Source organism: Platalea leucorodia (assembly GCF_965183815.1).
Source record: "Platalea leucorodia genome assembly, chromosome: 9".
In the NCBI taxonomy this organism is placed as follows: domain Eukaryota; kingdom Metazoa; phylum Chordata; class Aves; order Pelecaniformes; family Threskiornithidae; genus Platalea; species Platalea leucorodia.
Window position 1 is genome coordinate 50952284 of NC_138831.1, and position 60948 is coordinate 51013231.

Sequence of the window (60948 nt, forward strand, 5' to 3'; positions counted from 1 at the left end):
GCGCAGGGGCCGGGCTGTGAGCGAAGGCAGCCTGCCGGTTTTATCGTCGGATGAAGATTGTGAGAAATTCCACTTTGCAGGGTTTTCACATGAAATTCAGTCGCTGCAACCAAGCTTGCTTGGGGCTTTGGGCTTGCCAGAAAGCAGCAGACCCACAGCCGTGATCCCGCTCCCAGGCAGCGGCACGGCCACCTCGCGGGCTTTCCTCCGCTCAGCGCGAACTGGCACCAACGCGCAGCTCGGGACGACGCTACGAAATGAGAGGGATGGAAGGACGGACTTTGGGAGCACCTCTGGCTCTTGCTGGGCCACAATTTTGGCTTATCTAGAGCTTTAGGATGAAAGAACGCATCGATGCATAAAGACATGGGGTTGTACCACACGCGTCCGTATATAATTATTTCACGTAAAGCATGACCTTTTCAAGCAGGGGATTGAAGGCATCTCAGGCTGGTACGTCCAGCCTCTACCTGCCCCAGGTGCATGTTGCAACCTGCGGTTGAAGGTAAGAAGGTACCTACCACCTTCTGCTCTCCCAGAAGCTGACCCAGATGACTGCTCTGGCCCTTGTGGATCTTACCGGACCAAGGCCCCTGAGGAACACCTACTCTGTGCATCCCGAGATGCAGGCAGACACAAGCTATTCAACGCACGGAAGACTCGGATGTGCTGGGAATAACAGGTAACGGACATCTTGGTGCCTAGGGACCCTGCTGGCAGAAACACACATGCCAGCCGGGCTTTACGGTCCTTTAGCATTAGATCACACATGAACAAGAACTTAAATTTCAGATCTGGATGCTCACAGAAATAGTAAGGCAGTATTTAGATGCCCAAGTCATTTTGAGATGGAGCGTATGTGGCTCCAGACAAGATCAGAGCTCTATTGTGGATACACACAGACATGTTTCTGCTCCAAGGAGGTTACTTATAAGGCAAGGCTGGCAAAAGAGTAGAAAAAGTGGCCTAGGGTTGTGGAGAAATTTGCTCGAGGCCACACCAAACCAGTGCCAGAGCGGAGAACGGCATCCAGGTCTCCAGCTCCCACCCCAGGCCCTCGACAACCGAACCACATCCAAGGGCTTCCCGAAGATGCAGCCAAACCAAACCACAGACTCGCGTCTCGGTTTGTCTGAAGCGAACAAAAAGGCGGTGAAAGTAAAATCCATCCTTTCCCTTTGGTCCTTCCCAAACCTTTCTGCCGAGGAGACACACCGCCAAAGCCGAGCCCAGGGGAAGGGAGCATGGGCTCAAGCTAGCAGCGCTCCGGCACGCTCCGGTCGCTGCTGCCAACAACGCCTTTGGAGGCTGATGGCACCCGATGTCCCGCTTCCCCAGGAGACCTTCCGCACTGATCCAGCACGGCTCCTGCCCGCGTTCCCACAACCCCGGCACGGGGCAGAGCAGACTGCCTGCTCCAACGGCAGCTCCTGGAGCCTGGAGCTTGCGTCCCTCCAGCCACGGCTGACGCGGCAGCCGACGGCCAGCACGGGCCGACGGCTTCACCCAGCATCTCCTCCACCACTTGTCTCCACCACCACGGGCGCTGGCAGCGAGGAGCGCTGCAGCTTTCCTGCCGTTACACGGCGTTCCTTCCCTGCGCAGCGAAGGAACTGTCACTTTGCTCTAATTAGCCAATTAGGTCCCTAATTAGCTGATGTAATTACTCTAAGGAAGTGATTTCATTTAAGAAAAACCTTACTCCCGAAAGCAGACGGAGCCAGCCCGTCATCAGCAGGAGCGGCCGGTGGCTGCCGACACGGCGTGGGCCGGTGGCCAGGCCTCGCCGGTTGCCTGCCGGGGCCGGCGGAAGCGGCTCGGCACACGGGGAACAAACACAGCGTCATCCCCGCAGCCGGAGCAGAGTCAGCGCCGGGCGCACCTCGAACCCACAAAGATAGCTTCCCATCAACAATTTGTTCTTCAGAAAGAGATCAGATAATCTAATCAGCACAGCTCCATCTGTCGAAAGGACAGGGGGGGAGGAAAAAAAATACTGCTTATTTATATTTTTCCCCTTTCTTGATGTAACTTCTAGATCTAATCAGCACCAAGCTGTGCTTTAATTGGAAATATATAGCGGACATGCATTTCCCTACAGCTCATTTGTTTCTTCAGCACAAAAATCCGTCCGTCAAGTGGTCAAGGCGGCACTCGGCATCCTCCTACCTGGCCCGAGACAGCCGGGAGCTGGGGCCACCCCAGGGCCAGCGGAGCCCCCACACGGCTCCCTCCTGCGCCCCTCGGGAGCCAGGAGATGGAGGTGGGATGCTGGAAGGGACTCGCTCAGGTGACCAGCTCCCGGGCTCGCACCGCGCCGTTCAGCGGGAGCTCTGGAGGAGATCGCACGGCCGTGGCTTCGAAGCCTCAGATGAGCCCCACGTTTTGACTTGGCGCCTGCGTACCCCATGGCAGCCGAAGGAGCCCGAGAGCGGACCATCCTCCCCAGAACAAGAAAAGCTGTTTCTGCGTGAGGACGGGAATAGCTGCTCTCCACCGACTGTGCCTCGACAAGCACAATATCTTCCCCAGCCCTCCAGCAGCTTTAGCTGTAAAAGTCTATGCAGATATTGTGACCTTTTAAGAAGGCAGAGCTCTGCGAGGTTTAAATAGCATGCCACAAAGGCTCCCAGGCAGGGCCTCCGCCAGACAACTCGGATACAAAGCACTCGCAGAGACGATTTCCAGGTCAGCAGCGATGCAGGAAGGCGAGGGAGCCTGCAGCAGGAGCGGGCCTGCAGCCGGGGGGAGCCTGCAGCCGGGGGGAGCCTGCAGCCGGGGGGAGCCTGCAGCAGGAGGGGGCCTGCAACCCGGGGGGGGCCTGCAGCAGGAGCGGGCCTGCAGCAGGAGCGGGCCTGCAGCCGGGGGGGCCTGCAGCAGGAGGGGGCCTGCAACCCGGGGGGGGCCTGCAACCCGGGGGGGGCCTGCAGCAGAAGGGGGTCTGCAACCCGGGGGGAGCCTGCAGCAGGAGGGGGTCTGCAACCCGGGGGGAGCCTGCAGCCGGGGGGAGCCTGCAACCCGGGGGGGGCCTGCAACCTGGGGGGGACCTGCAACCTGGGGGGGGTCTGCAACCCGGGGGGGGTCTGCAGCAGGAGGGGGCCTGCAACCCGGGGGCGCCGGGGGCCGCTGGTACCCGAGGCGGTGCCGCCTGGAAGCCGCGCTGAATGCCGGCTGCCGGTGTCCCACAAACGGGCACGATCTCATTTGCTGCCGACGGTTTTGAGCTGCAAATTACCAGCCAAAAGCTGTTAAGTGCTTGAATTCATCCGCGGTAATCAGAAAGGGATCAGGGACAGGGGGGAGACACCCAGTCTGCTCCCCAAAGCTTCACATTAAGGCAGGCGATAACGCATGCATGCAAGCCGGGTCGTTAGAGGACATAGATGTTTGCACTCCTCCTTTCCCACAGCCCTGCTGGTGGCTGAGCTTGAAAAATCCCCCAGATGGGCAAATGCTAACACACTAAACTGCGGTTTCTGTCACCTAGAGCATTTTGCAAAGTCTCAGTGATCTGCAAATAATTAAAGGAGAAAGCAATCAATCTTGTTGTTCAAAACAGCGATTAGCCCGGGAGAACCCCGCATTGTAATTCTGTAGGCACCCGGGGGGAAGATGCCGCATGCATAACGATAGCTGCTAGTCCTCACAAGTTCAAGGACCACAGGGTGCTCTCCGCTTGCGATGGGAATTTCCTATCCTCTCCGAGGCTCCCTCACCCTGTGTTTCACAAGGGCTTTGCCAAGGGAACAGAGAAGCAGCTTCGCCCCTGGTCAGGCAGAGCCCGGCCCCGGCTGCCCTGAGCGCAAGTGCACTTGTAGGTGGCTTCTCCCAAGGGCACGGCGCAGCTGCGATGCAGCGGCTGAGATGCAGCGGGTACGGCAGCCAGAGCATCGCCAGGCCTCCGGACAGGCGGCTGCTAGAAGCTGTCCATGTGTGCGGTGAGAGACAGCTCCGGGGAGAGGCCAGGAGGCTGCAGCTGGGCAGGCCTGCCCGGCCACGGAGGTCCTGCCCGGCCACGGAGGTGCTGCCCGGCCACGGAGGTGCTGCCCCGTTTCGGGGCAGCGTGCGGAGATGGAGGGCCTCGCTCCCACCGGGGCCGAGATGAGCACCCATCCCGCGGATCCTACCTGCCAGGCCGCCCGCCCTCGGGGCTGCCGCGGCACTCGGGGGCTGCAGACTGAAGCTGTGCCCTGCCTTTGCCACCCATGCGTGGCCAAAGCGAAGCCTGCGGAGCAGCACAAGCCCAGTCGAGGGCAGAAGCCAACCACCGGCACTCACCGGCCCGGTTAGCCATCCAGCCTCACCCATCATTCAGCATTTCACCGCACGGCAGAAAGCCCAGCGGATCCATGCACAAACAACTCTACTTCTCCCCAATTACTCCGGGTGAAGAAGAGAAAGAAAAACCCCTCCGCAACCAGGAGAGACCAGCATACACGCACACGTAGGTCTGCGTAGCACTTCCTACCCACCTTCTGTTGTGCGTTTGGATGTCAGACTTTGCATCTGTGGCTAAAGCAACCCACAGTGATTTAGAAGTGATTGCACAGCATTTTGTACTGGGTTAGGTGGAGATTTCTGTTTTGTGTATCATTACGGCAAGCAACAGTGGTTTCTCAGGCTCGGATCTAGCCTTACCACAAGGCGAAGAGGAAATGGCAATTATTTGTTGATGGTTTTTCAAAGCCCTCATCCAAGCACGACGCGCACGCAGCTCCCCTGAACCCGTCACCAGGCAGCCTGCGCGCTTCCCGAAGGCTGCCAAGAGGAGCTCCTTGTCTCTGCCCCACCACTGCTCGCTTCACCACCTACCTGCTTCTCTCCAGCACAAGGAAACACCCCTGCCAAGCCAATTCCCAGGGCGGCTGTGGGAAGTCTTGGCTTGGAAAAAAGTACTATTTTAAAACCAAACATAAAACCAGAAAATGGGAAGAAGGCAGAAAGCTTTTCCCTCAGGTCCCCCCACAGCCCAGAGGCACTGTGACAGTCAGGAGGCACCAGCTCGGAGAAAGGAGGACTTCCCAGAGGAGATGAAGTTTTCTGTGCCCAGAACCAAACTCCACGGAAGTCATAAGGAATTCCCACCAGCTTTTCTAGGGCAGAGACCAAGCTTTCCTCTGTCCCCAGCACACCAACGTGTGAACAGAACCCTAGATGCTACAGGAATATGTGGATAATTGCATAATTGCAACTAAACTTGGAAGCAGGTCTCACACTTTCATGTCCCGGTGGGGCCTTCCCTCACATACTGCAGGATTTGCTGCTGCCAGTGCCCCTCTTAGGGCAGGAGATGCAGACAAAGCAGGCAGCACAGCACAGGCAGGGCTGTCTTCGGCATGACAGAAAGTCTCCCCACGATGGGGTCCCTTCTGCTTCACAAGGGGACAATAAGCCAAAAGAGATCCTTATCCAGAAGCCATTTTACCTCCTGAACGGCACCAGACCTGGATCAGATAAGGGTTTTGGTGTGCTGATGCTCAACGCAGCCCGCCTGGTCTCTAGAAGGACCTGGCGGTTGTTTCCAGCTCGCCCCGAAGGTAACGCAAACCGAAGATGGACAAAGCTGACCATTTAACACAGGCAAACCAAGAGCACGTGAGCTTTCACTGCAGCGCAGCGCTCGCGGCTGCAACCCAGCAGCCCACCATGCGCACGGGGCCGCGAACGCAGACCCACGCAGCGTCGGACCCGGCGAGCGACGGAGGGAACGGCTCCAAGGCGGCAGAGCTCCCAGTTAGCGGAGACCGTGAGTCAGCCCGAGCTCCGCCACGAAGCTGTGGCCCAGCCTCAGAGCTGCTCAGCACTCCTCGCCCTGACAGTCCCTAGATCACTCCAGAAGTCTGGCTGCAGAGGCAGGGCGCAGGGAGCATCGCTAACCTCTCCCCAAAGCCAGACCCTGCCGCACAGGCACTTTGCAAACGCTCCCGGCCAGGGCGGGCACCCGCTGCCTTGCATGAAATGCAAGGAGGGATTTGCATAAGTGGCTGAAACTTGTGGGAGCGGTGCTGGTATTTCGCACCAGGCGATGAGTGGGGCCGTCCAAGCAAGAAGGGCTCAGTTGCAATTAGGAAGACAATTTTCTGTAATGTTTTTATTGGGAGGGTTTCACATGCCGATGGTCTCCAGAGGCAGAATTCATGCCTGTGAGGTTTTGCTTCTCAGCCCATCCCTTTGTGTGATACTTAGCTTAAGCTGTATCTGAAAGAATCAGTCTCTCTTATTATCAAAGCCACAACCCATCTGGTTCCACTTTCCTGGGGAAAGGGAACGAGTGGAAATCTGGTTTCACTTGGGTTTTCCTTCCCTGGGTTATGGTTTGCTCTATGTTTAATGTTGTTACTGCAATATGATATTTGGGCAGTGGGTGGCCTGTTTCCCCCATTTGAAACTAATTTACAGCTTTGTCTGGCAAAATTGTTGCTTCCAATCAATTAGCACTGACACAGAAATTAAACCGTCCTGGGGTCTCGACACATAAGGAAGCAGGTCCTCATTCGCTGGAAGAAATTCTCTGTTCAGTGGGGAATCTGGTGGCTCACCCTTCCTCTCTGCCAGGCTGGATTTTTGTTTTTAAAGATCCAGACTGCATTTTTAAAAAGAGATTTAATAGGCATGATTGAGATCCATCATGGATGCTATTTTTGTTTTACAGCCATGACCTTGTTAAGGAGATGGACAAACAAGCCAAAAATGGAACATTAATAAATAAAGCCTGAATCCATCAAAGCATCCAGCGCTGCCTCAGTCATTTCTTCTCCGAAAACTGGAGAATTCCCCAGCACTTTCCTCTCCACCATTTCCTACCAGCCTGCTCAAAGGACCAGCTCCCTTCCCATCAGCCACCACACACCAGTTTCTTTCCGATGGCTTCAGCTTGGCGTGGCCTGCGGTCGGTACGATGGGATTCACAACCCAGAACTCCCCTGGGACCGCTATCTTCCTCCCCTTCTTCTAGCATATTTTAGAAACAAATCCCCAGAAACGCAGGTGACACCAGGGGTGGAGAACGCTTCACGTCAGCAGTGCTGAGCCAGAGCCCAAAGACCGCCCGTGGACGGCTTAGCTTGCTTCAACGGCAGCAATCGCAGCCACGGAGAGTTTTGGCTCTAGAAACTGAGAACGCAGAGTCCCTGGAGAACAAACGCTGCCCTGAGACAGAGGCAGGGCTCCACGGCATGCCTGGCAGCCGTGGGATCTGGGCTCAGAGCTGGGAAGCAACACGACTCTCTTCGTGCGGCGATGCCGCCCGTAAGCCCTCCTCCCACCAGCATCAGGTCTAACCTGCAGTCAGCAGGACTCCAAACCTCCGTGCAGGGTTTCGGCTCTAGACCCAGGAGCCGAGCATGAAGACGGAGCCATTGGTTTACTCTTCATTCCCCAGGCAGGGGATACAGTCCGAGGTCCTGGGTTACACTCGCTGTCCCCCGCGGCAGGGGACAGGTGACCCTGGGCAGGCTCGCTTTCTCACATCACTTCTACAAGCGCTATGACCCTCTCCGCTTCGCCTCCCCTCCCGCACATGTCGGATGGCTCCCTGAACAATCCCATCCCCATTCGAGGCAGACTATCCCTCTGGTAGTTACCGAGAGCTGATATTTCAAGGGAGGCGAGGAGCTCACGTCCCGGTCAGGCACACCTCTGGCCAAAGCTGAAGCCATCCAAGCGAAGGCGAGCCACCCAGGTCTGCTGCAGAGCCCTGCTCAGACCAGCCTGCGCTGCTGGGACAAGGAGAGATGCCAGCAGCCTCTGTGCAGAGGAGCAGCACAACGTGCAGGAGTGCCGGGAGCTCTGGGAAACCAGCATCACCCCGCCTTCACCGTGGGACGGGCAGGACCTGGTACAGACAGCATGGCCGGGGCTGCCTTTCTGCCGCGGCTGGGAGAGGAGGGCACCAGCCACCGTTTGCTGCAGCCCTTTCCGCTGGCAGTGGGCACTATCGGGGCACGGGGTGGAGGAAAACTTGGCCCCAGGGGCTTTGCTGAACACCAGCCTTGACTTGAGCCCTTTGCTCCTCCGAAGCCTCAGCCTTCCCTGCGCGCAGGCCGGCACACGAGCCCGTGCGCTGCCGCTTTGAGATGCTGCCATATGGCGCTAGCACTGCAGGCAACTCCTGCAAGAGCTCAGCGGCAGCATCTCTTTCCCCAGCCCCAGCAGCTGCTAAGAACTGGAATTTCTAAACCTTCCTTGAGCTTTTGGACCCTCAGCAGTGCTGCAGGAGCATGGATTGTTTAGAACAAGCAAACAAAACAAAAAAAAAAACCCCTAACCTCTCTCCCAACAGGAAGAAAAATATTTTTTAAAGTATTGAAGTTTTTACAGCTGGTGAGAGCCAGCAATGGGGAAGGCCGGAGGGCGGTCCTGGCCAGCGCGCTCTAGCCAAGGGAAGAGCATGGGAGAATACTGAACCAGATAGGAAGAAAGGAGATGAAGAAGGAGATAAAACCGAGATAGCTGACAGGCTGGTGCCCACGGAGAAGGGCACCAAAGCCGCGTAGCTGAAGACGCACTAGCTAGAGCTGGGAAAATTCCCTGGCTTTGAAGACCAGGTCTTCTTGGAGACAAACAGCTCTAATCCACACTCCTGAGTAATTCTCTCTTTGGCAACACATCATACCAGCATTGATTCAAACCTCAGGGCAGCTGTACTGGCTTTAATCTAGGTTTTATTTTTGTAAACTACAGTTTCAAGGAGAATGCTCACAAAGTGGATCTGGGGACGGGTGGCAGGGAGCAGAGCCAGAATCACTAATGTCTGCAGTGGAAACACTTGAGCTTCTTCAAGTACAGGGACCAAATGTGAAAAGCTTTGATCCTAAAAAGCTAACAGCCCTGTCAGAGAAAAAAGGGGTCAACCTCTTCCACTTTTGCTAGGGCAGCTCCCTCCGCTGCCTTTGCTCACCAGCTGTTGCCCAAAGACGCGGGTCAGTTCCAGATGGGCTCACAGCAGTGTTTCATCAACATGTGGTCATTAGTCTCCTCTGTAAAGTTATCACCTACGAAGAAAGTAGTCTCCACAGAAACCAAACTTGAAAAGGAAAATGCCAGCCACGCTACCCCATTCGGCAGCCAGCTGGATTGTCCACAGAAAATAAATCACGTCCACAGGCTATTGCAAAGGCAGATAAGAGCCAGTCCCTAACGAACATCCCTTTCACACGTGGGCGGCTCAGTGGGGATCCAGCAGAGGAATCGGCGTGGTGGACACATGGGGCATGGCAGGAGCACTGCCAGCGAGCGCGTTTTGACTAAGAAAGCCAAGCCTGCAGAGCCTGGTTGGGCACTACCCGCCACCAGTTCACCCAGTGCCATCTGCAGCGGCCGTTTGGTCCCAGCTTCCTCCAAGGATGCTGCTCGCGGCCATCAGCAGGAAGAGGCCCTGGTCTTGGGGGACACGGCAGGACGCCTCACCTCTGTCGGAAGAGAAAGATGCATCCAGCTCTGTACAATCCGAGAGACTGTGCTTGGCTGAGCAGGTCCAGCTGGTCCCAGTGCGAACAGAGCTCTCGTGCCAGGCTTGTGCTGGAAGCAGACATCCCCTGCAGCAGGAGGGACCAGGGGTTTCTTTCATTAGAACCTGTAGTTGACCCCCAATTCTTACCAACCACAAGGGCTACAAGGGAAACAGTCAACCTGGCAAATTAAGAGAGCAAGTATTTCAGCCTCGTGATAGCTACGAAGCATGGCAGATATACTGCTGCTCTCCAGACATCCTTGTTTTCTCAATGAAAAGAATAATTCAAGAGCCTCCCTGACCATCCTTACTTTTTTTTTTAAACCATGTTAAATGCTCTCGGATGGAGAGATTAATGAAAATGTCTTCAAGGATGTTCAGAACCATGGTGCTCATGGAACGGCCCAAACACCCGACAGGACGGAGAAGCGAGCTGGCACGCAGCCCCCGGCACAGGAGGCTGACGGTGGATGTGCACCTCCTGCAGAGATTCTTCTTCGCAGGGCACTTAAAGAGCAAACCTCGCTGCTTGCTTCGCATCCATCACCTTTCACTGCACAAACCGGGTCCAGGACGGGACCTAACTGGTGCTAGAGCAGATACAATGCAGAAGAATGATGAAGCTATAAAGAATTTCTTATAAAAAGTGAGGGACCTTTTCCACGTCTTAGTCTTGTTCTCAATGCGTCTCCTGCTCCGCGGTAACAGTCCCCACCCCCTAAAGCAGCAGGTTTTAGAGCAGCTCTCCCTGAACCTGGGATCGCTCCTGGTGCGGATTCCCCTTCCTTCCCCCGTTACCTCCGCACCCCCTCCGCGCCCGGGGCTCCGCAGCGCTGGGGCAGAAGCCGCGCAGCAGCAACCGGCTCGCTCTTCTCCGCGCCTCTGGCACCATCTGCAGGCTGCGCGGCCGCGGCCGCCCGGGGCTCCGCACCGCCCCACCGCCCCGGGGCCCGGGGCTCCCCACCGCCCGGGGCTCCGCACCGCCCCACCGACCCGGGGCTCCGCACCGCCCGGGGCTCCCCACCGCCCCGGGGCCCGGGGCTCCGCACCGCCCGGGGCTCCGCACCGCCCCACCGCCCCGGGGCCCGGGGCTCCGCACCGCCCGGGGCTCCCCACCGCCCCGGGGCCCGGGGCTCCGCACCGCCCGGGGCTCCCCTCCGCCCCACCGCCAGCGGCCCGGGGTCCCCGCACCGCCCGGGGCTCCGCACCACCCCACCACCAGCGGCCCGGGGCTCCGCACCGCCCCACCGCCAGCGGCCCGGGGTCCCCGCACTGCCCCGGGGCTCCGCACCACCCCACCGCCAGCGGCCCGGGGCTCCGCACCGCCCCACCACCAGCGGCCCGGGGTCCCCGCACCGACCCGGGGCTCCACACCGCCCCACCGCCAGCAGCCTGGGGCTCCCGCACCGCCATCAGCCACCCAGGGCTCCCTCACCTCCCCGCCTTCAGCCGCCCAGGGCTCCCACACCGCCCCGGGCTCCCACACCTCCCCACCGCCAGCGGCCCGGGGCTCCCGCATCTCCTGGCCATTAGCCCAGGGCTCCCACACTGTCCCACCACCGCTGCTCAGGGCTCCCGCACCGCCCCATCAGCAGCAGCCCGGGGCTCCCGCGCCACCCAGGGCTCCCACATCTCCCCACCGTCGGCAGCCCAGGGCTCCCGCACCTCCTGGCCATGAGCCCAGGGCTCCTGCACCACCCCACCGCCAGCGGCCCGGAGCTCCCGCACCTCCCGGCCATGAGCCCAGTGCTCCCGCACCGCCCCACCACCAGCCCAAGGCTCCCACACCTCCCCACCTTCGCGCCTCCCCTCCCCGCAGGCACAGGCAAAGGGTGCACGGGAAGCAGAAGGACCTTCAAAGTTGTGTGTTTAACCACAGGAGAACAACACACGTCCGATAACGCGAGGCCCAGCCAGCACAGGAGAATGCCGCAATACGCAATGTAACAGTCTCTCCTATTAACAGGAGAATCATGAGGATTCATTTGGGGAAGCAGAAGAAAACGAAGAGTCTATGTGAAAAGGGCGGCGTGGCGCTTAGCGATGTCAGCAGAGAGCTCTCTCGGCATTAGCCAGTCCCAATTTCTACCGCGTTCAACGTTTCACAAATCTCTGCTGCGCTTATCCTCCCAGGCCCCAGGAGGGACACAGCAGGGCTTTCATCCGCGGCACACAGACAAAGCTGAAGCAAAGAGAGATTTGGGGACCAAACCAAAACCTGCCTGCAGCCGGTCCCAGAAGCCGAGCGTCTCTCCCAGCTCCTCAGCTTACCAGGGAGAGGTCCTTTGCGACAGGAGAACCAGGACTGCCCACGCGGATCTTTCAGCACGGGGTAAGTAAACGTTTTCAAAGCTTGTGAGCTTACGAGGGCTTCCAGGAGCCTCACAGGGCCGCGGATCGGATCCCATGTGCTCCTGGGCACGTGCCCAGCTCTCGCTAGGGTTCAGAAGTGCTCGCAGGCCAAAGCAAGCCCGCGACAGCATCTGTAAGTCAGGGCTGAAAGACGCCCCAAGGAGGCTCAGCCAGCCCCAAAGAATGCACCAGCTTACAAAGCCTCGATTCCCCACATCAAGCCCAGGACGGGTTTTTTCCCACCCCCACCCCTCAATACCATTCCCCTGCCCAAACTGCGAGTGAGCTGGCCAAGCACTCATACGTGGCAGGAAGAAAATGTTTTGGGGAGTGCATGCCCACGATAACCCCCCCTTTGCTCTGTCCACCAGCGGCACACCCCATGGCCCCGAGCACATCGCCGCAGGCCGGGGGACCCCAGGCCCGCTCCCCGCTCCCTGACAGCTTTACCTGCTCCGCGGCGAGGCTGAGCCCTGCATCTGCCGATGACGAGGGGACGAGCTTTCCAACACGTGTCCCTCCCTCCACAAGCCGCCGTTTCACTTGCACCGTTGCCTGCCGTAGTCCCCGCTGACAAGCCACTCGCCAGCAGTTACCAGGTTTGGGCTGGAGCTAGGGGAGTTTATTTCTCATTCTTTAGCAAAGGAAACAGCTGTGATAGTTACAGGCAAGGAGTTGTGAAAAGCAACCACTGGCACAGGGACGAAGAATTCAGGAGGTCGAACGTGCTGGAAACGCGGGGTTGCTCAGGAGATGGGTGCAGCAGGGCTGGGCTGATCAGGCCACCTGGCTCCTTGCCCGCCTCGCACAAGCGGCGATCGGCCCAAGGATGTGCAGCTCCAACGGGACGCCCGGCTCCCCAGGCGCCGGAGCGAACCCCCCGGGGAAGGCCGGTTCTCCGCGGCCACGGGAGCAGGCGTCCGCTCAGGCTCCCGTGCCGCGCGCTCGGGTGGGAGCGGGCGAGGGGAATTCTTCGCCTCGCTCTGCGGCACGGCGGCGGCCGGCTTATCGCACAGCTCAATGTCAGTTAAACAGCACCTCCCATCAGGCAAAAACAAACAAGCAGGCATGCTTCTGAAGAGCTTTTGGCTCCGATTTTATTGTGGAATGTGCTGAAGATTTCACATTTCTAGTTCTGCTTTTCTAACACCTGTAAGTGTTTCCTCGAGGATCTACTCAGCATAGCTTAGGACTGAGGAAATTCCGTCCGAGCCGTCCTGCTCAGCTGTCCCAGCTCTCCATCACACGGATTAGCTTCAGCAGCATTTACCTTATTATTCTCATACTGGATACCAGCCCTAGAAGGGGCAGAGCCCAAGCATGGAAGTGGAAAAAGCCTTCACTCCACAGACTTTATCACCTGAGAGGTTTCAGACGTAACATTCCCAGCACAACGAGCGATGCCGCAGGATCGGCATGTTTCCTTCCTGAAGATTTTGCGAAATACACTTTTTCCTACAGCAAAATCAAAGCCAGACTCAGCATCGAATGATTAAAGGTTAACTAAGACTTCAAACAAGTATCATACGATGGGTCATTCTCCTAAGAATTATGGAACATAAACTAGGCTTCAGTTTTAATATCTGCATTTAATTATGGCCATGTCTGAAGGCGATGAGCAGAAAAATACAAGCTTTGTTACAGATGTGCAATTCGCTCTGGAAATTCTTCGGAAAGAAAAATATTGCTGCACCTGTTAGGCGCAAAACGCTAATGATTTCTCAGCACCACAGGGAAAGCGTCCCGAGTTTAGGGTGAAATGAAACGGGAATGATTTTAAAATAAGCAGAAGATTCCACTAAAACACGCTGCCTTTTTATTCTATGGGAAACAAGGTCCGCTGGCTGAGGATGTGAGAACGCAAACACAAAACAGGCCAGAAGGAAACTTCGCAAAGCGTGCTGCACCGCGCTTGGGTTTCTCCTCCAGAAACTTGGCCTGCAGAAAGCACGAGGCAGCGGAGAGGAAAGCAACACGCCCCGCGCTGGAAACCCGCATCTGCTTCCAGGCATCCCCTTTTCACACTTCTCCCCATCCCTCACCGAAGCCTAATCACAGCAGCCTTTTAATTAAAAGAGGTGGCTCAATGCACCTTTTTCCTATTGATCTGGAGTCAACAAGAAACCATAAACCAAGAAATTAAAATAATAATTTACAGCCTTTGGCCTGGCTGCCTGCTAGCTCTGTTTGCCATATTGTACACAATGGTTTCCTGCCTCTGCCAGTATATAAACTTGATACGAGAGCTCCAAAAAGAAAAAAAAAAAAACCCAAACCCCCCACCCACAGCCCTATAAGGCTTCCTCTAGAAACCAGCTCTGAGGATGGTTTTCAGCTCACCCTTTGTCTGATCTGGGGCCAATCCTTGGTTCCAATCATAACAGAAAACAGAAGAGATGAAAGGCCAAGCTCGGTTTCTTTCCAGCTTGAGCCAGGTGTACAGCTGGCACCGGCAGCCTCCGATGGTAACATGTTCCAGTGAAGACATGTTAAAGCAATAAAAAGAAAATGAGGACCATGTGGCTAAAAACGGCTATTCATTTCACTTATTTTCTATAAATGAATTTTCCCAGGGCAGTGTTTTGGGGTTTCTTTTTAACAGCGTTCAGTTCCATAGGCATTACGAGGTTTCCAAGACAGTGTGATCCCTCAGAGATGTTTGAAATGCCAGCAAGCATGTCTCTTATAAACTAATAGCCTATTATTTACAATTGTGAGTGGCTCAAATAGCTGATTTAAAGCCTTCAAATGACAAAAATTCCTCTGAGGCAAGATGCCAAAGTTGAGCAAACAATTTGTACGGTATGTTAAGTGTAGGGGGAAGCCATAGAGCTTGTAATGAAGCCGTGTCTTGTGTTTCCAATCAGGGGCAGGCAGGACTAAATGCGTTATGGCAAGCTACTGAGTGAGACAACAAACCACAGGGGGGGCGGGCGGGTGGGAGGGAGAAGGGGGAAGCAAGGTTGGATTAAAATATTATTTTCTGTGGCTTGTTGAACAACGTGACGTAGTTATTCCTTGGTATGGAGAGGATGGGTGCTTGCGAAGAGCACGGAGCCATCTGCTGCTCATCAGGTTCCAAAGCAGATTACAGAATCTGGGTCTTTTGGTTATTTAAAAAAGAATAAAAAAAAAATCACTTTCCTTTCTGTTGCCCAGCCTCTACAGCAAAACCCCCGAGTGACGGAATGAGAGAAAGCAGCGAGGTGAGGGCAGCTCCAGAGCAAGTTTCAAAGAAGAGCTGATGTGATGGAGCTAAACGGGGAGCGGAGCAGACCGGCGCAGAGCTTCCCCCAGCAGCTGGGCGAGGCTGCCCCGAGGGCTGGGTTTAGGTGCCCCCATCCTCCAAGGGACGGCAGCGAGTCCCAGCTGTATTTCCAGAGGGGACCTGATACCACACCCCATGGAATGACCCACCTCCGATGGAAAAGGCAGCACAAAGAACCTGTAAAAGAGAGCAGGGAGCAGGCGTTAAAAGTGGCTGGATCAGAGTGCTCCTAGCACGCACCGGAGCCCTTCACAGATCAGTCTGAGGATCAAGAGGAGTTAACAGAGAGCAGGTTGGTTGGTGCATGCTCGAGACGCCGAGGAGATGACGTTGAGTCGCTGCCAGTGCCCAAGGAGAACAGAGTTTCACAAGCCTGGAAGAGCCTCGCCACCCAAAGAGCGCCGGACCGGGATTCAGGAGCACAGAGGCACGGAGGCAGCAAGCGCCGAGAATGCAGAGCAGCGTCTGTGCCGAAGGGCAACACTGGTGCAAGACCAAAACGGGCACAAAGCTGGCCAGGAACCAGCTCAGGCGAGCAGAGTTACCCACGTGAACCGTTCAAATGAAAACTGCACGTGGAACAGGGTCAGGGAGGCTTCATCAGAGCTCTAAGGCGTTGATTGAACACAATTGGAGCCTTCGGCCTCGAGATCCTCCCGGTATTTCCAGGGTCTGTGGGAGTCCAAACCCCAGTCTCGGGGAGCGTGTCAGAGCGTGCACGATTCAGCTGTTAAGTACGTGCCAAATGTTAAAAACCATGAGTAATCCCGAAGCACAAGGTTTCTCAGAGGCCTGAGCAGCTCCGCTTCTGCCAAGTCAGCGCACGACTGCCTCTTCTTTTCCAATGAAACCCAATCGTATCAGGATAGGGCAAACTACCTTTAAATTACAATTAATTGCAATGTCTTCCCCTACGCCTAAGTATTCAGAAGTCTTTCTTTCTCTAAATTGCTTATTTATGGAAATCCTCATTTTAAGTTTTAGAATTACTTGGGTTTTTTTTAAAAGAACGCATCTCCCACTTACTCTCCACCTCTTTCTCTTCATGCCACACGACATTTCCATAGCAAGCATGGGAAGCTTTGAAGAAGTGCCCACACAAACACTCAGAGAAGCAGCGTCTCTTCACAATACCTTTTGGCCAGCTGCACAGAACATGCCACACAGCAGGCATTTTCCTCCCTACATAAATGCTTTGCCTAACAGCATTCATCTCCTCCTCACGCACCCTGGATGCTGGTAAGTCAGGACACCTGCCACCTTGCTATTTGGCTGAGATGCACATTAGGCAATGCTTACAGCACTTCAAACCACCCGGCTCTTTTCAGAAGCTTAGAAGCGAGGAAACCACCCGCACAGCCAGGCCTTCACCAGTCCGAGCTTCCCGTGACCCACGATTAATGAACAGAAACTTTTTTCCTTTCCAGTTCCGCAAACAGTATTAACGTACAATTTTCAGGTTTGTTTTGGTGGCCCAGTAGCTCAGGGCACGATGTTAGATTACGGGCTCCGTGGCAGCACAGGGTAGCAGCCCCAGCTGCAGAAACCCGACAGTCGGGGCACTGACTGCTCCAGAGGAGCGCGGAGGAGCCGCAGTCCCGCGGACGAGCTGCGGCCGGGCCGGATCCAGGCTCGCCCAGGGAGCAACGCGGGGCAGGGTGCTGTGCGCTTCAATACCCATCACTTTGCCGGTACTGAGCCCCAGGGGATTCCACGTTCAGCCACAAGACTGCACACCAAACACCAGCCCACCGAAGAACTGAAAGCTCTCTGGCTTATGTCCAGCTCCCGACTATGGGTGTTGGTTCTCCCTCTCCTATCCCCCTAGGGCACATTCCCAGAATTTCGGGACAGTTACGACAGTCACGCATATACTTTGTCCCGACGAGGCAAGCCAGCTGACATAGGTAACATCATACCTTCTTGTAGCCAAGGAAAGTCCATCGGCAGCGTTTTTAACCTCTCCTGGGCATCACTATTTCAACAGCAATACAAGAGCAGCTCATGCCCGAGATGGGAATACACCAGATAAGCACATTCCTGGGTAAGTGTTCTGTATCGAGGTAGAGCCAGAATCCTCTCGCCAGTTTTCCCTCCCCCTACAGCACTTGTTATACAGTTCATGACTTGCCTACCAGTGCAGAGTGAACACTGTCAATTAGGAAAGTCAGCTGGCACAGAAACCCTCGGAGCTACAGGGCAGAACATCATCTCTGCCAGAGCCCACGGGCACAAGCTCTGTAAGTACACGGCAATTAAATGCATTTGAAACTAACAGGGGAAAGTACGCATCTGTCGGAGGCAAATCTGATCGGAACCTTGACGTGACAAGGAAGATGCCTCCTCTCCCCCAACAGTCCAGCCGTCACTGCCGAAACAGCAGTTTTGCTAGTCAGGGCCTGCAGCCCCCGCTGGCTCTTTGTCTTGCCTAGAAAACTGTACGGCCTTCCCTCTCTCTGCCCGGCCTCCTCCTGGTCCCAGAAAGGGTGCCGAGAGCTAGCTGCCGTTACCGTGAGAGTCTCATCTGAATAACCCTGCCGCCAAACCCAGACCTGCACAGGACAAAACATCTCCAAATCTCACCCAGTTTCAAGAAGAGAATAGGAATAAAGCCAGCTTGCAACACAACAGCCAGAGACAGCCTACACTGGAGACCCTCTTTTAAGTGTTTTAATCGCTTTCCAGCTCCGAGGTGCCTGACGCAGGATGAAAACATGCCGTAAACACGTAGCCCAGAAGTGCTGATCCAGTATAAACTCCCTGAGCCAGTTCAAACACATTCCTGGAGCGTTGGCACATCAACTTTGTCCTGGCAGGCTCTGTGCCAGATCAGGTAACCTCTGTCCTCAGCCCAGCCTTATCTGATTGCGGAGAAGAGGTTATGCCAGAGCAGGTACCATCTGCTATCCCACAGCTGGCAGAAAAACCACACAGCCAGCATGAGCTGGGGACTGCCTGTTCTAGCTAGTCCAACAAATAGGATGACAGGATCGTGCTTGAGGTAGACAAATTTGTACTGCCAGGTGATCCGATGGCACGCAGGCACGCTGTTAATGATCGCTAACCCCGTCGGAAACACTGGGAACACAGCCCACGGTGCAACGCTATTGCTATGAATTCTGCCTAATCCCAAGGGACATCAGTACCGCGCCTGCGCGCCAGCGGCTGGCGACCTCTCTGCTACGGAGCAAGGAGGCCAAGAGCAGGGTTGGATTTAAAAGGTAGGAAGACAGAGCAGATCAGGCTGTCCCGACCAGAACGATGCTCCCGCGGGCTCCCTTTCCCTCCAGGCCGGCACAGGGACAACTGCCAAAAGCGGCTCCAAAGAGACTTCTCCTCCCTTGCTCTTGGCACAGGCAGCAGCGGCACTGGCTGCCACCCGAACTCAGACGCTGGGGTACAGCAAAGCCTTTTGCGAGGGAGTAATTGCAGTGTCCTTACCATTGTGCGGGCTGGCATAGATTAAAAACAGACATCTCCTAAGCAGACACCCACATCGCTGGGGTGGCTTTTTTGTTCAGTTGTTGCCTTTTTTTTTTTTTTTAAGGTCAACTCAATTAGAATGAATAAAAATACCCTTAAAAAAGGCAGCAGATAGTCAGTGTTTTCAAAGGCACAAGAGCACTTTAGAAGCAGATTGGTTTATTTGTTCCATATAATTTACTTTAAAATGTGTCCCTGGATTCCCCATCAATCGCATTTGAGATACTGCAAAGGTGACCGGGGAAGTTTTTAAATCACATGCTCTATCAGATGCCACAAGCAAGCACCAAGTCTGGCATCTGGATTAGGGGCTGTGCTGGTGCCTGGGGTGGGGGTATTTAAATAACCTCGCTTTGGCTTTCCAAGGTCACATTTCTGGCAAGGACAAGAGCGAATGCCCGCAGACAGCCTTGACAGATTCAGAGGAAGCATCTATAAAATGGCACAGGGCAGACTCGTGCAGCCTGAAGCTGGTGCTCCTTTGAAGTAGGTCTGAGCAGCCGTCTTCACCCTTCCAGCTGGGGCAAACCTTTAACCCCCCGAGAGCGCAGCTCCTCCTGCCCCGAGCCCCTCGCCCGGGTGGGCGCTGCCCGTCCTTCCAGCAGCAGCCCTCTGCCCGCCGGTACACGGGAACGACCGGGGAGCCGCAGCGGTCCTCTCCCGTGCACAGGGCAGCTGCACCCTCCTCCTCAGCTCCTTCTATACTCACTCAGCAGAGGAAAAAAAATAGCAGCAGGCTGCCAGGATTGTTCAAAGCTGCCTAAATTAATGTATTTTTGTACTCCCTTCCCTCTCCCCAGGTAAATCTGAAACCCTAAGAGAACCCTGTTACCCTTTTTTCAGGCCCTGCTCTCCCTCCACCCTAACCTGCACATTTTTGCTTTTCACCAAAGAGCTCCCTCTTGTCACAGCGTGCCATTACTCAAGTGCCCGCTGATTTTCTTTACCTTCTAGCAACAGGAGGAGGTGAGAAACTTAACTGCCCAAGGCTGGGAGGAGACCGCTGGGATAGGGTTACCGTATTTATTTCTGCCTCCGATTTCTCATCCAAAAATACGCATGAACACCAGAGGTCCCATGTTTTCTGAGTGCCTCACACCCACTCCTTGCATGCATGGAAGATATCAACACAGCACCTCCAGAAAAACCTCCAACAGCTTGAGAGTGTCAGACTGGGATGCATACACACAGTTGTCTTTTACTCAGATTTATAGGAATTTGACAACTCTGTTGAGCTTCAAATCAAACCGCCAACAGCCCAGGATTCCTAAAGGAGACAAGGTCATTTTCTTCTACGCAGAAGACAACAGGAATATCACCATTTGAAAATCCAGGCCCTGCTGCTGGAATCCAGTCAATGCTGGAATTCCTACCTCCTGTAAGATCAGCGTTTAAAGGTCTTGCACCTATCACCCACACTTTAAATTTTTTAAATTTGCACTTTTGCAGCCAAACACTTCCCCTCGCAATCCGCTGCAAAAGCTTCAAGTCTCCTGTCCATCCAGCAGCAAGTAATTGTCATTCTAGATACCTGGTTTCTGCAGGGGCATCCAAGATCAGAAGGCAGCTCGCTCTTTATCAGTATGCTTTCTCCCGGCTCTATTTCAAACCGTAATCTGCACTGCAAATGTCTCGCCCGTTAGAAGGCGCGATAAACGCGGACGCTGCTGCAAGCAGCATTGCAGAGGTGGGGCCATTTGCACGCTGCAGAACTGCCGCTGCCGGCGAGGGGAGCTCCGTGCCCCATCGGGCAGCCCAGCCGCTCAAGAACACATCTCCGAGCCATTAAGCTTGCCAGCTTTCTGCCTCAACCAAGCACCCAGCATGGTGCAGACTGATTTGTTCTGTAGCTGTTATCAACATGCGTCATACTAGCGTTAGAAAGTACTCATGCATACATCATTTCAGCATCCGCTGAGCAGAAGCGGATATTCTGGGAGTCATTTTCACTTCAGATTTGAAATATCAAAGGCAAAAGTGTACGTACTTCCCTGCCTTACTGAAAGAAATGGAAGACTTCAGTATTTCTGCATGTGTTACCGGGCAAAACTCAGCTGAGAATGTCCACGTTTTTCCAACCACACTAGTAGCAACGTTGGTGTTTCCCAGTAGACAAGCCAACACCGTGTCCTGCTCCAAGAGCTGCAGGCTGCCAACTTCTTCAACACAACTTGACAGGTCTCTTGGTATCTCCTAACCCAGCCCCTACCAACAGAAACCAGCATCTCCACAGGTTCACCTCGGCTGTGATTGCACAGGAGCAGTCAGAGCAGGAAAGGCCCGCTGCATTTTAAGTCATTCTTGAGTTAAAATTAAAACCTTTCAAAATGTGATGCCTCTCGCAAGCGTCTACCCCCAGACAGCTCTCCTTGCTGTAGCTCTCAAGCCTAGCGGGCAACGTTGTCTCTGATTTTAGGCCATGCACTGGTAGCTTTAATATCACACCTCACCACCTATTCTGCCGTTTCCAGTATATTCCTGTAACAGCTCACCAGCTGGAACATATTCCAGTTTCATAATTTCAAGTCAGGCCCATAAATACTTAATGGGTATTTCTCAACCCATTTCTTTTAAAAACCTGTCCATTATCCTTGCTTGCAGCAAGTACGCCTTTTAAATCCTTGGCCTCCTGTACACACACAAAAACCCACCACCCCACAGCTTTGGCTGTTTCCCTGAAGCTCAGGCCGTTGTCCTGTCCTGCAAGGGTTTTATTCTGCTATCTCACAAGTGGCACTCCCCCCTCCCGGCCCCAAGTTTATCTTCCTTCTTTTTCCACAGTGAATTTCTCATTGACTAAAAGATCTTTTACTTTACCTCTCCCATCCTTGCTTCTCTCTCAAAAAAAAAAAAAAATCCTTCACTACTTCTTTCAGAGGAATTTGCAAGTTGGGATACATCTGCGTGGTCAGAAGATCATCCTTTTTCATAGCCGTGATGCTTACAGACCACTTCTTTTTTTGAAAACCAAAGGCACCGGTATTCCTACCCATCAAGCCCCTTTGTGCTCGAAGCCAGCTGTTTTGTCCACGTCTGCGATGACCAGATCGCACTACAACTTTACAAACGATGAGTACGGATCAAGTAAGTTTGTCAACGTCTTACAGGACCTAAACTCCAGCAGGTAGTATGGCAGGACAAGACACCAACTAGAAGGGTCTTTGCACCCACAACAATTCTTATCCTACACCCAACCCTCAAGATATGAGGAACCTTTGAAAAGATCCCGTCTTACTTTGAAATATCACCATTACATTATAAAACTCTAACCTGATGCCCTGCTGAGAATTTTTAAAGTCCTCTCCACTGTATTCTAAGACCATATAAGCAAAAACCCAACATTTAATGAAGTGTAAAACTAATTATTATGAAATAAAACTAGCTGTTCACAAAGTGGAAAAACATCACATTTTCACGTCCTTTTTTCCTTTAAAATGTATTCCCTTCCCATCCTCTAGCGTACTTTGCAAATGTAAAAATAAATATTCTTCACAGCGGAGTGCTGGCTTGAACGCTACAAGTGCAACAATAAAAAGCTTCACAATTTAATGGCCCTTAAATGCTCAACATCTTTTTCACTTAATGTAAAATCCATCTGATCTAATAGCTGTGACTGAACTACATGTATGTTTTTTCTATTAAAAGTTAATTTTCTGAGTTGGCAGAGCAATACAAGCATTAGATTAAAAAAAGCAGTAATCTCTATAAACTTTCCAGGATTCAGAGATATTTCCAAGTCAGCTACTCAAAACAAAAAAAGAAGTCACATATTCACTTTAAAAAGCGCTATTACATTATAGGAACATTGTGCCAACAATCAATTATAAGCTGCATTACCTTATTAACGTTGCTTTACTGTTTCGTGGAACAGCTCACAAAATACCTCTTGTGAAGCACCTCTCTTAGATGCATTTCATTTACATTCGACATTTTTGTGACCTCCCATTTCTTCCTTTCATTTATCAGCGATGTTTGTCCACGAATGCGTAAATACCGACAGCCCCCTTCGCTAGGCAGGGGATACCTCGCGGCTGATTTTACCAAGCACACGGATTATGGCTGGCCACGGGAACTGCACTGATACGCGGACACCGCCCAGATTTTACCTTCACGAGTCAGTTGAGCCAAAAAACCCCCAAACTTACATACAGCATTGCCGAGGGACTTGTTCATTCAGTTTGAGCCTGGAGACATCCCCTTTTGTACAATATTTAAACAATCCGCACCTATTAAAACTCAAAACGTTACGCTTATTTTCTTGCATGCTATGATTTTATAGTATCACTGATACCAAGGTAACAAAAGAGTCTGAGCTACCATGTACTACATGAAATATGGAATTACAGTGTTCCCAAGGAAATTCAAATTTAGTTTCTCATTTCTATGGCATTCTTTACCTTGCCTTTATTTCTAAATTAGGACTTTCTTCCCAAGTACAACCCCGCTGTCAAGAACAGCGTTACGCAAAAGGCAAAGTAAGCACAAATAAACCTCCACAACCACCTGTGCCACCAAGCTGCCCAAAGCCCTGCGGCACCGCTCCTCCAGAAGGAAGCCGCTCGCTGATGCGCAACTGGAACGTTCCTACAGAAGATGTGCGACTGGGCTTGGTAGGTTTCCCTCCAACACCCCAACAAGTACCAACTTCTCCACTTAATTATCTCCTTTTCGGTGTCATATTAACAGGAAATATAGAGTATTAAGAAAACATTTTAAAAAAGCAAAAAAAAACACCCACCAAACCCAAAACACCCACACAACTTCCCAACGCCAGCCACCAATTCACATTTCATAGAAAAATGGAAATCTTAATTATTCCTTTAGAAAAATATACGCACTGCAGCAGATGAAGCCAGTAGTCATATTCACGCTTCAAGCAACATGACATTGGGTTGAAGTTGCAAAAGTGATCTTGAAGTCATTTAACATAATGAGAAACCTCAGATCTAGGCCGCTAATTCAGCTGCCGGAACAGCAGTTACAACAATCAAGTCTCAACATAATTAAAAACTTCAGTGTACAACCTCAGCATTTCCAGGTAGCTGTTGTGGTACGGGTCAAGGAGTGGGAAAACAGGGACTATTTTCAACTAGCAGCTTGCTTTTGAAGATGTTTCAAGCTGGTGTTTAAGTGGCAAGTTAATCTCCCCCCTCCACCTGAAAACAAAGATGGCAAAAGTAAAACACTCTAGCAGAAAGAAATTACTTTGTCTACTAAAACGTAAAAGAGGATGTAAATATAATTGAAAAGCTTTTAAATAATTAGCCTCACGCTGCAGAAAAACACATGGTTGGAGATCAAAATACCCATACAGTACACCTGAGAATATATAAAGCTATCAGAAAATTATCAGTGAAAAGCACTTCACGATACCCTGCAGATTAGCTGGCTCAGTAAAGTTGACAGAACATATTTACTGGCAAAGGGAAGGCTTAGACGTATGAAATCTTGAAACAGTTATACCTCAGTGCAAGTTCCTTTTCAGAAAAAAAAGCCTCAAATGCATATATACTCATATACCTTTTTCCCCCCCAAGGTCAAATTAGAGATTTACAAGAACCCTAAAGAGAGCTTCTGCTTCCTAACTCGGAACACAAGCAACGTCCTTCAAAGATCCAAGGAAGAAATCATTGTTCCGGTCATTGTTTCAATAAAGTTTCACTTATGCTGCTCATACCCCAACAACTTAACCACCTTACTCATGTTCATGTCCCACAGGCTGGACACGATAATCCAAACCACCAAAAATTCAGTTAAACTAATAGTGAAATTAGAGAGCCCTTCACTTTCAAGTGACAGCAAACGAATGGATTTTGGTAGTGCCAAGAAATTATTCTGCAAAGATTGCTTAGCATGAAATCAGGCAGCTGTGTGAGCTAGTAGGGGAATACGCTCTCGTTACAAACGGTGGCAGAACTGGCTCACCCCCAGGCCTGACGACTGCCATAACAGACAGCTTGCCCTGTTTGCTGTAGAAGGGGCCAGAGTCGATTTACTCGGAAGAACTAACTGGTAGAAGCTCTGAGTCTCGATCAGTGTCAAAATTTTACCCAAACTCTGGAAACAGATAGAAAAACCTAATAATCCCAGCAGACATCTAAAAACCAAACGTGTTACCTGGTATTCGAGAGCATTCAAGTGAGTTCAATATCCTTCACTACCCAGACTATTTTGCCCAACTATTTATGTTTCTTTACCTTTTACAGAATTGACGACTACAATAAAAAAAAGAAGAAAACATTTTATTGATAATGTAATATGGGAGAAATTTAGAAAAACATACATAGAACTCCCTCAATAAGGAAACATACAATATCAAAATATGCCAGAGTTAGTATATCAAAACAAATTCTCTAATAAGAGTTTCAAGTAATGCAATCATAAAAGAATCTGGCTAAAAAGTAACATATATATACTGAGATGTTTACTGTAATAGTCCTCTAAGAAATTAAAGGAAAGCAGCAGTAGATCTGTTTAACTACAGACACATATTTAGTAAATATATTAAGTGTATTTATATAATAAAAACTGCCCTGCACATTCATCACTACGTCTGTATCCTCCTCTATGTGGTAGTTGTCTCTTTGGTTCTACAACAAGACTGCCCAAAAAGGGACAAAAAAGGAAACAAACATAATACTTCTGAAAAAAAGAGACCCAAGCCCATGAAGTACAGCTTGTTGGGAAGCCCAATTAACACGAAGCAGAGAGCTCGGCACGCTGACTCAAGTCCTTCGTTTTCAGGAACATGGAAGAGGAAGTTTCTCTTTTCTGCGTCAGGATGCCAGATTCCTACTTGCTAGTTACAGGCAAATGCTTTCAACCAAGTAGACTGAAGTTAACACAGCTACTGATAGCGCTTACACTGTTTGCTCTATTAAAACAGCCACATACGTTATCAAACTCATTTTTCAGTTACTTCCTTTGAATAGTCCCAAATTTCATGTTTTCTGTCATAAAACTTACTTATGGGAACACCATCCTTCAGTTAAAAATGAAGCCCTGTCTTGTTCAATAGGTAGATTCCAAGCAAATAAAAATTCTCATGTCATTAATCCTTACTATTTGCATCTTTCCCCATAAATAAGATTATAGTACATAATTTACAGTTGAGAGAGGAAAATACCTTCAACTTCCATGAGATAGTGTTTGAAAATCCAATACCTGAATTATCTAGTGTACAGCTTAATGAGCTGCTCAGTCTACACCCATATTAGGCTTAATGAAGAATGAAGCTACACAGAAGTAGGACTATTGCATTTAGATCAAAATGCTGCTCTACAAACCATGACACTCCAGTCCTACTATCTTAGCCTACAGCAATCAATAGTACAAAGCATTCATGAACAATCGCAGGGGAAGGGGAGGCAAACAGAAAAGTTAGTGTTTTGATGGAAAACCTGATTTCTAAGTCTTGCAAAAAGCAAAGGCACTACATCCTAAGCTAATTATTTAAATAAAGTCTGTAACTTGGCCAGCCAAGTTACAACATATACCTAAATATCTTTCATCTACCTTTGCAGCTGATTTATGAAGCAAGTTGTAATACGTCTCGATCAGCTTATGTGACAAAATAGCCACTTCCTCTTAATCATTAAAGGAGATATACAGCTACGATACTTAGCCAAGCTCATTTGAACACAGTTTATTTCCAACCATACCATGAGATTTCAAGTTGTAGGATAAACTGGAGTTTCTGGGTATAGGCCTTGTTTTAAGAAGTGGTCAATCAGACATTAAAATAATTTAACTACTATGTCATCATTTTGACAGTCAGCTTGTATACCAATTTTAAAAGACGTTCTACATCTTTTATTAACCTATTGAAAGAAGTGTCAGATCTGAAACTTAGTAGCCCTATTTTACTGTTTTACAAGAAGAAAATGTTTCAGCTTTGTAAGTTGTTTCATATTTGGAGGCTCTAATTGCAGCTATATGATCACAATTATGTCAGTCTCATGCAGGTTATCACTACCGTAATCACAGCACTCCTACAAGATGCAGCAGCCTTCAAGAGCAATGGCACTAAGCACGTCAGCAAACAAGTCCCCGTCTCATTCGAATGATCTGTAGTAAAGCAGCTTGGACATCTTCATCCATGTGACCCTAGAGCAAGCAAACACTTCGTTAAAAGAAAAATTAAAACTCCCATAAAGTGTCAACCATCCATTACTAACTAACATTAGGAGATTCTTCAAAATTACCCAAAAGTCTTAACTCATTGCTGTATTTTCACCACTCTCTGGGAAAATCTGAAATACTTTAGGAACCCTGTTGTTTTTTTCTCATGAGAGAAAAGGGTCTGCCACTCCAACACAGCAGTTTCCTTTATGAAAACGTGAAGTGGGAAAAATTACTGTTCCTATCCTCTGGACTGCACAGCCTGCTGCTGTAGTTACGGTCCCTCTCGTGCAGTATCTGAAGTCATAAGGCTCGACCTGGCTGATCAGCTCTTTGTTCACTAAGAGCCACTGGATAAGTCCGCATTAAGTTTCCCACTGCTACTTGACTTCTCTCCAGCATTACCTGGGATGATGCAGAATTAACAGCATGCTCACATCACCAGCCGCCACCCCCCTTCAAAGCAGGTTACTGTTTTATAGAGTTACCCGTAGACAAATGGTAATAAGAAGATGGCACAATAAGACCACAGCTGTGGTGCGTGTTTGCTTTTCTGTTGGATCCATCCATTCTAAATCAAAACTCTCAACATGAAAACAGGTACTTGATGCTCGTTTCAAATTTGAGGTCCTCCAGTATGGCAGTTAGAAACATGTCTCAAGAATCTCTACATTGAGATGACAGAGTAAAACAATCTGAACTTGGGACTATCATACCTGTACAGCACTAAGAAGATGTGTCCGATAAACTGAAACTACCTCTTGATGCTGCCTTTTAGCATCCTATAAAAAGAAGACAGGAAGAGGAGGTGAAGTCACAAATTCTTAGCATCTACTCTTGCCTATTTCCAACTTTGCGGGCTTGGGTTTGTGCACTTACAGACTAGCCAAAGCAGAATTTCAAGGTTAAAGTTAGCTATATCCCCTCCATTAATCAAGAAAAAAAGTCACTGCTTCATTTTTATTACTTACTTGCAGCAAAGCAATTTTGCTGAAAGGCTATCAGGGACAGGCTGATCTAGTGTGTCAGCCCAGGTGCCGAGACGAAAAAACTTGTTTCATCAACAGCATTAGCTATTTGTTTAAAAACACCCATTTAAAAACACTTTGCCTTAGAGGGGTCAACCTTGCAAATACTATTAAAGATATATCCAACTTCTGTACAGATTTACAAGTAACTAACTATGCTCACATGCATAGCTTTAATTATGAGCTTTATTGAAGTCACAGGGGCCACAAACTTGTTTGTGCACAAAACCACAGTACTGACCATAAAGTGTTCCCCTTTACTGTTAGTACTTAATGATAAGCGATAGACTTAACACTCTTTGCAGAAAAGGGAACACAGTCAAATCCATTAAGAAAGGACCACCTCACTTTCTTTCGAACTGAGAAAATACACGGCTGGTGGGTTTTGCAAGAAAATATTAATGTAGAACTTGCATACAGAAATGGTCTTGGCATGAACTACAGCAGCACACCTCATAAGTGTAAGTTCTCTCTAAATTGTTTGTGTCCCTTTCCTTTGGAAAGCTTCCCAAAAATAAAAAATTCAAATACTCTACTTTTGAAGTCTAAGCCTACAGTCAGCCCCAGTGACCTCCTTTATACAAGAAACCGTAAGCTAGGCTACTGCATTTCAGACACCGCCTGGCATGATTACTTACAGCTAGCTGTTGTTGCAGTGTTTTCACTTGGTTCTGGAGCGTTTCAACCTGCTGGTTCTGCCTCTTTGAGGGAATCCCAGTGGTGTATGTAAGTTGAGACAAGCCATTAAGAGCTTGTTTTAACCTCTCTACATCATTAAGCAGCTCTGTTATCTTTAAAAAAAAGCACACAAAAACCTCAGTTAGGGATTTCTCAATTACCAAAAACTAACCAGCTTTAACATTTTTTAAAGTCTGATGAAGATCAGCAAGCATTGAAGGGTCCGTCCCAGATTGCCATCACACTGGCTAAGAGACTTTGCAAAGACAGAAGACTTCATTTCCATGACGTGCTATCGCTGGTTCACGTTCTGCTTCCTAGCACCAGAATCTGTAAGGTGTGGAGGTGTGGACCCTGGAGGTCAGCCAGTGACATGAATGACTTAGGCTCTAAAGATATTCTACGTCTAATTTCTAAAAAGGACATTGAACAGTCAGAAGGCAAGCCAGAGATGCTAAACAAATACAGCTCTAAACTACATGCAAATATAACCTATCTGAAGGAAGACTACAAGCAGCATACATTTAACATAAATACAAAGCACAGCTCTCAGAACAACACAGAGTGCCTAATATCCATGTCAAATATCTCCCAGGTTCAGAGTCAGTCCTGTTTCTTACTCCTAGATTTTACTGTAAGAAAGTGTTTTCACACTAACAGTCTGCTAAAGTGAACCAGACATATTTAAGACCAATAATAAGCCCCATTTAGGCATTTCAAAAGCTACTTGGTCACAAAATCATCTTCCTTACATCGGGCTAACATCTTTCACACAGAAAGCGCTGAAGTAGTTTATCAACCCATGGAAACCAAGCCAGGATTTTTTTTTTATTTAAATGTAAACTGAAAACATTCCAGTCACTAAATTGATAGAAGAATGAGCTTATACCCCAGAAGTCTGAAACTCAGCTTGCAAGTTTTAGAATTTAACTACAACAAATGATGCCTGAAACATAGAAGGAATTAGAAAAACTTAGTATAATGCTACCAAACCCAGGACTTCATCTTCGTAGCTTTGGGCCAGCCCTGGGCACCTAATGCTCAGTACACAAAGTCATGCTTGAATCCCTAAGTAGCCATGTTTGAAGTCCTTATTGCTAGACTGAAACAAGAGCATAAACTGGCACGTCCTACCTTGTTATCCTTGGCTTCCACCTGCTTTGCAGATTCCTGTATTCTCTTCTGCAAGTCCATAATTGTTGTCAGTGATTTATCACACCTTTCTTTCTGGTCTTTGATTTCTTGCTCAATACTGCAACTCCGTAACTGAAGCAGCTCCTTTTCATCCTTTAAAGAAAGCTCGCTCTTTTTAGCTTGCAAAGCCTCCTCACACGCTTCCTCATACTTTTTATTCATATTGGACAAGTTTTCAGCTATGCTATTAATCTGGGCCTCCAGAGTGCTTTTCATGGATTTGTATTCTGATATGTCAATCACTTCTTTGCTCTCCAGGTCTGTTAAAGCCTGCTGAGTAAGCTGAATCTCAGACTGCAACTTCAGGATTTCCTCATTTTTAACTTGGTTTTCTTCTTCCTTTTCTTTCAAGCTGTTTTTGGTCACTACAATTTCTTGTTCCAGCATTTCCTTCATTTGAGTATATTCTACCAAAGGTATTGAAGATTTTTTTAGATCTGCCAGTTCCTGCTGTAGTTCTCCTACTTTTAGTGTTTCTTTGTCATAACATTCCTTCTTACTTCTGAGGGCTTCCTTTAGATCCTCTACGGTGTGTCCGAGAGCCGCCTTCAAGGCTTCAATTTGTTCTACTGAAAGATGCTGAGCCTGCACAATGACAGGCTGCTTGGTACTCTCTTGCAGCTCATCCTTCTCTTCTTTCTGGCCTGTGTATTTCTGCAGCAATGCTCTCAATTGCTTATTCAACTCCTCCATTTTGCTTGCGAACATTTTCTCCATTTCACGGGACTTCTCGGCAAGGATGTAGTTCTGCTGCAAGTCATTCTGGATGGACAAAACACCGGTTTTGAGCTTTTCATTCTCCTGTTTGCACTTCTTGGTTTCCTCCTCGCTTTCTCGGCACTTCTGCGCCTGTTCCTGCAGCTGCGCTTTTAATTCTTTTACTGTGGCTTCAAAGCTTTGTTCTCTGTCTTCAAAGGAGGCAATCGGGGCGTATTTTGACTTAATGCATTCTTGAATTGTGTCGAGTTCCTTCTTCTGGGCTTCGATTTCTGCATGCAACTGTAAAATTTCTTCTTGCCCCCTCTTATATTCAGCCATAATCGCGACATTGTTCTCCTGAAGTTCTTGCATGCTTTTATTTAAAGTAGCCACTGCAGTTTCATGATCTTTCAAACTTATATATTCAGTTTGTAATTGAGTCTGTAAGAGTTTCACCTTATTTTTCAAAGTTCCATTTTCTTCATTTACTCTCATGAATTCTTGCTTTACCTCTTCAGTTTTTTCCTTCAGGTCTGACAGCTCCCTGTTCGTCTTTTCTAGTGTGTTATTCAGGACTGTTTTAACCTCTTCATGTGTCGTAGCCAACACGTACTGATCCCTGAGAGTCTCTCTCATGGCTGTGTTTTCAGAGACTAGTTTGCACGCTTTTGCTTGTTCATCCTCATACTTTTTCTGAAGCTCAGCAAGCTGCTTTTTAAGTTCAATGCCATTAGATTTTAAAGCGTCCACTTCTTTTTTGTGCTGCTCTGGAGACAGGTACACAGCTTGGAAGTGGCTGATATTCTCGCTTAAGTTCTTCTTCTCTGCCAGCAACTTTTCAGCTTCTGCTTTGCTTTCGTTGTACTTCTTTGTTATTTCAAAAAGCTTTTTGGTCAGGTCACCAACAGTCAGATCGTTTGTTTTCTTCAATTCTTCATGAATTTTTAAAGGCACATTCTGGCTTTTAATTTCAGTTTTCAGCACTTGGATTTGCTGCTTAAGCATCTTGTTATCGACCTGCAATCTTTCAAGTTCCTTCTGCAGAGTCTGATTCTTCTGTGACAACTCAGAAATCGTCTTCCCAAGCTCCTCGTTTTTTCGCTCGAACCCACTCCTCATTTGTTCGTGGTCTTCTGGCTTTACATGCTGAGCAAGTTTAGCTTTCTGACTCTCAGATTCCCTCTTTAAAAGCAGAATCTCTGCCTGCAGTTTGTCACGCTCTCCTTCCATCTCTGCTAACTTCCTTGCTTTCTCATTCACTTCGTTTGATAACAAACTCTTCATGTTTTCAAACTTCTCTGAAGTTACAGAGCAGGCTAACTTTGCTGCCGTTTCTTTGAGCTGCCCTTCTAACTCCATCACATTTCTTCCCCTTTTATCTCGCTCCATCTCCAACTTCACAAGTTCCTTCTGCAACCTTTTATTTTCTTCCACTAGCCTTCCTTCATCTGTCTTGAATTCTGCCACCAGCAATTCATTCTGCTTAATCTGGTTCCTTAGTTTTCCCACTTCAGCAGAGGCTCCTTCATACTTCGTTTTCATTTCTTTCAACTGATCCTTCAGCTCCTCTGTTAGCTTACTGTTTCCCGAAGCAGCTTCATTAGTCAGGTGATCTTTCAGAGCAAGAAAGTGGGTCTGCATTTGCTTAACTTTGCCTTCAGAGTCAAACATTCTTTTCTGTACATCTTTTAAAGCATCTTCCAGTTGTTTTATCTGTCCATCAGATTCCGCCTTGGTTCTTTCACACTCTGATGCCAAAGCTTTACATTCAGATACCTTGTGAGACAGTTCTCTCTGCAATTTGCTAATTTCTTCTTTTGCCGCACCATAGCAGGTCCTCACGTTGTCGAGTTCTTTCTTTAAAGCTTCCTTCTCTGAGCCGGATGATTGGTTAGGCAGGGAGAGCTCCAGGGGTCTCAGCATAGACCTAGACTGAAGATAAATTGGCACAAAAATGGAAACCCGTTTACAAGTGTGACAAGTCACATACCTATGAGCTGTCATATACATAACTGCCTTAAGTTCCTGTTGATACGAGCATAAAATTTGTCTGAGATTTTTTTTTTCTTAGAAACACACTAATCTGTTCTTGCCCATATTACAGAACACGTGTATTGCAGCTTTTAACAGTAAAAATCTTGAATACAGCTCTACATTACTGTTTCCCAATCATCGGGCCCTACTGACATTAAAGTGCTGGTATAGTATATTCATTTCCCTTGTTATTCATATTTAATCACTCATCTGCTAGAAGAAATGTAATTTATTAAGAGATTTCCTCTGTCCCTCAAGCATGTGAAAATAATTTTAAAAGGAATCAGAACAGAGTACGTCATGGTTAACAGAACCTTCACTCTGAAAAGACTGAGAACAGCCATTTAATTTACTGTCCAGTAAAAGATATCTCAAAAATCCCAATTTTGCCCTCCTGCCATGTGGTCTTCGCTGCCAACCTTCTCTTCATTACGAGCTGTGATGGCTATGACATGGCATGGCTTGCTCCAGTGATCTCAATCGTGTCCCAAGGACCAGAAAGCAGTACGTAGCTTCCAGACATGAACAGCTTAAAGCCACTTAATTCCTCCTCGGGATATGGTTTGGGTTTTTTTTTAGTTGGTCAGCTTTTTGTGCCCACACTCCCCCTTTTTTTTTTTTTTTGAAGACTTGCACATCAACTCATTTTAAACTTCAACTAAGAATAAAAAGATCCTAAGACCACTTGGATAGCCGTACGTAAAACACGGCAGAAGAGACTGGATTTTTCTGTGTTACCAGCAGAACACACAGAATACATGTATCAGTGAAACCTGGCAAGAAAGCATAGGACGTTAAGATTTATTTCTAGCCATCACTCACTTCTGGAAGCATTACAGCTGAAACACTCGAGCGCAAGAACAGTTTTTCAGTTCGGACCCGTCCCTATCACGTATGACTCACTGCAAGAGCCAGATAGGCCTCGTTAGTATCTGATCTGTGGCTTTAAAGAGGTAGCTATCAATCCGCAAAGTTGGCACATAATTAGTATACAGCTCATAGGAAAATAAAGTCTTCGGAGGGTTAGCTGAATTTAAAATAGGAAAAAATTATGGAAGTGAGCACCCAGTTGCACTTCACGCTGACTGCTGATCCAGCAGTCTGCTGATCCAGTTTTAAGAATACTCATTACAGACCGCTTAGTAGTTGACATTTTCACAGCGTTTATAGCTGTGTCACACATGTGACTCTAGAGGGCACCAGCAGTTAAAAATAAACAGAGCAAAGCCAGTATTACAGAAAATCTTGTACTCGGAAGTAATGTTTACCATATGCACATTTACAAGTATATTTAGCTTTCCCAAGCATAACTATCTTAGAATTCTTTCAAGTGGCAAAATATTTATTACCTGTGATTCCACAGCAAACACTTGGCCCTGCTTAAGTAATAAATCTTCTTTTCCTGGATTTGCAAAGCAAACAGCATTTAGTCTCTGTTTAAAAACAGTAACACATAATCACAAGAACTACGATTTTCCTTCCTAATTTTATTCTGTTCAATGGGACTGCGCTAGGCTGCGGGCTGGTGTTTAAGTATCTGGTATTAAAACAACTCCTCCTTGATTAAGTCACATAGGAAGTCTGGACGGACACTGGCGAACAACAAGAATACCCCTGCTGTGCCGGGCTAGGTATTGCTCTGCAGAACAGCCCCGAAAGCCACCTTGAGCTAGCTGCATGCCTGCACATGAACACACCAGGGACAAGCACCCTCTTGCACTCCAAATAAGTGATCCTTCCTGACAGGCAGCCAAACAGCTCTCACAGCTCACGACAGCTTAAGTAACATTTTAAGTTACACAAGTGCAAGACGGGCCTGTAACCAAGTTGGATGCAGATGACTTCCATTTCTGGACATGGAATCATTTCTAATAGAAGTGTAAGCTGAGGTCTTGTGTTTAAAGTCGCTTTCAAACCTGCCTACACTCAAGCTTTCACGATGACCACAGTTTTCTTGTCATGAGCTAGACATGAGTGTTGTTTAAGTTATGAAGAATGGAAAGGGGAAGACTGAGTTCGGAGCACAGATCTTGCTCAGCTTGTTTTTCACGTTGTTAGAAGACGTAGCAGAGTTACAATGCACATTTCACACGACCAGTCACACGTAAGCGAGACGGGTCAATAGTGCCCTAGCACTTGGGTACAAACCTGGCTGACAGCCGCCTGAACATGAGCCAGCAGTGTGCTCAGGTGGCCAAGAGGGCCAATGGCACCCTGGCTTGTATCAGGAACAGTGTGGCCAGCAGGAGCAGGGAGGTGATGGTGCCCCTGTGCTCAGCATTGGTGAGGCCGCCCCTCGAGTACTGTGTTCAGTTTTGGGCCCCTCACTACAAGGAGGACATCGAGGTGCTGGAGCGTGGCCAGAGGAGGGCAATGAAGTTGGTGAAGGGTCTGGAGCACAAGGTTTATGAGGAGCGGCTGGGGGAGCTGGAGGTGCTCAGCCTGGAGAAGAGGAGGCTGAGGGGAGACCTTACTGCTCTCTACAACTGCCTGAAAGGAGGTTGTAGCAAGGTGGGGTCGGTCTCTTCTCCCCAGTAACGAGTGATAGGACAAGAGGAAACGGCCTCAAGCTGCGCCAGGGCAGGTTTAGGTTAGATATTAGGAAAAACTTCTTCACCGAAAGGGTGGTCAAGCATTGGAACAGGCTGCCCAGGGAAGTGGTTGAGTCTCCATCCCTAGAGGTATTTAAAAGCCAGGTGGATGTGGTGCTCGAGGACATGGTATAGATGGGCTTGGCAGTGCTGGGTTAACGGTTGGACTCAATGATCTTAAGGGTCTTTTCCAACCTTAACGATTCTATGATTCTATGATTCTATGATTCACAACTGGGGCCGGCTGACTGCGTTCTCAGGTTTGAAGTGTGGACACACACACACACACACACACTAAGCTTGGCTATAGTTAAGACCAACAAAAGGAAGAGGTGACAAAAAACCACTCTTTGTCTATGTATTCTAACACTGCATCATGCATGGCGAGTTTTAAGAATTAAATATACTTACTATTACCAAAGTTACTTCCAGATCCCACAAAGTCAACCTAAAAGCAAACAGCAAGAAACATAAAAAAGTGAAGCTGAAAATTCATTTCAACTTTTTACTATATGTTAAGCTAGGGATTAAAGGGCAGGGAAAGCTTTTACAGCGAGATAACCGTTTAAGACTTTCAGCAATTTTAAATTGCTGAAGTGTTTACTACTGTAAATATCAATTGCTGTATTACATTTCAAATCAAATTAACGTACTTCATAATATTTGAGTTTAGCTTTGAGAGCTTCAATAGTTCTTAAGCTTTCTTCCTGCTGTTTTTCCTTGGTAGTTAGGATTTTCTTCAGCTCATCTTTCTGAAAGAGAAGGAGTGCCCAATAGCCAAAGCCACAAGAACGGCCAGATTTATAAGACCTCAAGCAACTTTTTTAAAAGTTTAGGGAGAACTTCAAAGATCAGCACTGAAAGAATACCTAAATTTTTGATTCTGAAGTTCTTCCACAACACTGCTCCTCTACAAGAGGAGTCTTGAAGAATGAGTCAAGGGAATATGCACCAATATAATTTGCTATTAATTTATTTGCATTTATTAGTCTTGCATTACTGAAAGTCACTAAAGCGATACTTGTAATATTAAGTTTGCTTTAAAGGTGCCATAGGGATTACATGTATTATTTGTAGTAATAGAAGTGCTGTGCAACTGTATAAACTGAGTACACATCTGTAGATATTTCATTTAGCACTTATAGGTAGCTTTTCTTTTCTCTATAGTTTTAAATACCATTACTTAAATGCGATAGTCACTTCCCCTATTTCGTAGTTCTATTACACTTTAAGGTGATGTATCGTACCTCATTTTCAAGATCATCTGCAAACATTTGCTCCTGCAAAAATAACAAAAAAATTCCCCCACAAATCATTTTTTCAATACTGTTTAAGGGGCTTATACACAGTTCATTAGTTAGCGAGTCTACCCCAGCTTCTAATGCTACCTGCTTCTGACTGTCCCCCTTCCATTTACCATCTAACCTCTGGCAAGAGAAAAAAAAATAGAGAAGTTAATGTTTGACAGAGCCATGTCTCTTGACATGCTCACTGGGAAACAGGAATATCTTTTCAGTTATCTACATCATATATTACTGAGGCAGAAAAGTACAGTTTTTCAGTAGAAGTGTGTGATTTTGGAAAGTGAGTATTGAGGAGTTTGTGGGGTTGGTTTGTTTGTTTTATAAAGGCAATGCTCAAGAGAGAAGTTCAGACAAGCCAATGATTACAAGAAATATTCTTTCCATCCATGTGCTACATTTAGGGGAAGCTGGATACCCTTTTTAAATGTACCTCTGCAAAAATACACTGAAGGAACAAATGTGAGCCTCCACAAAGAAAAAAAAAAATCCTGTTTTTGTTTTCTTCAGTTGTACTGGTCATTTAGACCTTTAAGAGAACTTTTTAAAAACAGGGTTTCAAATTTGCGTGAGAAATTCCCTATTGAAAACCCTTGTTTCTGTTTTTGCCAAATGAAGATTTTTCTCCGTGTTTCCACTTAGAACAGCTGGAAAATAAGCAGTGGCTATGATAAAGTACTGACACACAACGCCTACGTTTGGTCATGCAGAGGAAGTTTACTCTCCAAATTACAACATGCCAGAACACCTCATGGTTCACATTACGGTGCAAGATATAGCCATAAATGTTATTGCTCAAATTTGTGAGTGTCAGTGAATGACGCTGTAACACAGCTCCTCACATTTTGAATATTGTTACAAGATCAAAGACTTTTGCAGCAGCAGAAAATGACAGTGACACATATAGAAATAATTCACAGGAAAGCAGTGAAGACCGCATCCTAATTATACATGCTTTCCTTTCTGCTTCTGTCAGCCTCCACTGTCAGGTGGTTATTACAGCTTTCAAGTCAGGCTGTTCCGACACTAGGTTTACCTCATTCAGTTGTAGCTGTAGCCCACTGATTCTATCCAGCAGCATCCTTTGCTCCTCTTGCACTTCTCTCATTCGATCTTTCAAATCTTGATTTTCTAACTCCAATTCCTTAAAAAGTAAGTAAAAAATAAAATTAAAAAAACAAACAAAAAACCCAAAACCACCACACTACACACAGATTGGGAAAACTAAGGAATCTGAACCAACAATTTTAACAGCCATTAAAGACACCGAGCCTTGCCTACCAAGTCCCCTAATGATTTTGTGGCCTTACTCCAGCTCTGTTTCATTCTGAAGGTTCACATAAGCACAAGCTCCAGAGCCCTCAAGCTTTTCGGCTCTAGGTAGCTCATTCTCATATAAGTGTACATACAGGTTTTGGAAGCATGAGCAGAGTAAGATTACACTCAATGGTGACAGCACCCAAGAGGCTGCTTATCTGCTGTCTGTTAACAAGTAAAAATAATGTTAGAACAGTTCCTGAAACCCAGCCACTGCAGCCAAAGGTGTAATGAAAAAGCCTCACCGGCATGAAGCACAGCAACCTTTAAGCGCGCTAACTGTTCCAGCGGCCACCAGAATCACCCTAGTAACGTGCAATAAATCCAACACACGAAAACGATAGGTCTTTGCGCTGTCAGTCAGGTCAGTGCTCACATGCAAACAATAAAGCATATTTAACTCTTGCCTGATAATCGCTTCTTAACTGTGGTTAACTACTTTAGCTCAAACTAGAAAAGCTGCATTTAGAGACCTTTATCTTTTTGTTGCAAAGCATTTCAGAATGAAGGCCTCAATTTCTCAGTGGTTTGTTCTCCACAGCTTAAAACGTTGTTAACCTTTTTGAAAACTAATGACATAGTAATGAGATGAGAAAATTAATACTGGTTAATAGAACAATTATAACACAGGTTATTTTTAGTAAGACACTTAAACACACATCTCTTGACAATGTTAAAAAAAATAAATCTTCCTGGTTTGTGATTTTACTGCAGGCGAAAGCAGACAGAAGGTTAAGAGATGGGAAAAGTTAAAGACATGAAGCGACTTGCAACTATATTACACAACCAAGTATTTTTTTTCCCCCTCAAAAAGTTTACAGCTCATCTGCATAATTGCCACATTACACAGTCATGCAATTAAGTTTTAAGTAAACAGCAATATATGACCTTTCTTAATGGAATCGCTAATGCTTACTTACAAGCACATCTTGTCTTTATGTCTGGTTCATTATGCATATGGGAATATGCAAGTCAAATCCTTCTCACTTACCTGAGCATTATGTTCTTTCTGGTACAGCCTGACATTCACCTCCTCCTGCGCACGCAGCCGATTCCACTTCTGTGACATATCAGTAACCTGTTATCGCAACAGCAAAGAATTAATTTATGTTCCTGTGTGTTCTGCAGACATCCATTTCTGGGGACAGGGGGCTGCTCTCAGCCTCCACTTCAGCTTCCACTGGGGGGCAATACTACCGATATTCACATTTTGACAGATTGCCTCTCAGTAAGAGGTCACTCATGATCTCATCCAGACAGTAAATGGGATGCTTGTCAAAACTCTAATCCTGAATATGCGCATCATCGCATATTTTTCAAATAGAAATAGACACACCATCTGATTACAGAGGGAATCTTCTCAGCTACATAGGAAGTTAAGAATTCAAAAAACGCTGAACTAGTTTTGCATCACAGCAGAGTCTTAATCACCCTCTCAACCATACCAGCCATACGCTGCCTTAGGAGATACTTAGCATAAGCAGCCTTACCTTTCGTTCAGGCTGCCCTTTCTTCATGGTATCTCTTGCTAAAAAAAGCACCCGAAAAATAGGAAGTTAAAAAAAATGCATTTCATTCAGACTCATGCAACACGTTCAGCTAATTCTGTCAAGTTTCCACCTTGGGAGGACATTTCAAGAAACAGATTCACCGCCCCCTCCCCAGTTAATCAGATACAGAAACATTCACAAGTACAAAGATTTTCTATAAATAAGGCTGAATAACTCCTATGATCAATACCGCAATGCCAGGTTCAGCAATATTAATACCTTGAGGCATCAGAGCCTGCATTAACCTTAAAAGTTTTACTAAAACCAAACAAAACCCAAAAGCCTTCTTTCCCCTCCCAAACAGGCAGTTCATCACCTTTTTGTTTAAAGGACTACAGCTGCCCTCCAGAAAACAGTTCCTGAAGACACAGCAGCAGGAAGATACACAATTCAAATAAAGAATAACAAACTGTTAGAGCCACGTTCTTCATACCTTTGCTGGAATCCTCAACGGCAGCTTTTATTAAAGCCAAAATGTCAATATTGTCACCAATTCTGGCATAGTAAGCACAGTCATGACCAAGGCCATCAGTCAAACTAGCATCCGCACCATTTTTGAGCAAAACTTCTACCGCATCCTTGCAGCCGTATTCACAGCCTAACATTAAGGCAGTCCTGAGGATGGGGAGAAAGATTGCATTCAGAGACTCCAGGATCTGGCGCTTTAACGGAGCAATCGCTTACGGAAATAATCCTTTGTACGCTTAAGTCTAATCATGGAAACTTGAGTGAAGGAATCTTTCCTCTATCAAGAGAGGAAACTCAGCTTAAAAAGTCATTTAGTCAATGTTTAAATATTTGTTAAAAGGCAAACAAAAACACTATAATAGCAGTATTTTCATGAAACCCAGCATAAACCTATTGCCTTTGAGAGAGCCACACAGTGTTTTGAAAACTCATGTGACTTTTGGCTTCCTCTCTATTTAGATACAAATCTCAATAGACACAACAAACACAAGACAAAGTTTGGGGGGCAAGCACTTGGGAGCCCTGGCAATGCCTTCCAAACGCTTGCCAGCTTCAGAACATGCCATGCAAGGACCCATGCCTCGTCCCACAGCAGCCTCATGTCCGTTGGCCACCAGGCCATCATCCTCCAAGAAATAACTGGCAGACGTAGCAGCTACAAATAGAAAGCCCTTCCCCGACCCCTTTGTGAATATAGAAGCAAACATTTCAAGGCCTCTAGGTCCCTTTGGAGCTCCAATGGGACTCAAGTACTTCTTGACAGAGTACCACTTTTGTCATGATCCGTTTTGCATATTGAACCCAAAGGGTGCAAGATGCAGCTTTGGACAGACAAACCCTTAAAGCAACCAACTGCAGTTTCTCTGCTGGCAGTAACAAGCCTCTATGTATTTTAGATGCAAGAACAAGCAATAAAAAGAGGCCACATTTGTGTTATTGAATTGGACATCGAGTTCTAAACTAAATCCCAGGTTCTTTTCCACTGCGTTTAGCATATTTATTCTGCAGCCTGAAAGCCAAGGGACAGCTTTCTACCCTTTAAATGTCAGCCAGCATTGTGACAGCCCTCTGCATGCGTTACCTGTTTTGTTTGTCCCTGGCATTAACATCCGCTCCTCTGTCTATCAGAAGCTGACAAACCGCGGGACGACACATCTGAGTGGCCAGCACTAGTGGTGTCCTCCCGTCCTGAGGAGAGGAAGGGGGGGAAAAAAATAAGGAAAGGGAGAGAAAGCAGCGAAAGCACAGGAACTCCAATAGGGTTTGTACAGGAGAGAGCTATAAGCAGCAACTTACTCCGTCTTTTGAATTCACTGAGGCCCCATGATCACACAGTAGTTGTATGCTAGAGGAACAGTCCGACATAGCTTTCAAGAGAAAAAGAAAGAGCAAGTTACACTGCTGAAAACAACCTTCATGAAACCTCAATCACCTCCCTGGGTGTATCTGTTTCACAAAAATTCACGCAACTGAGTTAAAGCATGACAAGGCTCTACGACTTAGTTCTCACACAGCCATCTCAAAAGCACGTGAAAGAAATCAAACACTACCGTTCAAGACACCTCAGAGCATAATGAGGCTTCAGACAATCCAAAGGAAAGGTATCTTAACCTACTAACATCATTGCTCTAAAACACTGCTCGTGATACTTGCTTAAGATTTTACTAGACAATTTATGAGCATCAGAAGAGACTTTCAGACCTAAAATCTCTGCTAAGTCCGTTAACAAGTTCATTATTGAGGACAAATATCATGACAACATAAAACGTTTTCTCCCACTACAGTCACCAAAATGAAAAAAAAAAAAACAAGAAGAATTTGGCCCATCTGAAAATTAATCCATTAATTAAATCTAGATTTCATACTGCAGTTACCAGAAAAGCAAAACCTTTTACCTGCATCATGAAGAGCAGTTCTTCCCTGAAGATCCACATTCTCCGTTGGACAATTGTACTGTTAAAATAAGCAACCCCGGTTATCAGTTAGGATATCAGATTGCACTTACAAAGCATGAAATGTTTTGAGGTTTGAATTAAAACAATAAAAAGTGATTTAAGAAAAAACAGTCTGTAGTTTACAAATATACTGACACACATGAAATAAAGAGTTGTGCGTACATGCACTTTAGTGTTCTAAACCCATTGATCAACAGTTGTAGAAGTAAATTAAGACCGTGCAAAGAACGTGCGCAATTCATCACAGGCTTTTCACAAACACTTCCAAATGTTCGCTCACTATGGCTAAGATTCTCCACTGCTCATCATTACTCCTTTGCTACCAGTATCACGACTAGTTCTGGCACTCCACAGAAAATGTGCCACTTACATCTGCACGGAGACATGCATCAAATAAACAGAAGGTGAAAAGAACCCATTAAAAGCTCAAAAAAAAAAATCAAGTGAGCATAAACTGCCCAGGAATAAATGAACAAAAAAAAATAAATATCACACAAACCTAAGACAACCCCCCACTATAGTTTCATTAATGAAAGATTATGGATATAAATGCCCATCTTTTGAAGAAAACATTCTTGAGCAGACCTTGCAGGGTTACTGTTCCTAAATGCAGGTGTATTCAGAAAAGGAGCACTAGCCTTTAGAGGACATTCAACTCCATTTTCTTTAAGAGGTAGAAACTACAACTTCATTTGACTGTCTATGTGAAGAGAAGAAAAGATGTTGATTTTCTTTATTTTAGCACTCTTTCAGCCACAACTTGCTATTTAATATAAAAAGGTCTTTTCCCTATGACTGTCTTATTTTTAAAAAATAATATAATTGTTAAAAAAATTTAAAGAGACACAAGTGGCATATCCCAATTTCAAATCAGTATATTTAAGAGCACCTTTTTTCTTCAAGAATAAAAACCATAACAACAGACAAGTTGTATTTTTCAGTACCTGCAACAGCTTCTGCAAACATAAAGCATGTCCGTATTTTGCAGCTAGGTGCAACGCGTTTCTACCTAAAAAGGGAGATCGACATCAATTCAGGATCTATGTTGCACATGCATTTAGAAATACCACACAAACTCAACATGCCTATGCCGTTTCTCAAAGTCTGTTACTAATCACATAATGCTGCTTCGTAAGAAATTAATTTGTACTTCACTAAAGCATTAGCACAGTTTATTTCACCTCAACAAAAAACTGCCTTCTGCCTCCTCCGTAATTCCATATGCTCCATTACTGTTCACGTGTTAGATGTATGAAGCATCAAGATACACGTGTGTCATTAGACCGCTCGATTGATTTCACAACAAGAGACAGTTTAGGTCAACATCCACATCATTTCAGATACAATGGTCACTTCCCCCCCTTAATTCTGCTGCTATTGTAGCTAAGTCATCTGTCTCATATATACTTCACTATTTGCTAAACAGTCTTTTCTTATTTCAGACAAACTGCAACCAAGGACTCAAGTTCATGAATAGCAAAATTAAGCTCAAAATACTGCAAATGACTCCACATAAGCATTTAGAATAAAAGAAATCTGTCATGAAAAGGAAACTAGATTATTTCTGTAATGAAGCTGAAAACAAGGCAATATTTGTTAAGCATGTTAAATTATGAGGTGAACAATCTGAGGCAAAATTAGCACCTATTTTTAATTACCTCTTTCAGAACACTTTCACATAAACTCTGATCTCACACATGCAAACCAAGAAGGTAGCACAGAGGCACTCTGAAAACTGAGGGCTCGGTATGGGTGTGCGAACACCTACCGTATCATTTAATTCTAATCCTCATTGTGCACAGTACAAGCCTCAGTGAAATGCACCTAGTATTTAAATGAACACAAATTCATTTAAAACAGTTCTTATACTGTTATTCTCAACCAGAAATACTGATCTCACCAGTGAGACTGGAGCAGACTACGTATACAGTTACAGCAGCACAAAGCCAACGTTCACAGGTTCTGCTGCGTGTCAGCGGCATTCACGAACTTACATGACTGGCCATGACCAGCTTCTTGTAAATTCAGCAACAAGTCACACAGGTAATTTTTTTTGCCAACCACAGGGAAATCCATGGAAAGGAACAACATCTACCCTATACCTTAGCTTAATCCCACTCCAAAATAAAAAGCAAGCTGAGAACTTTTGCAAGTTGTACTTGGACACTGGAGGAAGCCTACCTGCAGCATCAGTGGCTGTGATATCAACTCCGTGAACAAGGATGGTGTTCAAGCAATCCAGGTTTCCTTTTGACGCTACAACATGGAATCTAAAAATAGAAAACGCCTTGCTTAAGCACAACTGCTTTATAGACAAAAATGGTAATATTAACCGGGAAAATCGAAGCAAACAGCTGCATACTGAAAGCATTATACAGTACAAATCCAGCTTTGGACAGCATCCAAATCCAGTTAAGAGTTTTGCAGATTTTACTTTAAGGAACAAGATGACTTTTTGGAGAAGTAGTCATTATTTACTTTGAATCAGTGAGCCAGGTGAAAAACCAATACACTTCCCATTTCTCTTTAACATTCAAATCTGGCAAGAGCAAGTATTTAAATACTGATCTTCACTTTGAAGTGAAGGCTGTTTATGAGAATTTGACATTCTAGCTATCAGGTGTTCTAGTTTAGATGAAGCTAGAATCTAACATCATGTATTATACAGATTTGTATATTAAAAAAGAGTTTTTAGAGCAGCAGCAAGATTTAAGAATTTGGTAACTTTCAGCAGCTTCCCAACACCATTACTGGAGTACTGGAAGTTACTTACGCAGATCTCCCTTCCACATCCAGTTTAGTGGGACTGACTCCTTTTTTGGCAAGGATTGCTGAAACCTTTTCCACATCGCCCCTTTCAGCTGCTTTCATTAACCTGTCATCATATTTGTTCCAGTCTGTGTTCAGCTGAATAAGAAAGAATTAGAAAAACAAGTGAGCTTACGGTACAGTATTGACCTACTAGAGCAACTCCAATAAAAGGCTGAATCACATGCAATTGGCAGGGGGGTAAAACAAAGAATACCTTGGTGTACAGACAGAGTCGTACCTCTGAAGGTGTTTGGAGTTAGTTACGTATAACACCAGTGTAGCATTTCAATCAGGCTGTTAGCATTGAATGTACAGTGCTCTGAGGCAGTCCGGTTAAGTCACTTTGGTCCCAAAGGAGACCTTTAGGATCAAACCTCCTTGGCTTTCCTCATTCTGCTTTGTTCTGTCTAACAGGACTGAAACTAAAGCCACACACAGTAGCTCCCTATCCTCATTCTCAAAAAGTTTTCAGTCTCTCATATTGGGTTGCTTTAGACGCCTCCTGGCCCCTCTTTATCTGCCACGTGAGGCTGCCCAGACAGCTATCTTTTCACCGCATCTTGACTTTCTCTTCTCTCATCGTGGATACTTCAATCCTGACCAAAAAATTAAGTCTCTCCCCTCGCAGCGGTTGATGAACAAGCATGAAAAACTGCTACATAGGGCTGTGATAAACTACGGACTTCACACAACAGAGGAAGGGCTAGCACGCGTACTTGTACACATACACACTTTATAGAAGAGCAGCTTGTGATATCTCAAAAACATCACCGTGTGCCTAGAAGGGACTTCAGAGGCCATGCAGACAGGGAGCCCCACGCAAGACCAGCTACAGCTCTGCGCTGTATTCCTCGTGCTCATCTAACTCAAAAGCCGCACTGAAGGAAAGGGCAGAGCGTCCACGGGGACCTGCAGCTCAGCCCTTCATTAATCGTATCGGAGAACATTTTTCCTAATGCCCACTTACCACATTTTAATCTCTCCACTATGCATATTAAGAATTCCCCCCCCTTTTCTCTGCAGCACCTATATATCTGAAGAGCTGTCTCCTCTTAGTCTCAAGCCCTTTAGGGAAGGCACATCAACTGTCCTCTCGCATCAGCAAGTCAATTAACTCCATTAGTTATATGAAAACTGGAGGTTTTCTTGTTCATCTTTATTGTCAATCATTTGACTTGTAATACTCTAAAGAAAACAAGTGTTTCACTTCTATTCATTAAGTATTTGTGCATGCCTCAAAAATTACAAACTAATAAACAAGACACAACACAAAGGAACAGGTAAGTGAGGAACTGCAGGTAGCAGAGTCCAAAATAGCACCGCTAACAACTTCCAGTCTAAGCCATCATCTCCAGTGTAAGCTTTTCAGTACCCATTAAAAAATGGTTTCATAAGGAAGTGAGCAGGTAAGACACAGCTGCTACGATTTTCACCTCTACCACCCCTTACATAGTAAAGGTAGCGTAAACTCAGCGGGTGAGACTAAGCTTTGACAGATATTTGAACAGGACAATTATGAGATGTCACCAGCAGCAGACTTCAGTTTTCACGAATTCAGCAGTCAGCAACACATGAAATATGTACTAAATTTAGCCCTCTCTAAACCAAGCTCACATTTATCAAGAACAGCTGAGCTTCCTAGCTTTACTGAAAGTTACACTGCCTTTCATGTCCAATGCATAACCAAAACCAATGAAAACATCAGAAAAGCAAAAAGCAGAGACTATTTTCACCTTACCAACTCATACAAGTTGCTTTTCCTCAAAGTATTCTTTCGCCCACTCACAGGGCACAGAGTCCAACGCTGCTTCCCACCCCACGCAGCCGCAGGCTGCTGCCGAGAGCAGCATCCCTCCCTCCGCTCCGTGTGCCGCAGGCCGGGAGCGCGCTCGCCCTGCGGCTGCCAGCAAGCTGATCCCTAAAGAAACATCCACAGGGAGACCTGCCACCAAACCAGCTCGCTGGCCTGATCCGCCTGCAGCAGGTACCAAGGAAGGAAAGGCACGAGCACACAGCAGGGGACGGCAGTGGATCCGATACGACACCGGACCGTGCCCCAACCCTGCACGGCACAAAACCCGATGCTGAAATGCTGCAAGTCAACCTAAGTACACACAACATCAGTACAGAAACTTACTAACTCAACACATTGAATTTGGCCATTCTTAAAAATAAATCTGAACCAGCTCCAATAGGTCCCACGCAGTTTTCAGATTTTAACATCAAATGGAGGCGCTAAAAATATGCAAGAGGACACAGTTTTTCCTGACTCTGTCAGACTGTTCAAAGGGTCAAACTTTAGCTCAGTGTGATATTCAAGAGATGAATGCCTATTGAGCAGTAGAAGAAAGAGTTTCAAAGTTTATAGCTTTAAGTTGCCTGCAATTACCAAAGCAATGTGGAGCGCCAAGAAAGTACAAGGCAGTTATAAATAGATCACCACACATTCAGTCTCAGACATTCGTCACCCCCCACTTTTTCCTTGTTTACTTCAAATTTAGAATTTCAGGTCACAGGCCAAGCATCCCACCCCAAAACGCAGAGCTTGTTCTCTTCGTTGCCAAACCACCCTTTCTGAATTGCTTTACACTTTTCAGGAAATTCTGTTCTGTGACAGAAACTTCACAGCCAAGCTGGACACCGATGACTTGATATTCAAGAAGCTTTTAACAGAAGAAAAAGGCTTATAATGGAGTATTATATTCAAATCTAACTCTGCACAGCAAAAGAATTCACTGATAACAGTGAGACATAAGCAGCCTGTAGGTGCATGAAGTTACTTATCACTGTGGATCACAAGTTCCCTGCCTCACTGAATAAAGAACATTAAAACTGGTAAGCCTAATACTTTCCAAAACGGAGTAGCCAAAGAGTAGCTGAAAACATTTTTGTTTCTTTAAGTGAGAAAGCAGCCTATCAATCCCGTATCCCTCCTGTTGGGTTCATCACAACACACTCCTCCGCCTCCTTAAGGCACCAAACCCACACGCAAAAGTCTTAGCAGTCTTCATGTGAAAGCAAGAAGAGCAATAATAGATAAAAAAGCCAAAAGCTATGTACCATCTTCATGTTAAAAAATACATTTACATTCTATCAAGACAGGACTACCTTCTCCTTAAGACTGACTTACTAGCAAAGACCAAAATTTTTCAAGACTTAAAGTAATGAAGTCTGGAAGATGGGCAATGGAGAGGGCCAACGCCAATCAGGCAGCTCTCCAAGTGGTCAGAGCCCAGCGCTGCAGCAAGCAAGGTCTCGCCCTGCACCAGCGCCAGGGTTTGCTAGGTGAAAGAGGAGATACAAAAAAAAAATCAAAACCAAAAACCCACTGCCACCACCCTGCATCTGTACAATGATTTGTATAATGGAGTTCTAATAGTGATTATCTTTATTCCCCATTCTCACGATATATAAACAAGATGACAGCAATCAAAGTCTTAGCAATAGCTTCCTCAGTACAATACTTGCTAAAAAGGTGACATGAAGTAATAAAAATAGACAACTAATGAAGTTACACCTGCTAGCGTTGCCCTGCCAGGGTGCAGCACCAACTGCCAATCGATTAAACCATCCCGTCGCTGACAGCCAAGCCAGCCTGCCTGGCATAACGCGGTCTCGCAGGGTGACGTTACAGTTCCCAGCAAAAGCTGCGTGCGTCGCCGGGGGGAAGACAGTATTCCTCTGCAGCTTGGCGAAGTTTCCTCAGCTATAAGCTACCTTACTATGCAAGCTGTGTTTTATTTTTAAATACCTAAGAAACTATACCTACTAGCATCAAGCTCTGTTCCCTCTCACTTCTTTTGCGTGTGACATTTCACATCCCTAGAGGAAAGCCATCACATCTTGCATGTTTGCAACTGGGTTTAGGTTGCCGAGTTTCATACTTGCAGCTTATAATTGCTAGCACAAACTCACTCAAACCTATAGGAAACCCTTCACCAACCATTCTTTCCTCCTATTTCATCAATCTTCTGATTAACAAGAGCATTTTTTTTAAATTACTATCATCTCAATATAAATATGTTTTCCCCTTGCTTATAACACTTGGGAAGTGGATACAATTTACTTATGATGTACTAAATCAAATATTGCCACCCAAGCATCAAACATTTAAAGAAAATTCCTCACAGGAAGGGTTGTTAAAGGCAGATCTGACTCACATTAATTAAAAAGGAACAGTTACAAAACATTTACAAAATTCAATCTTTCACTTTTTTGCCGTTGTAAACTACTGCCATTGATATGAAATCTAAGATACCTACCGTGTCTTTAGCTGCACAAGAAAACCAACAAGTCATCGTAGATCTCTCACCCTCTTGCTGCCAGAAGCAATCAGTTTATCTCGCATCAAGTTACAAACCGCTGCAGCTCAGAAAGCACCAAGCCAGAATTCAAACAGGCTGCTTCAAGAAATGTATTCTCTCCACCGCCCTGAATTCATTTTGTTCCATCCTTCACTTAGCTTGGATCCCCAAGTATATTTTCCCCATCTTCAGGATCATCTTCAGACTTCATAACTCTTAAAAAAGGTACGGGCTAGCCCGGCCGGTGAAGCCCTCCGCGGGTCCGGCCGCCGGCTCAGCCTCTCCCTCCCCAGCAATCCCCAAGAAAACCCTCCCCGAGCTTTGGTTTCTCTGTTGCAACAGGCTGCCAGAGTGACTCAGACTCACAAGTAAATATTGCCCAGATCTAAAATATCTTGTAAACAATACGTAGACAGTCTCATCAGCCCAGATCTATTTTCTGATAATCCAGTACTTGATAGCCAAGCGATAGAAAGCAATAGCTATTAATACATTCCCCGCATGCTCATGCCCTGAGTAACACATTTTAGATTTAACGTTAACTAACGAGACAAGCACGCATGAAACTTTACTATGGCCTTGTTTTGTTCTGCAGACATGCAAACACTCACTTGAAAATAACAAACACGTTAGTCAAATTAACTGTCCACTGACATTAATGACGGTCATGCTTATCACCACTAATAACACAGAAGGACTGAAATACTCGCAGGAGTAATTTTTTCCCATTCCAGCACCCCACAAAGCCGAAACCAGACTCACGATCAGACTTCAGACAGTTACAGTTGCAGAGCAGATGGAATGCATGATCCTATTTTGACAGAAATGTAACCGATTTTAAATTAGAAAACACACATGCCTCTGCTTTAAAAAAAAAAATCTCCTTTTACAGTGATGAAACCCATTCTGAATAGAACCTGGTTTCAGCTTACTGCTGCTGCCAGCCTGTCTCCCAACATGTGAAATGAGAGGAGTCACAGAGGCTGTCAAAACATTAAATAGACAGCATAATGATTAACAGCAGGGAAGATGTAGGCTCTCACAAGTTTTAAATTTAAATGGAGATCTCCTGAGTGCCATATTTAGAGGACTAGGTCAACAGGACAAGCAATGCACTGTTTTGGCTGCAGAAGAGAAACATGGTGCACAGCCAGAAAAACCACACACACACACACGACTGCAAATAACCTAATAAATGGGTCTTCTCAGGAAAGATATTTTTAAAATCACTCGCTCACATTTGCACAAATTCACTCTTTGCCAGTAACTTCTAAACTATTCCACATCACTTGATCACATCACCGTGATCCCCAGCCCTTTGCCTCGCAGCACTAACTTGTTTCTCAGGTGAACCTTCCAGGACTCCTCTGCAATTCGTGTCCACGGGACAAAGCCGCTCCAAAAAAGTGCAACGACTACGTCATCTCAAGCTATCTCCTGACCAGAACCAAGCCTGTCTCCTCAAGCTAAAAATGGCATTTTGGGGAAAAAAGTAAATACACTTCACAAGTGACGGCAACAGCAAAAAAACCTCCATTTAACTGACATCAGTTTGGTGAGAAACCATGTAGGTAAGGCTATGCCTTCCAGGTGAACAGTCTTTGATTTATTTCTCCCAAAGGTTTCGCTTGTCTCCATTTTTATCTGCCTGCAGACACTGCTCCTGACTCATGAGCTGCACTCACCCTGCAGTCCCCTTATGCTGAAGATCCTCCCAAGACAGTCTCGACCACAAGATTTAGGATTGCTAAACTGCATTCCCCACTTCTGCCCAGCTCAGACCAAGCACACAGAGCAGTTCTCAGGAAACACAGCTTTCACGGCTCCATCAGCACTGAGCAGCTTCAGTAAACACAGCCCGGCTACAGCCTCTCACCAATTAAATTGTTCTCCAAGGCAGCTGAATCTGGGAGAGCTCAGAGGGTAGAAACAAATGAGGCGTGCTTGTGGTGCATCCTGTCAGCGTAACCGAAGTCTGGGACCTAATTCGGATTTGGTTTTTCAGAACAAAGTCCATTATCAGATACCGCAGCAGTGGAGAACTCTGGAGGCACTAAATTGCCAAACATACCACAGATGCCAAGCTAAGGCCAATATTGCTCATTTTCTGTTAACACAGAGCACCTGTTTTAACTAAGCTCAGCCTGCCAGGAATTCTTCCTAACTCCAGGTCTCCAAAGATAAGGGAGTATCCCAGCTCCACCATCTGGCTAGGATCAAACGCAGTACTTGTTCCTACAGCTTGTATCTGGTGTGCTCTCAGTTTAAGAGCTTTATATTGAGCAGATACGTTAGGTGTCTGCACGCACTCTGTACATCCATCTGGTACTGTAACGCCTTCGGGAGCGCTGCAGAGATATACGTACACGCCAGCATGCTCAGGAAAAGAACATAAACTGAACAGGCACAGAATATTTTTCCAAAAGCCCTCCCAGCTTTCAACCAATGATTTAAACTTCCTGGGCTAGAGGGATTCTACCTACATGCTTAGTAATTCCAAATGAATTGCTCTATTAACTTACCCAGTTTTTCCTCAAGTCGAGGTAAGCTTTTAGCATCCTCAACACCCTTTGGAAAGGGACTGCACAACTCGACTACATGTTGCATGAACAATTATCTACTTCTATTCCCTCTGAACCCAAACCCCTTATCTTACCAGGTATTTAGCAGATCAGAAGTCAAGCGACTTTATCTGCAGCTCTCGGATATCTCCGGACCATCACATAACATTACTACATCCTCCTATGCTGTACGCCGCAATACTCTCAACCAGCGCCAGTTCAGGCAGCAGATAAAGAATATCACCACTCTCGGTTGTTTACCGAGAAGAGTATACAGCATAGTTCAGAGTCAAAGTTTATAGGAGACTCTTTAAAACCACAGCCTTCGAAAACAAGCCTGTTCCTCATCTGTCATTACAATTAAGTATTTAAAGATGAGAGCAGCAAGAGCATCAGCGATGGCCCCTAGCGGTACTTACACTCAGGGCATATTTGGTGCCCTGACTAATTACTCTGACTTTTCTGAGCAAAGCAAGACAAGATGTGCCAGCCGCTGAAGGCAGTGGAAAGGGCACACCGTTGCCGGCAACAAAAGCCACGGAGTGCTATCAGCAAGGGTACTTCTGACAGACTACAAGAAATATATATATTTGTACATTGCTGACAACCTGAGAAGCAACTAGCAAAGTTAATGTTTATTATTGTTATAGGATATATATTTATCAATAAACAAACACAGCACCATACTTAGGAAATACGAGCTTGAAGCCACTGGGCATCTTCTCCCTCCCAACCAAAAAAAGAAAAGCACGTGGCGTCCCTGAAGCCACGTGCAGCATTACTGCACACCCCACCGCCCACCCAAGTGTCCCCGCTGAGGAGCTCTGAGCAAAGTGCTTTATTGGTGATCCCGAGACACAAGAGGAGAGAATGGTACTGGGGTCACGGGCACCCTAACAGGACAGACAAATGAAGATCCCAACCCTGAAGGCCTTGGGAAAGCAATCCGTAGCCCTTTAATCCCAGCAGCTCTTCTGCTGAGACTTTTCTCAACGCAAATATTCTCCAGAGTGAAATTCCAGCAGCCAGAAGGGAACTTTCAAGACTTTTCATGCCAGCAAAAAGCCTGCAAGAAGAGACTTCTGGTCACCAATCTGAGCACAATCCGCGAGGTAGGACTCCCATTGCAGAATGCACCGACCTTTTTAAAAAGGACAACACAGGCTCAGAGGCACAAGAAATACTGGTCTTAACATTGCAGTGAGACAAATTGTGACAAGTTAACTTGTTGCTGGAATAGAAGCGTTGCTGAGAAAACTTCCACCTGAACTGGGAATTGCTCATCCAGAGTCTCTAAACGCTTTTGCCTACCCAGCTGCAGAACACCGACTACAGAAATAAACAGCATATTTAAATAAAACGTGGACAATCTTTAGCAGTCATCTAACCCACTTCAGAAATACCAGCTGTAATTCAAAGCAGTTCTTAAACCTTTCAGCCTGAAAGCTGACATAAACCTGTGAAAGTGAACACAGCTCCTCGTCGCCGCGGGGCTATGCGGATAATCCTATTAATGGAAAAAACCAAACGGGACACATCCTGCTCTAATGCCATTAGCGTGTGACATAAGCACATAAAACTCACTGAGAGCAAAGAGCTCTGGTAAAACACTGCCATCACCACTTACAGCACGCGCTCACAAATATATGAATGGTCCTAAAAATTATCTAGACAAAAACCACTGACATCATACTTTTATGGAAATAGTTAGAGAACTAACACTGCAGTTTCTGAAGTCTGCAAGGACCATTAGATAGAACAATTCCTGTCAAAGAAGAGACCAAGAATTATTAATTTTAGGCCCATCTTCATCACAACATCTTAATTTTTCCAGTTTGGATCCCATGCAGTTTTCCTGCAGAGAAAGGCAGACACTCAGTGACAAAGGAGAGTTACTTGAAAAACGTACATGTCACGTAAGCCAAGCAGAGATCAGAAGGGCAGGCTCAGCACATCTGCCAGCCCGCACACTTCATTTTCCTGCTCTTTCTACAGAGGTCAGAGTACATTTATGATCGGATACACCCTGTGACTCTATATGGCACAAAATGATGACTGCTTTTGAAGTAGTTTGATTTATTTAAAGACTGCACAGACTGAGAAAATGAAAGGATAGGACTATTGAAACTATTTTTTAAAGAGATGCACCAGGTGTAGCTTCCCCCTACCATGCAGATGCACATCAACTAATACCCATCAATCCTGCAGACTTTGGCTTATCTGCAGATGCCTAGGAAATACTGCAGCTACCAGGTTTGGGAAAGTGTTAGCTCAAATGCGGGGGACAAAATGGCATTTTATATTTTATAAGCATATCCAGCTTATCAGGCTATGTCTGTATTCACATAGAAATGTTCTGGAGTTTAAGACTGCAGGAGTAAGATGTACTGTTTAGTCTACGTAAGGGAGAAACAGACACAGCTTGAACACAGGGTTCTTGTTTCACCCAGCAGGTTCCCACATGCAGCATGTTATGTTATCACCTCATTTACTGCAATTTCTCCATCTACAGAAAAGTCATTGAATCCTACGGAGTGGGCGAGGCTTAGTCTAAACAGTGATCAAAAATAACAGCCTTCCTAGGACCACTCTGGTTTTGCACTGCTCTCAAAACGCTCGTGTCAAAAATTCCTATTAAGAGCTGTGCTGTTGCATGGCTTGTTTATCTGTACCTGCATCCTGTAATTAACAGAGGCAGTAGTCTCCTAACAGGTTAAAGCAAAACAAACAGTAACCATCTAAAACCTCATCGTAAACATTCCTGATTTTACCCTATTCTTAAGGCATTTTCCTTCCTACTACAAGTTAGCATATCCCATCAAGATCAAATTATTAAGTATCAAGAAAGTATTCAAATCTACTTCTAGCTATTTATGTGACATGTCAAGTAGTCCTCTCAAAACCATTATAAGGGCTCTAAATCTGTGTCAAATAGTACATTTCCATCAGCAAGGACTGACACGTACCTAACAGCACAGCCAGGTTCTCTTTCCCGCATGGTTGGGGTAGGGGGAAAAAACCACCAGCATCAACTACAACAGCACCCAAGATACAGTGGAGGTGTCAAAGAACTCTGCATACAGCTCCTGAAGGCTGCAAGGTCTGCTAAAATAATAAACAAAAACTCAATTTTGTTTTTAAACACAACTTCCTCCTGTCTCATTGCCAACATACAACTCAAGTGCACTTTATTGATAAAACATCCTCAAATTCTCAGCCCTGAGATACAGATCAACTTGGACACTAATGAAGGTGATCAGAACTACTTATGCGCTCTAGAAACAAACCTGTTTTAAAATGCAGCTGCAAAAACACTGCCTGTTAAGTACATTTTATGGTAACTGAGGCCAGACTTACACGCATCAAAGAACATTACACCCCTTTACAGCAACGAGAGCATCACAGCTTTCACCACAAAAATAACGGGGAGCCTTGGAAGCCTCGGTCCTGCTGCAGCCCAGCTTTGCCCCAGCAAGTGCCCAGGAGAAAGTATTTCCCCTTTAAATGGGGAGAAAGCAGCAGCAAGGTCAGAGTCCGGCTGCCTTTGTCTGCCATTAACAGCAGCATATCACACTGCCTTCCTCGGGACTCGAGGCAAACCATTAGTTTGAAATTACAACCTCTCAGGCAAGGGCCGATTGATTTGGGTACTTCCATTTATTAATAACGAAGCATCAGAAAATATTAGGGGGTGATGAAACACGACCTGACTATTACATCCATCATGCAGGGAAGCAGCCTCAAGCACATATGCGTGGAGAAGGGAAAACCACGTTACAGACTGACTCGATCCTGTTCGGTCACCGTTAAGTAATGAAAATATGGAGACAATATCAGTCTCTCAGATGTTACAAGCATTTGCTTGCTAATAAAGATTAATATTTAAATACTGACAAAGTACTACATAAGTTGTATCTGAGCAAAAGGTCAGATGAACTTAGAACAGATAGCCAAACAGCCTTATCTGCATAATTATGTCTGCAAATCAGCTAAGGATATTTAACTTGCACACGGGCACTCACTGTACCTCCAGTTTTTAAAATATTTTTAATTGCTACATTCCAAAATGATAAAGCATTGATAAATACTCCTTTTTAAAGAGCCTGAAAATTACAATGCACCTGTAAGCAGGCTGCACCACAAAGCTTTTGCTGAACCACAAATTGCCCGTCTTGACTAACCTCGTGTTTCTCCAACACCAACCACAAACATCACACAAACAAGCACCTAATTCTATTTAACTAAATGCAAATGAATCACAAAGGGTTTTTTTTTTTCCAAGGCACACACACATTAGCACAAGCCTTAATAAAGCTTCCTGGAACCCAAACATACTCTAAAGCATACCCACAGTCGGTCTAGGATTCGACATTTGAATATTATAGCGTTGCCAATTCTTGGCTGCGTTGCCTGGAGATGGCATTGTAAAGTCACCTTAGGTTGCCCACAACAGACGCCAGGGAGGCAGGGGAGAGGGAAGAGTAACTTTGCTCCAGTCAACAGCAGCAGTGCTGGAAAAATTCTGCTGATAGGTCACAGCCTTGGGATCAGCGTGGCTGACAAAAACTGTTTTGTCTTTGCACTGGGCAGTCATGACAAAATACCACAAAAATCTTGTTTGTTTACAAACTGATGTGTGCCACCAGCAGCACAAAGTTGTTTTCTTTTAAGAAGTTCAACGCAGAAGTGATCTTGAATCTCCGGCTAAAATTAGGTTACTAAACATCTACTTTTTACTTCATTCTATCAGTTATTAACGTGCATTCTACAGCACATTGGTACTACAAATCATTTTTAATAAAGTTGTTCTGCTGTACATACAAAGATAAAGTGTTGCTGATTAATTAGCAAATTCAGACAACAGATAGTATTCTTCCATTCCCTTGATAAAAGCGGTCAGATCAGAAGAAGAGGTGGCAGCTTCCCTCTCTGCTGCTGACAGGGCAGCAGCAGCTGTTTAATCGTGTATCGGGTCAACCCACAAAGCTGCACTCCTCACACAGAGGAAAAGTCATCCATTTAACAGAACGGGGCAGTCTCCACAGGAAAAAAGCATTAACACGACCTTAAACAAGTTCAGCTGTCACTAACTACAGAACTTGTTCCGATATTAATTTAATAATCACAGATCAACAGGCCAAGTGCTCAGATGTCTACCTTTGTTTCTTGCACAATGGTTTCTGCTAATTATAGGTGATGTTCAGTTTCTCTTAATTAAAAAAAAAATCCAACATCACTTTTCCCAGAGGGGAAAGGATTGGTAGAAGTTTTCATGTGGTTTTACATCTGCTCATTCTCATTACCTGCAGGTGCTCCAGGCAGTGCTGCCGATGGCTGGAGTGCGTGCGGATCTCACACCAGCTGTCTTTGATGTCATATCTTAGGATGCAAACAACTCCAAAGAGATGCAGACCTGCGCTGCTCAGTGACACAGCTTCAGCTGCGCTCAAAGCACTACCAAGAATCCCACATTTCACAGTAAGTAGCCATGCTTCGGCAAGCAGTCCCGAAGCCGCCTCCCCTAAATTCCAGACCTCATCACAAAGGACAGAAAGGTTAAAACCCCCACAGTAATAAGAATGCACCTCAAATTTAACAGAACACCTCCACAGCTATTTCCCTAGTGTTAAAGAACCAAGTAGGCAACCTTTTTTTCACCCCCTCAGAGGCCAACAGTTAGAATCTCACCAGTGAAAGTCAATTAGTAAAGGTCTGAAACAAAAATAACTTTGTAGAACAATAAACCAATCTTTCCCCAACCACCTTCTCAAGAAAAAACAACCAGTGAGCATTTCACATTTGCTTCTCGTACATACAGCTGCAGACGGAATTTCCAACTTTACTGGAAGAACACATTTCTTAAACACAAACTGGATCACAAACACACACTTATAAGTTCAGCCCCTATTTTGGAATCTCGGAAATACTAGCAGCGCGTGCTGCTGTGGTCATCCCAATAGGATTGCCTACATTAATTAAAATCTATCTTGTAAATGTTGGTGAATGAGGCATCATCTCTGACTGAAAGTGAGGACCATGCCCTCAAGGCTTCACGCTCCACAGAATCTGATGTTAGAAGTTTCCAGCCTACGCTACTGCAAATGACAAGCATTTGTCTCACTATTCAGAGCGCTGAAGTTACTGAACAGGCTGCTCAGATTATTTTCCAAGCACCATCAGCCAGCTGGAGTTGGCAAAACCAGATAGTTCCATTTTCAGACAAAACATTCTGGATAATTGTGGGATTGGTAATAACTATCAGTTTTACTTTCTGCTGCTTTTCAAGGCTTCCCTCCATCACGAGGCAGGTAATAAAGCCACTCCCAGCAGACCACCATCAGAAGACAGAGGGCATGTAAGTATTCCCTTAACCGGGAGGAAAATTTTCAGAAGCATGATGAAGGGATTAAGTTTCTCTCCACCCCCCAGAAAATAGCACTGGGTAGGAACAGGAGAGAGGGATGAACTTTCTCAAACAGGCAACCCTTTTACACTCGTTTCAAGCAGGATCTATAAAGCTCACGCTGGCAGGATTCCCACCCACTCCCCTTCCTTCCCCAGCGGTCAGAAACAGAGACCCGGCTTTACCCAAGCATCCCCCCCTTCGGCCTCACTATTAACACCCACCCATGCGGTTGAATTTTTTTTTTGCCCCATACAGAAGGTTGTAAGTTAGGGTTTGATTAGCCAGTGGAGTGATTGCGTAGCCAAAATACCTAATAAACAGGGGAAATAAGTACATCATGGGTACAAAGCCCAGTTTTTAAAGGATCTCAGTGAAAGTCATTTCCCTCCATATATTTTAAAATAAACTTCAGCTCTCAAAAGTATTAAGACTGCTCAAACCTACTTTGAAAGGAAGGCTTGTTGAGCCTTCATCTAAGGAAGTGAAAAATCTCCATGTCTATTCACAAACAAATATGGGTGCTGTGTTTGTTGAAATTTAATTAAGGTAGGTTTACTTTGAAATAACAAACAGTTCTAAAGTATAGGACAACTAATGAATAACATAAACCGGTGCCAGCCTACACATTACAAATTATCATAACTGACTTCTGAATCACTCCTTTGCACAGTGAAATGTTCAGCACGGTGAGGCACTTCCACACGGAGCTGTCATTTTGTCAGATGAGTTCACTCAGCAGTTTACAAGCCTGAATATCTACATATCTTTCAAATGAGCTATTATTTTCAAGTAATAAGTTTCAGATCCAAGCCAAATGCGCAGCAATGTTTTAAAGACAGCTAATATCTTAAAAGATGACTGATAAAAGTCAGCGTATCATATTAACCTGCTCTTTTCCGCTATTCCATGTAGCCAGCAGCAAGTTTAGCAAATCAGCGCAGGAAGACAGCAGCAAGCTTAGGAGTGCAACTGCCACAGCAGAATCCCATGGAAGCATTTACTGAATGGTCACAATTAAAGATGATTTACCACACAAAGTACTTTCAGAATATAGCTTTCTTCAGTTACAAAGATCTCTCTTCATTCATCTCTGCAGAGATGAATGAAGTAAAAGTGGAAACCAATAAGGTCATTCAAAGCCAGTTAACAGTAGCCTAAATTTTGGAAGCCATAGAGAACAAGGCCCAGGCGATTGCACCAGCACAAAGGTACCTCATTTCCAGAGGCTGCAACTCCCCCAGGCCCAGCATTCCCAGACCAGATAATCAGAAATCACAACTGCGTAAAGTCACTAGCCACTTTGAAAGCTTTTTGTCCACTTTCTAAGTAAATCCTTCTTCTGTGCACTGGGATAAGGGCTCCCATTTTGCCACAGAAAATTACTAACGTTAAACAAGCTCCTGACAACGCCATGCATACGTATCTCAGCAAGCCCCAGGGCAGGCTGCCAGCCGGAGTTCAGCACTGGCTCCCAAGGCTCTTGTGGAAGGGAAACAACAAAAAAAAAAAAGGTGTTAATTTCTGCGGGGGCCAGAAAGCAAAGCGGAAGGCAGAGGTAACATGCAGTCGCACGCTTGTTTCCCGAGCTGCAGTTCTCCGAGGACAGCCTGGAGAAGGGGCTGGCTGCCAGGTGCGGCGCATGTGCCCAGCCCGCGGTTCCCGCCGCCGCCCCGGGGGCTCGCTGCCCGCCCCGGGGGCTCGCTGCCCGCCCCTCCAGCCCCCGCACACCCCCCCCGGCTCCCCCAGCGCAGTCCCCGGCTCCCCCGAGTGCCGAGGCTCCTCAGCCGCCCCAGAAGAGCTCACTCCCCGCAGACTCGCCTCTCCCTGGGTTCCCCCAGCTCTTCCACGCTCTCTGCCCCCAGCAAAGCCGCAGCTCCCCAGGGACTCCCTGTGCTCTGCCCCTGTGCAATGCCCGGCCCCTCCTGCTCCTCTCAGCCCCCAGCCCTCCTGCCCCATCCACCCCCCACAGCCCCCAGCCCCCAACCCCTCAGCTCCCCACCCTCACCCCGAGCACCCCGGCCCGCCTCCCCAGCGCCCTGCCGCAGCGCTCAGCCGCGCCGCTCCATCCCCAGGTAACCCCCAGGGCACCGCGGCCCAGCAGCCCCCAGCCCCACCTGCCCTCACAGGAGCCCCTGCGCCCTCAGCGCAGGACCCCCCCCCCCGCCCCCTCTCCTTCCCCCCGGCTCAGCCCTGCGGGCACCCACCGCGCTGCCCCCGATGACCGCTTCGTGCTTCTTCAGGCGGGACTTGAGGCTCTTCATGGTGGCGGCCCCGGGGCGGGCGGGCGCGACACCGGCACCGCGACGCGCACCCGCCGCCGCCACGGCCGGGACGGGCTGGCCCCCGCCCGCCGCGGCACCCCTAGCCCGCCAGCCCCGCCCACTCGCGACCCGCAGCCAATCAGCCGCCAGCGCTGGCGCCGCGGCCAATCAGCAGCGGGCACAGGGGGCGGGACTTCCTCATTTTAAAGGCCGCCTGAAGGGGTGTGTGGGTGGGAGGGGCGTGGAGGGGGCGGGCTCTTACCCCTCGCGGAGCCGCCCGCCCGCCAGGGGGCGCGCCGCGGGCGGGGCAGAGGCACGCGGCAGGCGGGGCGCCGCTCTGGCGCCAGGGCGGCCCCTCGGGGGCGCCACGGAGAGGAATGGCGGCAGGGCCTTGCTCCGCTGTGGGGCCCGGGCCCCGGGCAGGGCCGCCCCGCCGCCGGCTCTGCCTGCCCCCGGGAGGGCGCCGCCGCCATCCCTCCGGGCTTGGCGGGTTGGGGAGGGGGGACGGAGCTCCCAGGCCTGATGGCGGGAGGGAGGGGGCAGGAGCCTGGCGCCCGCTTGCCAGGAGTGGAAAATGCAAGCTGATCGCCGGCCTCGCAATCATCCTCCCTCTTAATAAAGGAGGCGTTTATTCACAAAACATCTTACAGGCTGAGTAGAGGCAGCATTTAAAGCAATGCAATTAACTCCCTGCTTCTGCGTAGGGAATGTCTGAGGGTGGCAGTTTGCTTGTTTCGGTCACAGCTTTGTTCAGCCCGAAGTCCATTTAACATCTCCTTTTCATCACATTACTCACAGCCCTGTCACACACAATGGCACAGCACTGGGAAGTTTAAGGTCATGCACAGTTTTGAGGCTATTTAATTACAACCCATGGATTGTGTTTAAAACCTTGCTTACTACAGCTGGATTGGAGCTATTCAATCAATACATCTCTCTAATGTAAGCAGAGCTCGAGGTAAATGTCACTGCTTTTTAATCAATTCAGGCCAACCATGTGTTCAAACACTTAGGTTTCTCTATAGGTGGCCTGTTTAGAGGGAAAGATACCGGGTGTCTTTAAATATATGCTGTCATTTCGTGCAGGTCGGAGCTGCTGGGAAGCACCAGCACGC

At 46.8% G+C, this 60948-nt stretch overlaps 1 protein-coding gene across 2 annotated transcripts; it reads right to left on the reverse strand.

Annotated features, from left to right (window-relative positions):
- Nucleotides 1-24955: 24955 nt before the first annotated feature.
- Nucleotides 24956-59855, reverse strand: UACA (uveal autoantigen with coiled-coil domains and ankyrin repeats). 2 transcript variants are annotated; one of them, XM_082321629.1, is made up of 19 exons: nt 59777-59855; nt 44264-44397; nt 43672-43760; nt 42435-42499; nt 41431-41488; nt 40832-40902; nt 40617-40723; nt 39501-39682; nt 39008-39045; nt 38509-38595; nt 37237-37344; nt 36147-36179; nt 35553-35651; nt 35311-35347; nt 33658-33710; nt 29516-32206; nt 28342-28494; nt 27392-27457; nt 24956-26660 (listed from the first exon to the last, which is right to left on the reverse strand). In XM_082321629.1, exons 1-19 carry the CDS (start codon nt 59831-59833, stop codon nt 26589-26591), a joined length of 4200 nt encoding a protein of 1399 aa, XP_082177755.1. In that variant the 5' UTR covers nt 59834-59855; the 3' UTR covers nt 24956-26588. The 2 variants fall into 2 exon arrangements, with proteins under 2 accessions (XP_082177755.1, XP_082177756.1); XM_082321630.1 differs by lacking the exons at nt 35553-35651; nt 36147-36179.
- Between the last annotated feature and the right edge of the window lie 1093 nt (nt 59856-60948).

Coding starts and splice junctions, on each gene's coding strand:
- UACA (XM_082321629.1), bottom strand. CDS start 59,833: ATGAAGAGCCTCAAGTCCCGCCTGAAGAAGCACGAAGCGGTCATCGGG. Junction 38,596..39,007: donor AAGGGCAGCCTGAACGAAAG/GTAAGGCTGCTT, acceptor TTGCGATAACAG/GTTACTGATATGTCACAGAA. Junction 35,652..36,146: donor CAGATGATCTTGAAAATGAG/GTACGATACATC, acceptor CTTCTCTTTCAG/AAAGATGAGCTGAAGAAAAT.